A 61,906-nucleotide genomic window follows, 5' to 3' on the forward strand; every position below is an offset into this window, starting at 1 on the left:
CCCTCTATGCAATAAGAAATACCTCTAGTTTTGTTTTCTTCCAGGTGCTCCCATTTTCCGGGCTGCTCTCTTTAGGGCGCGAGTGTACTCATTATACCACGGTGGCTGACTGTTTTCCTTAATGTTCTTTAAGCATAAAGGAGCAACAGTGTCTAAAGTGCTAGAAAAGAGAGAGTCAATAGTTTCTGTTGCACCTTCAAGTTTTTCTGAGCTATTGGATATTCTGGGGAATTGAGACAAATCAGGAAGATTATTTACAAAGCAGTCTTTTGTTGTAGAAGTGATGGTTCTACCATATTTGTAACATGGAGTTGAGTTTGCAGCTTTAGCTATATGGAGTATACACAAGACTATAAAATAATCTGATATATCATCACTCTGCTGCAGAATTTCAATGCCATTGACATCAATTCCATGTGATAGTATTAAATCTAAAGTATGATTATGACAATGAGTAGGTCCTGACACGTGTTGTCTAACCCCAATAGAGTTTAGAATTTCTATAAATGCTGATCCCAGTGCATCTTTTACATTATCTTTTCTTTTTATTATCTTTAAGCAATAAATATAAAACATAGTAACACGTCTAATTTGGATTTCATAACAGTTTAGGCTGATTAAAATATTCCTGGGCTTCTTGTTATGATGTTCTGTTCTGTGATTTTGCCCTTTCCTTAAGGAAGATAAAAAAAGGCACCCTTCTGATTGACTCCAGCACCATCGACCCTGCAGTGTCCAAAGAGATGGCTGTTGCTGCTGAGAAGATGGGTGCAGTGTTCATGGATGCTCCGGTGTCAGGAGGTATGACCAACCTGAAAACAACCTCTTATTACCATTGACGTAATATATTCGCTCAGTTTGATTGACAAGATCACATTGTTTAAATTTCTTGGAAGTGCTCACTGTGGAGATGCAATTACAGTGTTACGTGTTGTTTAATGATGGAACTGTGTTCTCACTAAGGCTTTTATTGTGGTCTGTAGGTTCACAGATGTGCTGAACGTGTCTCAGTTTGTCAGCTTTTTTTTTTATTACTCATTTTAATTTCCTACCTATAGATGCTTGTTCCTATGGCTAATGCTCTGTCACAGATAAGTTAGATATTGCAACACAAACTCAGGAAGTGTGAATTCTGTCATTTCTTTCATTAAAATTTTTTTTTTTCATTTATAAGGTAATTATAGTCCCTTTTATTGCACATTAATGTTTGAATTTAGGTTTGTATTTGTTTACCTCAGTGTCAGTGTAGCAGAATAATTTCCTGTAGAGTTAATTGAGACAAAGAAACCTACAATTTTCCAGAAACACAAACACACTCCCGTTATATTATGCAGATTCTCTGGGAAGGCTCTGTGACAGGGCCTTTAATGGCCTGAGCCGTTATGGAGGACAGCGCTGTCAGTAGCTTTCACTTTGATGGAGCTTTAATGTTGACTTTCCCAGTGCCAGGGCCTTTCAAGTAGATAAAAGACCATAAAGAGCTGAAAATCTGTCCTGGACAAGCACGTTTTTAAGATGCACAAGTTGTGTGAGTGGGGAAACTCCTCAGGTATTAAAGGTTTGCTGGATGTATGTTTACCGATTGGCGTCTGTAGTGCAGACAAGATTTTAAAGAGCCTGTGTGTGGACTAAGCTATAAAAAAGTGAATGGGTGTATGTGCTCAAGCCTTTGGACTAGATTGTGATCTAACCCTTCCTTAACATTTTAGCGGTGACAATTTACCATTTTCTTCAGATTATGTCCTTCTTTCCTTTTGGATGGAAGCCAAATGAATGACTCAGAGACTTGTAACAAAACTTTTTTGCAAAATTAAAATAATATAAAAAAAAAATCATAATGCAAAATATTGCCAAAAAAATGTGTTTGAGATTTAAAGAAATACTTCATCCAAAAAGAAAAATGTTATTTTTATTGTTATTATTCACTCAGCCTTTGCCATTCTGAACCCTTATGATTTCTTTAATAATCTGGTCACTCTTTTCAATATACTGTAATGAAAGTGAATGGGGACTAAAAAGCTCAAAGGTGACAAAAATAGGTGCACTATTTTCCAAGACCCTGGAAGCCATAAAATAGCCTTTTGCAGAGAAATGGCATATTAATTGACGTATTAAGCCATTATTAATTTATTATCTTTTTCATTGCCTGCTTATTGTAATTGCATAGACAAGAGCAATCACTACATTATTTAAGATGCCTCTTTTTGTTTTCCACAGAAATGTATACAAATGAAAACCCATTACATTTTGGGGTAAACTATCCCTTTAAAACTTTTCGGGAAGGCAAAATTTGGGATTTATTATTATTATTATTATTATTGTTGTTGTATTTACTTATTTGGTTTTTCTTATCTGTCCCTCCTATGCCTGTTCATTTGGCAGAAAAAAGCCAAAGTCAGTTCAAATGTATTTTATAGACCACATAATAAGTAATATCAGATCAAAAATACAACACTAAAATAGAATGAAGCACTCAACATTCAATGAATCCAAGCATTGTACACATAAACAATAGATTATGACCTGAACATTAAGAGAGGGTTTATATTTATCAGTAGTGCGGGGCAATAGATCGTTTCTCATAGCCCAAATAATCAGCCTTCACATGTTTTTCAGGTCTGTGAGAAGCATTTATCAGACCATATTACAAAATACAGCAGCACTATTACTTAAATAAACAGAGTGTCCAGAAGGTGGCACTCCAGCCATCATGACACCATTGTGTCTGTTTTCAGCAATCTCCCATCTCCTAGCCTCTCATATAAGCTCTCTGTTGTGGAAAGGAGAATTTGCAAGTGTGTGTGTGTGTGTGAGATCATGTTGTATTTTTTAAAGCTGATTTTCTTTTGAAATAATGTTATACTCTCGGTTTTGTGTTCCTCTCTCTGTGCGTCACTAAGGTTTGGCACATCAGACTGTGTTTCTCAAATAATACACTCGTAAAATGACGAACAAACTCTCTGTCTCTCTCTCTTTTTCGCTCTCTTTGTCTTTTTTTGCGTAGATTTGTAATAAAATCAAAGGCACAAACCTCACTGTCTGCTGTTGCAGAATTGGACCCACAACAAACCCCCGGCTAACGTCACACGCTCTGAAACGTGGGGTGTGTGGCCATTGCTGCGTCTAACAAGTGCTTGACTAGTTAACAGTAATTACCCACATTCCTCGGTTTTTGCTGAGATTGCGGCCATGCTGTCGCTCACTCTCACTATGAAGCTCACGGTGGGAAAACTTCGGCTTTCTGTGCGAGAGAGCATTTGTGTCACAGTTTTGTGTGTGGTGGGACTGGGTTAAATCTGGTTTTGTTTGTGTTTTGTAGTGCCGTGTTAGTGCATTGCTCTCACGGTGTCTTAACCTCAAGTCAGTGTGGTATTTACTAAAGTATGTAACTCATAATGTATATTTTTCTAATGTGGTCACTTGCCATATTTGCGTTTTACATTTAAACTCCCCTTTGTTTTCCTTGACGTAATTTTAGGCCCTTTCTGAATATGTGAAGTTATCTTCTTTTCTTCTCTCTTCTCATTTATTATCACTAATCTAACAGCCTGCATGCATGAGCTGTCTCGATGGAACAGCTTTCACCCTGCCTTCACCCATCAGGCCCATATGGAGATCAGTGCTAATAAAGGAGAAAATGACAATCTCAGGCTTTCAGATGGTCCTTTCAAAATGCATTAGAAATTTAAAGTGCATGTGTTAATGTGTCAAGTCCCTCACATGACCAAACAGACTTGAAAATAATATTTAGATTTTATTATAAAATGAGTGCTTTAGTAAGAGCAGTTTTGACTGTTAAATATATTTTAAAATATGATTTTCCTACATAGCAATGATGTCTCGTGCCTAAAAGTTTATTGTAGGTAATATGTATGTCAATTTTATTATATACTGAAAATGTACATATTAATTTTACAAATTATTATTATTGTGGCATATATAATAATGAAAAGGGCTGTCATTTTTAAATCTTTATTTTACTTTTAATAACACAAACATTTACAACAATGGACAAAATGTTCTCTTACTACATAATTTCAGAAATTAGCCTAGTTGCCAATCCATGCAAATAATAATAGATAAACTGATTTATATAATATATGTAATAAAATTAGTGTCTGTCTGATTTATACCTGTATTATTTTATTATGATTATTATTATTTTATATTTATTATTTTTGCATTATATATAGAAAATTTTAATATTTAAAAATATATTATTATTATTATTATTATTTATTGTTATTGTTGTTGTTATAGGGTCTGCCAAAATGTATTTGAAGAGTTCAGATGCAAAAGCCTGAAATTTTGCCATCTGAAATGTTCTTTTAAAATGAGCTTTTTTTTTCTCAGGCTCTTATGTGTAGGTTCAGTAGTTTCACTTTAATTGCAATGAATAGTTCTTTTCATTGCCTTTAAAGTGAAATGACTGCACATTATCATAGGAGCCTGAGAAAAAAAGTTAAATTTTAGAAGAAAATTTCAGATGGCACTTAGAGGCTTTTGCATCTGAACTCTGAACTCTCTTAATAAATTTCTCTATAATGAATTAGCAAAACATTTTAAACTTTTTATTTTTGAAAATAATTTTCTGTGCTTATATATATAAAATAATTATTTCAAATGTGTTTATAATGGAATAACCTTTTGAACCAATTTTATATAGGTGTATTATGCGTGTTTCAGCATAAATGGCATGCCCTGTCCCCTCTTATTTTTATGTAAAACATAATGTGTGTGAATCTGATAAGAGTTTTCATGTTTCGTAGCTACAGCGTTAATAAAGTCTGTTACGTTGTTAGCTGATAGCATTAACATTACTCACTCAAAACTGTAGGATAACTTGACGGGACAGCAGATGCCCCTTCACAATAGAAAATCTGGATTTTAGATTGACCAGAAACAAGATCACTCATGGAGAGGTGGGACCCCAGATATGTCCTAATGTAGATCAGCTTTCCCCGTGCTGATTTTGGACGCTGTGAGCATGCTCATTAATATCTCTGCCCTCTGTCGGCCGGAGCAGGAGGGGGAGGAAGAGACTGCCTGATAGATAGGTGAGTGACAGAGGAATTAACATAACAAGATCCTCGCTGGGAAGGCCAGGGACTGTGAGACGTGTGTGAAGGGGGTGGACGGTGTCTGTCCTGAACTCCAGATGGAAACAGACCCATAGCAGCTGTCTAACCGGGACTTTTATAGCAGTGTGTGCGTGTGTGTTTATAATGTTGAGTCTGAGCAGGAAAGAAATATCAGATATTATGATATAAAGCAATTTTAAGACTTTAGATTAAGGTATTAAGACCTGTTTTTTGTCTGTGTCTGCACAGTCTGATGTGTATATGATTGCTGCACTAAGAAGTGAATGAAAAGCTGTCCATCATTTTCCGATGTCATCTGGTATGCACTTATGCCCCCTGTTGAGGAACTGTCATTCAAAACCCCCCTCTCCCACTTTAAACAGTCACTGTGGGTCACAAAAGTGTGTGTGTTTGTGTGTAAATGTGTAACCATCATCCATAAGATGAGTGCTGTTAAGCAGCTTTTAAGTCCTCAATTATGGATAATTTTATAATGCTGATGATGGTGCTATTCGACAAACATGTGCATGTGTGAAGGGCCACTAATCAGCATTCTTAGGAGCCGATATACTGATGGCTCCTGGCCTGGGAGATCATTGATTCCAGATCATTCTTCACTTGTTGTCGACACTCAAAGGGACCATGCGGTCGTGTGGCGAGAATGAGGGTGACGATGGCGGTGATTAAAGTCCTGCTTATCTGAATGATGAAGATCATTTGTGCAAGACTCTCTCGTGACCGTGTGAAGGTTTGCATTTGTTTCTGTGTGGTGGCTTGTAAACTCTTTTGCCTCTGTGAACCTGTCAGTATGCCACATTAGGGCTGCTGGCGTAGAAACTATTAATCTGTGTGAAGTTCTCGTGTGTGTGTTTTTATATATGCAAAAAGAAGTGTATTAAGTTTGCTTGGTGTTTTAATTTGTCTGAGAAAATATCTCCTTTTGGTCGTAATTATAGGTTTAGCCACATGAAGCTAGTAAATATGTTTGTTCCTGTAGTATGAACGTTCCCACTGCATCAAAAACCAAAAAAAAGTTTCTTAAAGGCATAGTTCACCCAAAAATGAAATCTCTGCCATCATTTACTCACTCATAGCGTGTATGACTTTCTTTCTTCTGTGAAACACAAAAGAGGATATTTTGAAAAATGTGTCAGTAGGGCTGTATGAATTAATTGAAACAAAACTGAAAATGCAATTATGGCTTAGTGAGATTATCAAATTGCGAAGTCGCTTAAGACATGCATTTAGGACGCGATTGCGCCGATAATCTTCCCAAACTTGTAATCAGAATCACTTGTAAACCGTCTGTTCTCAACAAAACAGAAGCTTTATGGCCTCTCTGTGCTTTAAATACAATACTAATATTTAAAGTCATAAATATTATTATTGTAATTTTACAGTTGTATTCTAAAATAAATTATTATTCATTATTACAATAAGTATTACAATTGTAATATTTCTTATTTTGTTTAAGAAGTAGTAGTAGTAGTAGTAGTAGTAATAATGATAATAATAATTTTTATTGTATATTCTTATTGACATCATAACAACATTTTTGTGTTTACATTTTACAGCCATTTAACAGCCCTTTTTAAAATCTCATTTTAAATCACAATCCTAAAAAACACCCTATATGTTAGTGTTTTTTTTAAAATTATTTATACAGTGTTGTTGTTTTGGACCCCATTGACTTTCATTACACAACAACATCTTCAAAATATCTTCATTTGTGTTCCACAGAAGAAAGTAAGTTATATTGTTTTGCAACAACTTGAGGGCAAGTAAATTATGACAGAATTTCCATTTTTATAGGTGATTTCTTTAGATGTTCAGTACAGCATGAGAAAAACTAAATTGGCTCATCAAGTTCAAGGAGTTTAGGTGGCATGAGTACTGTATGCATTTACTGGCCTGATTATCCAATATGGACAAATATAGCTTTGATCGTAAACAGAATGAATCATTGACATTCTCTGATATAGTGTCTATTTTATCGAGGTTTACCTAATGTTTTTACAGCAGTGTTTCTGATATCGGAAACACAATAAGAACGGTTCCTAGAATGTTCTCTCGAGATCTCTTTAATGCTCTGCCAGCGCAGGCGTTTAGAGAGACAATCGCTTTCGAATCCCTATTGTCTGTTTGCGATCAATGCTGGTCTTTTTACAGTCAAAAAGAAAGTTATTGATCAGCTCAGGAGGCTAGCTGATAGATTGCAAAAAGGACAAGTGTGTTTGTGTATGCGTCTGGTGGGGAGGGCTGAAAAAAAGAACTGATTTCGTCATTTAGAGTCTTTATTACTGTCAGCAGTTCTAGAGGCTTGTAGAAAGACGACAAGAGGTTTGCATGGGGTTTTTATTTACACACAATAAAGGCTCTGACTGAGATCTACATGCTCGATGAGGTGGTTTAAGCTCCACCATCTCGCTTTGCCTGGGAAAAGAGGCCCAGATCCACAAATGTAGTTTAATGTAACTTTGCCACTGATGAAATGTTTTGTTGTTTTAAAAAGCGCTTAAAGCCCTAAGTGGCTTTTTTGTTTTTGTTTTGCGTGTTTGTAAAGAGAGTTTGTGGTACCTGACACCACAAACAACTGCGTACGTCTCCGTCAGAGCTCACGTCCATGTGGGTTTCTGTTATAGACTTAGTCTTTTAGTCTAAAGTAGATTTGATTTTTTACTTGTTACTTGTTTACTTGTGAGTAGTTTTGCTAACCTGATTTGGGTTTTCAGCTACTAATAAGAGCTACTCAGGTCAGCTTAACACATTTTAACTTTTTTAAACCAATTTCACAGATCTTTGACCAAAAAAAAAAAAAAAACTGCAAAAAATTGTGGAAATGGATTAGATATAGATTTGATTAGATTAGGCCTAATGATAAGTGTGGGATCATCGGTTTATTTTGCAATAATGACCAGCTTTTATATCTCTTATTAAATAACTGAATAAATACACAAGTTCAACAATGCAATGTAAAGAAATTAAACATAGATTTCAGTTGACATTATTTTATTATTTTATTATAAGTCTCAATATGAAACTAACATTGCCGGAGACAAATACATAGTTTTAATTACATAGTTCATAGGACATTAAACAAAAGTTTGACCACAGATTGCTGCAGTTGACTAATCAGAATCAAGTATTTCAAAGAGCTACATTATTACATTCATCCTTTGGGGTGATTTTTGTAGTTTTATTTTTAGGTCTCTTTCTGCATTTTCATATTGCTCTTGCATTACTATTAGCATTGTAAATATGCTAATGTGATGTATTCATTAAATGTGATAAACCAGTTTAATAAAAAAAAACATGCACATTTTTAAAGTCAAACTGCATACTAATGCTTGTTTACGGATAAACAAAACAAGCACACACGCGTTTATTCTTCAAGATGCTACGTAGCGTAAGGGAAATGACAGACACGCTGAGCCAATGAGAGTATTTTTGATGATGGATAAGTACGGCTAAAATCAATACAGGGGAAGTCATAAAGTCTCTCTTTTCCTTTCTCTCTCTCACTCTCTTTATCTCTGTTTCACACGATCTATCTTGCATCAGCTCTTTTCTCTTGGCCTTTAATAATTAACTTCAGCATTATTAGCTTCTCAGTATAAACAGCTTATTCATTAGTGTTGACACACACAAACAGACCACTCACCTCAAAGCACTGCGTGCTTTTTTTCTAGATCATATTGTGTCCAGTGTGTGATATAAATTTGGATACATTGGATTCGTGTATTTATGTGGATATTAGGGATTTCAGTGCAGCAGATGAGGTTTTAATCTTTAAAAAAAGATATTCTGGCCAATTTTATTGCTTTAATTGCATTCTAATCGGGCAAATCCCCGGACACACATATCTATGTCAGCAGCGTTGAAAGCACCCCTCCCATGTAGAACATGGCACGCTTTAACGTGATTGGCCACGCTTGGTCCTCTTAAGGCGTGGCGCTTAATTGAACATGATAAAGTGTAAAGTTAATTACCCCTTAGAGCTGTCACTCATACCCCAGGGGGCGTGTTCACTTAGGGGGAGGAGTGTCGCTTTAGGCACAGCTGTCGTACGCAAGTGTATGTGTTTGTGGGGAGGAGGACAATAGGTCCTTGTCCTCAGAGAGTTGTGAAGGATGATTTGGACAATCGGCTTTTAAAGGCAAACACTCAAATGTTGTCCTGCTGGTGCCAGACAGCTTATTAATACCCTCCTCTGCCCCAAAACACACACACACACACACACACACACATACACACATACGCTGTTGACTAAATCCTGACCTGCTTAAGTTAAATTAGAAGGTTACATTTAGTCATTTATAATGCTTCTCAGTTGTACAATAACTGTAGAAAGAAATGATGATCACAATCTTTGGAAAACTTTGGATCTTTGAACATGTAATATGCCAGTAATGTTGTTGTAGTTGTTGTTGTTTTTGTACCATGTTGACATGTGCCATAACATACTTTGAACTACTTTGGTGTAAGATGTAAATAATTTTTAGTTTAGTTTAGTACTTTGACATAACTGTCTTGATGCCATCATTATAATGGTACCACCACAGCACTTACAGATATACACACTGAAAACTGACAATTTAGTGATTCTGTGCACATTGTACTATGATTTTTCAAAGCGTGACTGTGTTTTGTCCAGGTGTTGGTGCTGCCAGTCTGGCTAAACTCACCTTCATGGTGGGCGGAGTTGAGGAGGAATTTAATGCTGCCCAGGAGCTGCTAACATGTATGGGAGCAAATGTAGTGTACTGTGGCCAAGTGGGAAGTGGACAGGTAAATACAAGCAAACATGAATGTCCTTTAGCTGGGTAATCATTTATACATTCTAGAGATGGTGACATCAATGGAACTTCATAGAAAACCATGGTATGACCATGACATTTTTTGGCATCATATCATGTTCTAAAATGCCCAAGTGTTTTTTTTTCCCAGCATGCTCTGTTCAAACACATTAATCTGTTAAGATCAGTCTAAAATAAGAGCTTTTTAAAAATAAATCCTGACCTGCTTAAGTTAAATTAGAAGGTTACATTTAGTCATTTATAATGCTTCTCAGTTGTACAATAACTGTAGAAAGAAATGATGATCACAATCTTTGGAAAACTTTGGATCTTTGAACATGTAATATGCCAGTAATGTTGTTGTAGTTGTTGTTGTTTTTGTACCATGTTGACATGTGCCATAACATACTTTGAACTACTTTGGTGTAAGATGTAAATAATTTTTAGTTTAGTTTAGTACTTTGACATAACTGTCTTGATGCCATCATTATAATGGTACCACCACAGCACTTACAGATATACACACTGAAAACTGACAATTTAGTGATTCTGTGCACATTGTACTATGATTTTTCAAAGCGTGACTGTGTTTTGTCCAGGTGTTGGTGCTGCCAGTCTGGCTAAACTCACCTTCATGGTGGGCGGAGTTGAGGAGGAATTTAATGCTGCCCAGGAGCTGCTAACATGTATGGGAGCAAATGTAGTGTACTGTGGCCAAGTGGGAAGTGGACAGGTAAATACAAGCAAACATGAATGTCCTTTAGCTGGGTAATCATTTATACATTCTAGAGATGGTGACATCAATGGAACTTCATAGAAAACCATGGTATGACCATGACATTTTTTGGCATCATATCATGTTCTAAAATGCCCAAGTGTTTTTTTTTCCCAGCATGCTCTGTTCAAACACATTAATCTGTTAAGATCAGTCTAAAATAAGAGCTTTTTAAAAAGTAAACTTGCCACTCATTTCAAACGCTGGCAAACTTCATTTCCCTCATTTCGCTTTTATATTGTTATATTGTTAGCTTTTCTGCCAAAAACATCTATCCTGTGTCAAGTTTCTGAAGTGTCTTTGACACTGGTAGGTGACAGTACTATAGATGTCTTTGACATGTAAATGTCATGTGTTGATGTGTTCATCTGTGTTATGTCCAAGTTGCTGTAGCTTTGTTACCATATTATGATCATTTTAACCCACTAACTTCTGAAAGTTACAGTATGTATTCATAGTATCCTAAAAAGATTTGATTATTCATGATATGACCCATTTAAAGGAACACTCTAAGGACTATGTGGTGCATAACAAATTCCTTATGTACAGTCATTAAAAGGTTACTACAAAACCTTTAAATTAAATTACTTCTGTGGCTGAACTGATGTTTTGCAATTTTCTATTTCAGGCAGCGAAAATCTGCAACAACATGCTGTTAGCAATTGGCATGATTGGTACAGCAGAGACCATGAACCTCGGAATTAGGTGACGATTGTGTGTGTGTGTGCGCGTGTACTTACTTAACCATATTTTGGGGACAAATTTGTCCCCAAAAGTGAGCAAAACCTGCCAAAATCGCCAAAATCCTCCATTTGAGGACGTCCTCTTTTGTAAAATTGGTGTAAAAATAAAGTAAACAAAGTTTTTTTTGAAATTTTAAAAATGCAGAAAGTTTTCTGTGAGGGTTAGGGGTGGGTTTAGGTTAAAAAGTGTATAACTATCTGTATATAAAAACAATAGAAGTTTATGTAATGTCCCCATTTAGATAGCTAAGTAAACGTGTGTGTGTGTGTGTGTGTGTGTGTGAATGAGGGTGCTCTCTAGCTCAAAAAATGAAAAAAAAAAAGTATTAAAAAGTAGTTCATATGTCCCCTGCTCTAGTTTCAAACTGCCACACGATTGCTTTGTATGAGAAGCAGACTGAAATGTAAAGGGGCCATGTCATTACTTTTTTATTTAAATTAGAAAAAAAATATATATATAAGGTTCACTCTACTTATTAGTAAGTACATATATTTATATTTGCAAAAAATTATTTTCTTTTTATTTTGACCTTCTGTCTCAAACGCTTTGTTTTAGTGACGTGACTTTAACTGTGTTCACTGAAAATCTTGCCATCCACTGTTGCTCTCAAATCTCATTTCATTTATTCAGCTCATTCGGTGCACCACGTTTGACAACAGTGATGACGGACACTATAACTCTGTAACTGTAACTGATCATCATGTGCTGTTTTGTTTGAAGCTAAAAGGAGTTAGTTCTTATTTCATTGTGTTTAAAAAACATCCTGTGAAAATGTGTAGGCAGTATCTTCTCTTCCTATTATTACTGATGAATGTAGTACTTTTTTTTAAAAATATATGTTATAGTGAGAAGAAGGGGAAATTATATCAGAGCATATTGCTTGTCAGTGTTGCTTGTCAGTGTTGCTCCAATAGGTTGGAGTCAACACATCAACATATTCTTTATACATATGAAATATGTAGTTATATATTTATTCTCCATTAATTGGAGATTGCAAGTTTTGTAAACATGGGATTTTTGGCTCTAATGTTTTAAAAGACTAATGAGACACCAAATTGTACCCTCTTTGTAGAAAAAGGCCCTTTACTTAATTTTCTTCCCAACGAGTGCTGGATATCTCTGGTCATATGTGATGTTTCGCTTGGAAAAGAAGTGTCCCCAAATGACAGTTATCTCCCCTTTCGCTCTCTCTCTCCATCTATCTTCACTTATGCATGCATATGCTGCTGTCTACACTTTAAGACCAGTAGCTACAACTGAGAATGAGAATGATGCCACATACACATAATTGAGAGGCTTTGAAAGTTCATCCACCACACAAGCACCCTCACACACACACAGCCTGTGTACAGATGTTTAAAAAGATAATTGACATTTGGTAATAAACTCGTTTGTTGCCTCTTAAAGACATTAATAAAATTGTGGCCTGTGTGTGTTTGCTTATAAGACTGTGTTTATAATCCTGAGAGCACCGGGGTTTGATGAAGTTGAAATGAGAACAAGAAGCATAGTGTATAAACATAAGTCTTTAACAAAATGGGTCCCCCTTCTAATGCAGTGATCAAACATCAAACGACTCTAGTTTATTTCTTCCTTTCCTTTTTCTTTAACTGTAATTTACCCATCCTGTTTAACTAGATTCTCACATCTGTTTTCCTTTCCCTCGTGGTATTAACCTGCACCCACTTCACACTCGATTTCATCAGCCAAATCTTCACAAGTATCCTTTGAGAAGAAGGGGAAATTATATCAGAGCATATTGCTTGTCAGTGTTGCTTGTCAGTGTTGCTCCAATAGGTTGGAGTCAACACATCAACATATTCTTTATACATATGAAATATGTATTCATATTTACTTGAATGTAGTCTTAGAATCTAGTGCGCATGAAGCAATGTCATCCCTCTTCTCAGGGATATAAGGATCTCATATGCACTTATACAGATTCATTTAGATGCCTTGGGTTCCTGGATGTCATAAATCTCCCATGCTGCACTGCAGCAAACTGCACATAGAGAATGTAAAGAGGATGTTTGTTTGACTTATTTGAAGATATTATAATGTTCTCTTTCCACCAGAAAGCAAGTGGGTGCTCGGGAGTAATAATTAATCTCTCACAATGGAGAATTATCAGTAAGGTTTTCCCACCTTTCCTATAGTATCTTTTGTTCTTTCTGTTCTTAACTGTATTTTTAGGACTTTCCATGAATAGGGTACAAAATTGGGCCTATATAATTTTGTACTCTATTCATGGAAATGAATAAAAATGAAGGACTTTGCCCTGTTGCCAAAATGGAGAACATCCACATTTGAAAAGTTTTCAATTCATTTCAATTTCACAAACATTAAAAAGAAAGTATATTAGTTTAATATTTTATTTTGCAATAACTCTGACAACAATATTGCCATTAATATTACAATTTGTGGGGGGAAAAAAAGGTAAATAATCTCATTTTATATTTCTTCCCTGGTAGATACAAGTAGTTAATAACTCATTAATGTTTACTGCAATAAATTCAATATTTAATTCAGATTATGTCAACATTTTGACATTATATGGTTTTATTTTAAAAAACCTGCACCCACTTCACACTCGATTTCATCAGCCAAATCTTCACAAGTATCCTTTGAAAGTGTCTCTTTCATGTAAATTTGATGTGTAAATGGTTTGGATAATATCAGAAAAAATGCTATACAAAATGAAGTTTAGCATGTTAACAGTTAAGGCGCCTCCCCTTCATACACACACAGTCGTTTCTTGTGCTGAGAGAGTGACTTGTGCTGTAGCAGAGAAGCCAGGTTGCAGTTGAGGCGGTAACCTTTTCAGTCACTGACCCAGAACGTGTGTGTGAGTGTGAGCGTGTGTGTATGAGTGTGAGCTGGGGGAAGAAGGGGACGATGTTGAACATATGTCACCGGTTGTCCCCAAGAGACCGAGAGACACAGACATAAAGGGGGAAAGTGAGAGCAAGAGAGAACGGGAGATTGATATGGGGTCAGTCAGTGGGCTGTTTACAGACATTAAACCCCCCAAAAACAACTGTCAAATGACAGCGTTGCTCACAAACACACACATTATTGAGATTGAATTTTCCAAAACAGTCTGTAAAAACAGACAGTGTGGGACGGACGGATGGAATAATAGAAAGGGGAAAGAAATTGGCTTTTTATGCACAGCTGTGTGTCCTTGTTTCTTAATTATTGCATAGACTTATAAAAGTCTTGGTGCGTGTGAGTGTGTACATTAAGGCGCGGCCCCCTGAATGAGAGACAGGTGGAGTTACTGTATAACTGCCCTTAAACACTCATCATAATTTAATAGACATAAGAAAGCTAAAAAGCGCACTTTACTGTCTCACCACCACTGCTGCTCCGGCGTGAGTGTGCACGCACACGCGTGTGTGTCGAGGCGCTCTTGATGTGGTCATATTTATGTTCTTGTTAAAGCAAGAGACGGCAGCTCTTTGCCCAGTTACACATCATCCTCAGATTTCCCTCTTTTTCCTCTTCTGTTCATCATCTTTTTGTTTCAAAATGTTTTTTTTTGTCTCAGCAAACAGTCTGCTATAGTTGACAGTTTTTTTTTTTTTATTAGTTGTGTTTGGATCAGTAATGTGACTGTTTTGTTTTAGTTATTCATTTATTCTAATATACAGGAAAAAATGCAATTCATACATAAAAATGCTATTTAAACATGTTTCTACTTTAAGCATTGTTTTAGTTTCTGAGTTAAAATTATTGGGGGCATAAAGTCAAAAATGTCAAGGTTGAGACAATCATCCTGACATCATCATGAAAAATATTATGCATAAAAATGCATAATTAAAAGAACAAGATTCTTGACTGTTCTCTTGAGAAAGTAGTTTGGCAAAATTTCAGATTTTTTAGTAGAAAAAAAGTTTTGTGTTATCAGATAATTTATGTATAGTTCAGACTGTAAAATGACACTTGGAGTGACTTCCCAAAAACATATTTAATATATGTAATTTAATAAATATTGCTAAAATAAATATTACAATATTTAATGTATTATGTATATTCTTTATATTCATAAATATTCATAATATTCAAAGTGTAAGGAAAATGTTATTTTTTACATGATGGCTTTACTACATTACATTTTTAGTGTGATTAGATCAAAACTTTTCTTGAAAATAATACAAAACATTTTTAAAACCATATGAAAGCAACATGAACATGAAGTGTATATTTCTACAAACTTGGCACATGTATTTTTCTTACATTATATAGTAGAGATTTGACTAAACAAGTAAACAAGCACCTACTGTAACTACACCCTAACAACCACATAGCTAAGGCCTAGCAACCATGCATTTATCATCATGGCAACAGCTTTCTTCAGAAAATGTCACAATCTTTGTGTTGTATTTGCTGTCTTGCCACTTTTGTTCTTTATTATACAATGTTATTTGGGTGCACAATCATTTATAAAGCAGCAAGGCCCATTTCACTCAGATCTACTTTAAATGCAAGACTGAAGTCACTCTGTTTTCTACTATAGGGGGACAGATTGGTGGGGGCGAATTAATAAGACAGCTGCTTGTGTCAAGAGTTTTATTACCCCTGCATTTGTGTGGGGGACAACAAGCGAGAGAGTGGAAAATGATGAACTACAGCTCCTGTTAAATATCAATACTGTATTATCCAGGCCCGTTTTCCACTTAGGGATGATCTGGTCCTGAGCTTTAAGGTCAGCGGTCTGTCTGACCTCTGTCCTTTGACCTTTCTCTCTCTTTTGATCAGACTGGGTTTGGATCCAAAGCTGCTGGCAGAGATTCTGAACATGAGCTCAGGACGATGTTGGTCTAGTGACAAGTATAACCCTGTCCCAGGTGTCATGGAAGGAGTGCCGTCTGCAAACAACTACCAGGGAGGCTTTGGCACAAAGCTAATGGCTAAAGTAAGTGGAAGCATTTTTTTTCTTTTGATCATATTTATTTATTTACGCCAAGTCTAAACGGCTTTTAAGGCGAAACTGAATAAAACACGTGTTCACAGGATCTTGGTTTTGCTCAGAGCACTGCGACCAGTACCCGGACCCCAATTCCTCTTGGTTCTTTGGCACACCAGATCTACCGCATAATGTGCGCTCATGGCTACTCTAACAAAGACTTTTCCTCCGTCTTCCAGTTTTTACAAGAGGAGGGGTACAGTAGGTCAAGTGGAAGTGACCCAGACTCTGCGTGAGAAACAGACATTATGATTGGCTGGTTTAGTATTGATATGCATGTGTGTCTATTTTGAAAGGGATGTTACAGGTATGTTGAAGCTAATGAGTGTAGCATTAAGAGTCTGATACCTCTTGTTAGGTTGTAGCCTGATGTTGACATTCAAAACAGAGCCATTTTAACTAGTTCTGTATGACCGGTTCAAACTGTTACTCAAGCTTGCTTACATAACACATTTACTGCAAACGTTTACAGTTATTCGTTTCCATTTCATTCTACTTCGAGCCAGTTCTGAGCCAAAATTGATTTTAGGTCCTGATCAGATGCTGCTAGAAATGCTTTAGGACGCATAAAACATACCTCATCTGTTTCAGTTTTGCTTAAACTGAATCGAAACTGTGAAAAATTTTACAAAGAAGTAGTGAGTCCCTCATTTTTTCTTGAATAGTTACATTAAAGGAATAGTTCACACAAAAAGAAAAAATTGCTGAAAATTTACTCTTCCTCAGGCCATCCAAGAAGTAGATGAGTTTGTTTTTTCATTGGAACAGATTTGGAGTAATCTAGCATTACATCACTTGCTCACCAATGGATCCTCTACAGTGAATGGGTGCCGTCAGAATGAGAGTCCAAACAGCTGATAAAACATCACAGTAATCCACATGACTCCAGTCCATCAATTAATCTCTTGTGAAGTGAAAAGATGTGTGTTTGTAAGAAACAAATCCATCATTAAGAGGTTTTAACTTCAAACCACTGCTCCCGGCTAAAATACAGGTCCTCTATCCATTATTTTGCTTTCTCCAGTGAAAAGGCCATTTCATCTGAATCAAGAGAGAAATATGCACAGATCAAGCACCGTTTACAAGAGAAAACAGTTCTAAACAAATTTGTCGGTGGATTTTGATGTGAGACAGGGGATGGACTTTTTCACTGGAGGAAGCGTTGTTATGGATTATAAACTTTTAATGTTTAAAGTTTTAAACGGTTTAAAGTTAAAATGCCTTGATGGATTTCTTTATTTGAACAATGAACACACAGCTTTTCGCTTCACAATAATTGAACAGTCAATAATTGATCGACTGGAGTCGTGTGGATCATATGTGGATTTTTGTGATGTTTTTATCAGCTGTTTGGATTCTCACTCTGACGGCACCCATTCACTGCAGAGGATCCATTGGTGAATAAGTGATGTAATGCTAATTTCTCCAAATCTGTTCCAATTAAAAACAAACCCATCTATATCTTGGATAGCCTGAGGGTAAATTTTCAGCAAATATTCATTTTGGGCGAACTATTTCATTAAAACGGACCTCTGTTTTACACTAGATAGATTATACACTTACATCTCTGTCTTTTTTGTGTTTTTCTTTTTGTATTCTGACCACAATTTTTCTTGTTCTCCGTTTCTTTTCCACAAAACAAAAGACTTTAAGTCGCCCCGGAGTGTATGAACATATGTATATTTGTAATGGTGCTGTATTGAGAATGAGCAGTGTTAATGGTCTCTGCTTTACAGAGGTCCTGTTGACTCTCACTAAGACGAGACAGATGCCATCTGTGTACTAAGCACATACACACGCCCATGGCTCAAGAATCATGGTGTGTCCTCTATACAAAAATGTTCTTCTTCATATTATGTCCTCAATAAAGAAGTTAATTGAGTTATTAACTGTGATCTTTTTAAGACACATAATATCTGCATCACCAAACAGATTTTCGAAAATAAAAATGTTTTTTAAACGTTTTCTGCCATTGGTCTGAAAAAGATAGTCTTGCCCAAAATGCACACCATTTGTTGCACTAATGTGGCTATGTAGGGCTGTCGGGATGCTCAAACAAAAAGAACAAAGTTTTGATAGCATTGCAGTGTTCATATATATATATTTTTTTCAGCCTACAAATGGCTTATTTATATTTGTCTGCAAATTAATCTGAAACTATTTTAACATTCAAACATTACCTTTATGCAGTCTCTCTGATGTAGTGCTATTTATAGCTTTCTCCAATTCATATGAATGTTTAATAAGGCTGCGTTTGCGTTTCTGAAAAAGATAGTCTTGCCCAAAATGCACACCATTTGTTGCACTAATGTGGCTATGTAGGGCTGTCGGGATGCTCAAACAAAAAGAACAAAGTTTTGATAGCATTGCAGTGTTTATATATTTTTTTTTTTCAGCCTACAAATGGCTTATTTATATTTGTCTGCAAATTAATCTGAAACTATTTTAACATTCAAACATTACCTTTATGCAGTCTCTCTGATGTAGTGCTATTTATAGCTTTCTCCAATTCATATGAATGTTTAATAAGGCTGCGTTTGCGTTTGATGTCTGTTTAACTGAAGGGCCGGTGTGTTTGGGTTGGGTTAGGTAAGGACAATGAACTTAATGACATAATTTTAAGGTTTAGAGGTTAGCATACATTAGTTATAACAAGAAAATCAAAGATTTAAAGTCATACATGTAAGAAATACAACTTTTTACAGCATGTGATATTTACAAAAAGAGAAGTAAGGTTGAAGTAATGTTTCAGTGCTCAGATGAATTAGTCCCCTCACTTCCTGTCCTAATGTGGGTCCTCTGGTGTCTGCGGCTTTCCTGATTTTTTCCATTGTTCTGTCCACATGCTCACACGCTCTCATGCTCTACAAATGATGCCCTTATTTCCATCATCACAATCAGAAAGCCAACAAAAAAAGGCATCACCCGTGGGCTCTTTTCTTTAATGGTGTTTTTGGTCTTTCGTTCTTGTGTTTTTATTATTCCGGCAGTGCTGTTTGTGTCTGTAGACAGCCTCAGACAGGCCAACCCAGTCTGAACTAGCGCAGAGGTCATTAAAACCACTCTTATCCTCAACTTTTAATTGTAGGACTTAATTTTATGACCAATGCTCGTGATGTGCAGTTATGTGGCTGTAGCCTCAGACAGTCCTACACACTATAGGTGCACTAATTGTTTAACTGAGACTGCCGGTTGTTAACTGAGAGCTTAAAGACTGTAGCTGGGTAAGCGCATGTTAAACTGAAAATGCAGGCATTATAGCTATTCTAGATGGTGAGTTTTAGTGAATAGTAATGCTCTACTAAATGTTTTAAAAAGATGATGTATTGATTTAGTTTACATAGCATTATAGGAGCAATAGATGATAGGTTTGCATGATCTAATTACCAATGAGGTCCACACTGTATTTCTTTGAACTTATCAGTAGTGTAAACAATCTAGTCCATGCCGTTGGGACATTCTGTACAAATTTAAATGCAATTAAACTACCAATTAAAAGTTTGGGGTCTGTAATTTTTTTTATATTTTTTTTTTAAGTCTCTCTCACCAAAATACAATAAAAACAGTAATATTGTGAAATATTATTACAATGAAATTATTTTAGTAGATTTTAAAATGTCATTTTTTAATGTGATGTCAAAGCTGAATTTTCATCAGCCATTACTCCAGTTGGATAGAAGAATGATTTTCTTTCAGACAAAGATTGTTGACTCCAAACTTTTGAATGGTAGTGCGTTTCATTTTATAAAGTCACCTACTTTAAAAACATTAGCTACATTCATCAGGAAATCTTTAATAGTTTTAAACAGAACCATCTAGCCTGCATTTATCTTATATCCAAAAGGTTTTTGTAGGTTATTTATATAAAGGATATATAACCAAACTGGGACCGAGACCTTTGGTAAGTAGCAGCAGTCATACAATTGTGCCATGAATTGATGTAATTAGCTGCCTAGACGATGTGCTGTCCAGTCTGACCTCGGTGAAAATCTACAACTTTTGAGCGTCAGCCATGTTGAGTGTGATTCATATTTGGGTTTTAATTTGTCCTCGTTTACAAGGGGAATGCTGGGTGCTGTGGTTTTCTCATTAACAGGACATGAAAGGAGCTGTAAAGAGAGCAGCGGTGAAACCGGCCCACACTGACGTCTGTGCGTTCACACACATGGACAAGCAGACTCTTTAGAAGGGCCTGGTCTCACATCCACTGCAGAGGTCATAACTATCTTAAGCATCTCAACCCACCCAGCCAATCAAGATGTCATCCAGTCCTTTTAGACATGCAAACATAAAAGATCTGTTGATATAAACTACTGTTTAAAAGTTTGGGGTCAGTAAGATTTTTAAATGTGTTTATTTAAAGAAATTAATAGTTTTTCAGCAAAGATGCATTAAAGGGATTGTTCACCCAAAAATTAAGATTACCCCAAGATTTACTAACACTCAAGCCATCCTAGGTGTATATGACTTTCTTCTTTCATACGAATACAATCAGAGTTATATTAAAAACATAGCTTTATAATGGCAGTGAATGGTGATCAAGATTTTGAAGCAAAATAAAGTGTATCCATATATCATAAAAAGTACTCCACACGGCTCCAGGGGTTAATAAAGGCCTCCAGAAGGGAAGTGATGCATTTGTCTAAGGAAAATATCCATATTAAAGGGGTCATATGATGCGATTTCAATTTTTCCTTTCTCTTTGGAGTGTTACAAGCTCTTGGTGCATAAAGAAGATCTGTAAAGTTGCAAAGACTAAAGTCTCAAATCCAAATATATAAAGAGATATTCTTTATAAAAGTTAAGAGTCAACCACGCCTGCCTAAAACGGCTCGTTCTAACACGCACCCACATGTCTACATCACGATGTGGGAAGATTTGCATAACGCCGCCCAAATGTTCACGCAAAGAAAGAAGGCATAACTTTTATTCTTTTTATGACCAATGCTCGTGATGTGCAGTTATGTGGCTGTAGCCTCAGACAGTCCTACACACTATAGGTGCACTAATTGTTTAACTGAGACTGCCGGTTGTTAACTGAGAGCTTAAAGACTGTAGCTGGGTAAGCGCATGTTAAACTGAAAATGCAGGCATTATATCTATTCTAGATGGTGAGTTTTAGTGAATAGTAATGCTCTACTAAATGTTTTAAAAAGATGATGTATTGATTTAGTTTACATAGCATTATAGGAGCAATAGATGATAGGTTTGCATGATCTAATTACCAATGAGGTCCACACTGTATTTCTTTGAACTTATCAGTAGTGTAAACAATCTAGTCCATGCCGTTGGGACATTCTGTACAAATTTAAATGCAATTAAACTACCAATTAAAAGTTTGGGGTCTGTAATTTTTTTTATATTTTTTTTTTAAGTCTCTCTCACCAAAATACAATAAAAACAGTAATATTGTGAAATATTATTACAATGAAATTATTTTAGTAGATTTTAAAATGTCATTTTTTAATGTGATGTCAAAGCTGAATTTTCATCAGCCATTACTCCAGTTGGATAGAAGAATGATTTTCTTTCAGACAAAGATTGTTGACTCCAAACTTTTGAATGGTAGTGCGTTTCATTTTATAAAGTCACCTACTTTAAAAACATTAGCTACATTCATCAGGAAATCTTTAATAGTTTTAAACAGAACCATCTAGCCTGCATTTATCTTATATCCAAAAGTTTTTGTAGGTTATTTATATAAAGGATATATAACCAAACTGGGACCGAGACCTTTGGTAAGTAGCAGCAGTCATACAATTGTGCCATGAATGGATGTAATTAGCTGCCTAGACGATGTGCTGTCCAGTCTGACCTCGGTGAAAGTCTACAACTTTTGAGCGTCAGCCATGTTGAGTGTGATTCATATTTGGGTTTTAATTTGTCCTCGTTTACAAGGGGAATGCTGGGTGCTGTGGTTTTCTCATTAACAGGACATGAAAGGAGCTGTAAAGAGAGCAGCGGTGAAACCGGCCCACACTGACGTCTGTGCGTTCACACACATGGACAAGCAGACTCTTTAGAAGGGCCTGGTCTCACATCCACTGCAGAGGTCATAACTATCTTAAGCATCTCAACCCACCCAGCCAATCAAGATGTCATCCAGTCCTTTTAGACATGCAAACATAAAAGATCTGTTGATATAAACTACTGTTTAAAAGTTTGGGGTCAGTAAGATTTTTAAATGTGTTTATTTAAAGAAATTAATAGTTTTTCAGCAAAGATGCATTAAAGGGATTGTTCACCCAAAAATGAAGATTACCCCAAGATTTACTAACCCTCAAGCCATCCTAGGTGTATATGACTTTCTTCTTTCATACGAATACAATCAGAGTTATATTAAAAACATAGCTTTATAATGGCAGTGAATGGTGATCAAGATTTTGAAGCAAAATAAAGTGTATCCATATATCATAAAAAGTACTCCACACGGCTCCAGGGGTTAATAAAGGCCTCCAGAAGGGAAGTGATGCATTTGTCTAAGGAAAATATCCATATTAAAGGGGTCATATGATGCGATTTCAATTTTTCCTTTCTCTTTGGAGTGTTACAAGCTCTTAGTGCATAAATAAGATCTGTATAGTGGCAAAGACTAAAGTCTCAAATCCAAATATATAAAGAGATATTCTTTATAAAAGTTAAGACTTGTCCATGCCCTCCTAAAACGCCTCGTTTAAACGTGTAAAAAGACAGTATAAGTCATAATAATCCTTAATTATGTCCCCACTGGATGCAACAAATGCCTCGTTTGTAATGGGTTTTATTGTTTTTGTCTTGTCACACCAGGACAAGGCATCACAGTATGGTAAGGGGTGTAACATTTCCGTCACACGCTTGAGGTATTCAGCCAATCACAACGCACTGGATAGCTGGCCAATCACAGCACACCTCGCTTTTCAGACCGATGAGCTTTGTAAAAATCGACGTGTTTCAGAAAGGCGGGGCATAGAGGAGCAACAATAATGTACATTATGTGGAAAATAATGTGTTTTTTGAACCTTAAATCGCATAAACACATTGCATTACACAAAATACACAACATAATGTTCTTTTTAGCAATGTCATATGACCCCTTTAAAAACTTTATAAACTGTAATCTCTAGCTTCTGCTACTGTCATGTGCGCGTTCTCAAGAGAGTGGCATTGTAGCGGATGACGTAGGATGTAGGCTTAACGTAAGAGCCAGGACATTTTTTTATATGACTCTGATTGTATTTGTCTGAAAGAAGAAAGTCATATACACCTAGGATGGCCTGAGAGTGAGTAAATCATGGGGTAATTTTCATTTTTGGGTAAACTATCCCTTTAAGGATGCATTGAAAATGACAGTAAAACATGTTTAATGCTACAAAAGATTTCTATTTTGAATAAATGCAGTTTTTAAACTTTCTATTCAGCAAAGAATACAGAAAAAAAATGTAACAGTGTTCACAAAGTTAGGTTAGTATGGCATTGAATGTTACTAAATGTTACCTTTTTTTTGTTTTTTCTTTTTTTTTTGATCTTGCACACTTTGCAGTGTTTTTCTGTGATGTATTAAACATTGAACACTGTTTTGCAAATTTGGCTAAATATTTCACAAATAACAGCTGGCTAACATAAATTGTAAGAATAATTTGTAATACTCTTTGAAGCATCAGTGGTTTAAAATAAACAATCAGTAATGTTTTGATAAAATGTTTTGTTTTGCTCCATGCATATGTCATATGTATAGAGCAAAATGTGGTAAATGTGTTACTTTTTAAAAATATATATATACTTTATATATTGTTTTTTATTTTATTTATAACTTACAGTTAGTTGTATTTGTTACAGTTGTAACATACTGTTGTATTTGTAGTTTTTATATATATATTTCTTTTTTAAATTCAAAATAAAATAAAATAAATGGTGCCAGATGGAAGTTTTGAGTTCTGACAAAATACTGCTGATGCTTTTATATAATGGTAATGTCCCCCACCCCCCACCCACCCATTTTTTTTCTGGGAGTCTGTGCATTTAAAATTCAGACTATACAGATTAGTCATACTGTACAGTTTATTAATTATTTATTAATACTTATTAATAGTGTATAGTTTTGATTGTGGCTGATTGTGAATTCTTGCATCTCACCTGCTCAGTCAAGAAGTAATATAGTCTCCTTTTTAAAAAATGACAACAGGGCTTGGATACTCTTTAAAGAATGTCCAAGGAGAGTACTTAAACAGTATTCCACAGGAAACCTGTCAGAAATGTACAGATGGGACACAATTGCAGATTAACAATTGCATTTAGGAGTCGCTGATTAATGGTAAAAAAAAACGGATGAAAAATAGAGAGAGACCAGAATGAAAGAGGATGAGACATTCTGCACCACTGGGAGTCTGCGGTTTTCTCTCATTACGTTCCTATTGCTCAGCTCTTTAAAAGTGCTTAAGATGATTAAGTGTGTGAGAGGCACTAGATTAGCCAATTAGTCACATCCCACGACATATCTGCATATGTACTCATGTTGTGCAGTGGGAGGTCCCACTCTGTCTTCTTGTGTATGTGTGTGTTATGGGGTCAGGTAGAAAGGCCTACACTAATTGCCCTTTCCCCAGTGAGTGTATATGTATGTAGACTCATTTAGATTCCTCTGTGGTGAGCCCTCAGTTCATTCCACTGTGTTCATTATCATACTCTAATAACTAGAACTGCGGCTTTTACAGAGAGAGAGAGACGCATGTGTAAGTGCCCTAGGGGTAGGAGGTGGGGAGGGGTGTTCAGGCTAGTGAATCAAGGGCCCTTGATTCATTTCCAGTGTCTTGAAAGGGCAATCTGTAATTTCAACACTGCATCACTTGGTGCTACCCAGTGCGTCTTGTGTTTGGAAACACAGCAGTGATATCTCTAAAGAAGTGTACATGAAATATAATACAATAAAAAATAAAATAAAATAATATTATATAGTATAATATAAAATCATTTTTAAGCCAGTAATACAAGCTAAAAGCTGCAGCTACAGCAATTTACAAATTGCCAAAAAGCATCTTGAATAGGCATTTCTTCATGCCCTTTCATATACTGGTGCTCAAATTCACAGGAAGATGTTTTTTTTCTTTCTTCATGCCCTTTCATATACTGGTGCTCAAATTTACAGGAAGATGTTTTTTTTTCTTTTAATTTGCTGTATTACAAATGTGTTGTGCCTTTTCTGAGCATTTTTTTGTTCTGTGCCTGTGCTTGTTTTGTGCATTATGTGAATCTTTTCCTTTCTCTCTATTTCTTGCTTTCTCTCTGTGTGATGTCATGTATGAGTAACGAGCGACGGGCACCGATATTCATCACCCGCTCCTGCACGTGCTCGGAGGGTCTTCATTATATTAATTACTCTTATTGGAAGAGTGATCATCGACCCAATCAGAATCCATCACATGCTGGTTCCCGTGGTGATCAGAATCCATCGCCAGCCGGATCCCATGACGATTGGCCTGGTAAATGATGACAGTAGTGTAAGGGCTGATGGCACACTGTACCCCACGGGGCGTTTCTTGTACATTTATTTATGTTAGCACAGGCTAGGCTAACAGCAGTGTGCTGCTCGCCAGTACTTCTCTGCCAAATTCTAGTGCAACTCAGCACGGGTTTATTAAAATTTCCCAGTGCTTTTGTGTGGAAGTATACAATTTTTTACATTGTGTGCAGCTGGGTGTACTTTAATGTGGTACTTAGACCTTCAAAGGCAAACATATCTGATACTCTCACAAATGCTTGCTTCTTCCACATAATCATCCTATCAGCCTATGATATTGCATTTTTCAGAGCCCATTTTACTTTGCCATGTCAGTTGTAGTACCCTAGTGGCCTAAATTTTCCTTCCTGACAACATTTACTTCATTTTTCTCCTCTTTATGTTTCAAAATTTAATTTGACAGCCTCTAAACACTGCTTCAGGGCTTGTTTGGCAACACTAATTGGGTTGGATGAACCAGGGCAATCAAGTTGTATAAATTAGGCAACATAACAATGTAATCAATACACCTAAGTATGCCACTTTTACAGCAGAATTCACATTATGGAGATAAAGCTCTTAAAGCCATCATGTCGTAATGAAAGAACAACTGTTTCCAGTACCTCTGCTGTTGCACTTGATGTTTGCTTCATGGTCAATTGACTTGGCAGTTCATCCATGCCTCTGTTAATTGAACGAGGTAAGGCAAGAGTTAGAGAGACTGAGAAAGGGAGTTGGTGTAGAAAAGACGGTAGAAAAATGTGTGCAAGAGAGAGAAAGTGATTTAGCACTAAAGCACCATTGATTAGCTGTTCAGCTTTGCAATGGTTCTCGGCCAACTCAGCCTCATCACAGCAACACAAACACATAAACACCCATAATTGGCTCATTTAGAGATGGGAGGAGCCTGTGGATAATGGACCCGGGAATTAGTCACTGTTCTTTTAGCAAAGATAGCCAATGAAAAGCCGGTAACCCTGCAAGCGTGTGCTTGTTTGCGTCTGTACAAAAGCAATAGTAAGTGTGCGTGTTTCGAATAACGGAAAAGATACGGAGGACAAAGGTGGCCACAGTGTATTCTTTCCCTCGTTTTCTCTCCCTTCTCCCACAGCTCCAATCATTCATCACCCTATCATGCCCTCTCGATAGGGTGGAACTGGCTGGGGGCTTCTGGGATACGGTGCTGGACAGGGAATGATGGGATAGCGTAGTCGCGATGTCATCACTAATCTGGAGCTCTCATCCACTGAGCTAAATCTTCATCTATCAGCGAGATCCTGTGCCATTAAAGCTGCTGCACACACTTGCACACACACACATACAGCTCAGTGGAGCATTGGGCTGGGCAGATGGAGTAAATATAGATAGAACTGGCTTGATTGAAATAGAAAAGGCCAGTGAGTTCCTGTGTGACTGTCAGAGGGTAAAGAGAATGGATGGACATGGGGGTGCCCTCTCACTGCCTTTCTAAACGCGCGCACACACACACACACACACACACACATACAAATACACATAAAACGTTTTCCTTAGACATGAACATTTTAAATCCAAACAGGACAAATCCTAACTCTTGTTATTATTAGCTAACAGTTCATTCTGAACAAACTGTTTACATTAACATACGCTGAAAATTCTGTGCATCTCTACTTCTTTTGTTGTATCTGGTGCAAAATTTCTGTCTGCAAGACATGATACATGAAGTGTAGATACAATACCATTTAGATACTTAGACGCTTTTTTCTCATGGACTTAAAACCCTTGTCATCATTCTCAAGCCTTATTTTTTGTTGAGATGGACCATATAATGAAACAAAATCAGTCAACAAGTTTCCAAAATACATGGGAACTGAACACACAACATACCCAAATAGACAGGACAGTCATTACACTATGTGGGGCAAGTTATCACAGTGAAACCTGCCATTAAAGTTGCAATATAACAAAAAATGGTGGCAGATCTTTTTTTTCCATATTGTGGCATACATTTGTGGAGTACATCTGAGTGAAACAAATTAATCAAACTGGATGGAGGGAGATCTGAATGTGAGCTAGCAGTCATTTATAAGATAGGAGCAGACCAAATGTAAGTTTTGTAAGTTTAAACAGACTAAATGGTCGGAAAAGTCTGGCATACGTCACCAGAGAGAAGTATGTCTTTTCACTAAGACTGAGTTATGAACTTTGGATTTAAAAATTGCAAGGTCAAAGAAGTAAAAATAAAATAAAAAATGAAACGCATGGATGAATCATCTGAATAAGATCAACAACATGCATTAAAAAATAGATTTCCATTTTATGTTGACTTTAAACAGCTTATTGTCTTTAGCTAAATTTAAACACTAAATTAAACACAATTATGACAGAAAACATCATGAAACAGCAAATTAAGTTAAAGGTAACACACAAAAATATACATATTTAAATAATAATTTATATTAAGATTTAAATCCTGAACAATATTTTCTGATTGCTGGGGTCATATCTTGAAAATCGATTTTTCATTTAATCTTTTGAAATTACCTTGCAAGACCTGAAGTGGGTGTGTCAGATATAGGGAGACCACATACTGTACATTATTGTTTCTCCTCTATGCCCCGCCTTTCTGAAATGCGTCGATTTTTACAAAGCTCATCGTTCTGAAAAGCGAGGTGTGCTCTGATTGGCCAGCTATCCAGTGCGTTGTGATTGGCCGAATACCTCAAGCGTGTGACGAAAATGTTAAGCCCCTTACCATACTGTGATGCTGTGTCCCAGCGCGACAAGACAAAACCAATAAAACCCATTATAAACGAGGTATTTGCATCCAGTGGGGACATAAGTACTAATTATAATGACTTATACTGTCTTTTTACGCATTGCATTGCGTATCACGCTGTGTAAACATAAAACCATGTCTGCAATTGTGATCAGAGAAACGACAAACAACAAGCGCTACTCTACACTGCTCAAAACTCGCGTTTGAATCATCAGTGGCAAATTCTTTAAATATGAAAACGTACTTACAGGCTGTGAGTCAGAAGCCCAGACTGTTCTTTCAAAGTTGGAATTGCCCCACTTTATAGAAACAACCTTTCTGAACAGCCGGCATTGGGTTCAGTAAACAGTCCTCCGTAAAATGCGCTGCACACATCTGAATATTTGGGTTGAACTGTTCTGGAACAGTGTTGTAAATACAACTTAACCACTGATTTCTAGTCGTGTCCTAGAGAAAGGAAAATTTTAAATTGCATCATATGACCCCTTTAAACGCTCCCTGATCATACATAAACTTACATAAAATGTGGGTAATGTGTGTGCAAACAAACATAAGTATATATTTTTTTTTTTTGCTTTGATCCTACAGCATAGTTTTCATGTGCTATAGCGGTTATGATCAGGGGCGCTGCTATGTTTTCTGGGCCCCCTGAACAGCATATTGGCCATTGGAATCGTCCTAACCTTGCACCCCCCCATCCCCCCGTTACCGTGCCCCTGGTTATGATTATACGCCCAAAGTTGCATATTGTAAGCAGACATGGCAACACTGATACAAACACTTTCCAATTTAGCGGAGCACCTTGAGGCTCTGTCTATCCTCTAAAGCTCATTGATTCTGTCAAGCTTCAGATGGAGAGGAGTCCATTCAACCATCTCTCTCTTTCTCTCCCCCCTCCTGCCTTTACCACCCCAACATGCTCTTTTTTCCCTCTACATCCCCATGCATCCATTCCTTCTCCATCTCTTACCTCTATTATTCCCCTTTTCACTCCCTCTCACTCACGTAAAATCAATATTGATTATTATCTTTTAAGACTCATGTCTAGTCTGCTGCATAGAGAGAAGGGAGGCAGCATAGCTGTATTTTATTTCACATCATCATCATCATTTCTACTGTGCAGGAGTTACTACTTATCAGTGAGCATAAATTGCAAGAAGAGAGGAGAAAAGAAGGATGCGAGGGAAATGAGAATGAGAAGGGGGAGGAGAGGAGAGGAAGACACACAACCTAAAGGGGAGCCCATATTGATTGCTTTTATAAAGTGAGAAGGGGAAAGGTGTGTATGTGTTCAAATTACACAGCAACTTTATATGTTAAGTTTTCGTTTTAGACTTATTGCATTCAAATATCATTTTCAAATGCATGAGCAGCATTTTAATACATATTTAATGTAGTCCAGAAGAGAATGTGTACTTTGAATTTGAGTGTTTTACCTTGAATGTGTTTGTGTGTGTCCTTTCATGGTTGGTGCTCCATCACACTGTTTCTGATTGGTCCATGATTACTATTGACACTCTGATGATGGACATGAATAAAAGTGACTGTGATAAGATAAGACTTTTACAGGGCTATCTCTCACCCACCTTTATCACCCAGACTGTGTGTATGAATGTGTGTGTGTGTGTGTGTGTGTGTGTGGGACAGGGTATTCAGAGAACAGGGAATGAAAATAGAGTGAACTGGTAAAGAAAGAGAGATGGGAGCTCATATTCAGTAGTTTTTTTTTCAGATGTCACTGATAAATCTGATGCAGTTGACACTTTAAAAATCTGCTAAATTCATCAAAGTGGAGGTCAGCCATTAATACCCAAATACCTTATTGTTCGAAAGTATTAGTTACTGCCATTTATGAATTTTGTGCATGTTATGGAACTGTAAATCTGCTTGCGGCATGTTGTTTGTGTACTTATCTGTAATACATACTGACCCTGTATGCATTATTTAAAAAGGGGATGATCTTGCAGTTCGTGAAACAACATTTTCCAGTAGGCGAAAGAGAGACAGAATAGAGAGAGAGTAAAATAGACAGAGAGAAACACAAGAGGTCAACTGATTGTAAGAGAGACCCATAAAAGTTCCATTAACCTGTTCAGAGTTAAGAGCTTGTTCAGCATAGCTACAGACAACTAGCACAAACAGAACATCACCATAAAAACCAAACACAAATGCAGGTTATACTCTGAGCCGTTCTATCTTTAACATACTTTATCTGGCCGAGCTTAAAGCCGTGCATTTCCTCTGAATGAGTCACAATACAGAGACGCCAGTGTGTGTGTGTGTGTGTGTGTGTGTGTGTGTGTGTGGAAGTTTGTATGTGCATGATTTAATGTGCTTGACTCCCACACTCAAAGTGAGTAGCTCAAACACAAACATTGAGTTATCTTTAAAGTTGTCCATTAAAGATGGAAACTCAGATCCACCCTCCGTGCTTCCATCCCTTGTTTTCATCTCTCCTTTCCTATTCTTTCCCCTTTTCAAAAATCTATTCCATTAGAGCCTAAGTTGCGTAACACACTTGAGTCAGAGGCCTTTCTTGTGTTTTTACTTGACTAATTGTCTGGGTTTAACTCTTTCAGTCAGTGATGGAAGATCATTTAGAGTTAATATTCTTTCAAAGTGTCACTGAAATAACATGCGTGTAACATAAATATATGACATGTAAGTCTTGTCATTGCCATAACTAAAATAGTAAGTATTTATACGTAAAGAAATAAAAGTAATTGTCATGCTGCTAATGGATGAATGCTGCTAAATTCCTGAATTTTCTTGAATTTTGCAAACAGAATTCCAATTTAAAAAGTAGAATTGAAATGAATTAAATGTGAACAAAATTGCTGTAATTTTTAAATATAAAAGCAAAGATTGTCAAGACACACTTTGTAAGCCTTTATTGAAATGTTTGAAAACAGCTTAAAAACCTTGAGGTTTGAAGATATCTGTCTCTGTTTGTTTATCTGTCTATCTATCTAACTAGATAACTAGTTAGAAATTTGAAATGCCACCTATAGAAATTTGTATTTTATAGTTTATATAATTAACTTTATGGACCAGGGTGCACAAGAATGCATTGCCTGTCTTGAATTTCATTGAATTACAATTCAGTCAAATTCCTCTTCTTGTCATTTCAATTCAATTTTGAATTCAAACTTCAGTATTTCAGTTCTGAATTTTGTACAACCCTGGAATTGTTACAGTAACGCTTCATTTTTTCTATTTCTTCTGTTTTCTGTGTGACAACGTTGTCCATGTGAAAATCTCATGCAGCTTGCTGAAATCTGTGAAAGTCTTGCTTGGTCCCATCTGAATATCATGATGAGAACAAAGAGTATATCATAGGTATAGCTTAATACAGTCTAATGAAAGCTTGAGCAAGCAGCTTAGCAACTGCACATAGCTCACGTCTTGAATCTTTAACAGCAGCTAGCGTGTAGAGGGGGAAAACCAGGACACCTCTGTCATGCGCCAATGATTCTCCTGTCAGTATGCGCCTTGTCCTGTTGCCTTCTGGGGGTTGGGGGTTGGAGCATATCGGACACAAGTAAAAGGGCCAGAGAGCTGTAATGAAAACACATCACTTGTTCCCAGGACTATACCTTCACAGGCATACAGTACTTCCGTACACACTTCTCTACTTGTCTAACATTCACCAATAACATTCACCTCTCATCATCCTTTCTAAAAGTTTAGTTCTAAAAGTTCTAAAAAGGTGGAATATTTCTATTTATTGCAGTTGTCAATCATATAAATACTGTCAGTATTTGTGTTTGAGAACATTCTTGAACTGTACATTTTTGTAACGTATATGTTGACCTTCTTAAGTTATTTTGATATTTCACAATGTTATAGATTTCTTCTCTGATAAAGGACTGAGAAAAGATGGGAAAACTCAGGGTTTGGCGTGGTTGCCGTGCAGCTCGGCGGCTTGGTTGCTGAGTAATAAAGCATAGTGCTGTAAAATAAAACGAGGTGTGGAGAGAGCTGGAGAGCACTGCAAAGCCATTGGCTCCCTGAGTCATCATAAAACAATAACTCACTCCCATAAAACCAAGTGCTTATTAAATAGTTTTAAACAATATCGCATGATTTGGGCACACTGAGCTGAGCTTCACTCTTACAGCTGCATGAGAAAATAAATTGAATTATTATTGGCACTTTTTAATGTACATTAATGTAAATGCAATCAATTAAAATAAACACATACACATACACATACACATATTGTGTGATTACAATACAGTTGTTGTAGGTATAATCTTTCCAAAACCGTAATGGAGAATTTAACAGATAGAAGTAATTTTATGAATAAATTATAATCATATAATAAACTGAATTGTCAAGTTTGCAATACAACAATAGATAGTTTAGAAACAATACCAAATAAAAAGCTGATGATAATTTTTTTATTTGGTAAATTACATATTGAAAAGAGAACACAAGACCGGTTTGTCTCAAGTCCGATGAATGTTTGAAATATACTATTGTTGCAGTAGACATTCAGGGTCACACCATGTAATTTGTTTGCATTAGTAGACTAGTGCAGAGACATAATAAAGGGGTGGAGTTACTATCTGAAAAAACAGACAGCCATGACCTTGACTACTGATTTTGTATTGTTGATGGCACCAAATGATTTTCGTGGTTGTTTTAAATATGACCTTAGATAGTGCCTCAAATAAAATGGGTTTATTTTAATGAAAGCATTTTACTATTTCTGCCTTCATAATTATTAATGACTTTAACCAGTGTGCACTTACAAGTCCAATTTATCCAAATAACAGTTTTAAAGCATCTTAATAATTTCCCCGTGTGAAGTGTATTTGGACTAAAAGCAGATTTCCTCAATACAGTAGTCACTAGGGTGAAAAAAATATGAACCTTGTGCTGTTCATGTGTACATATTTTCTTATGTAAAAATAAAGAAATATTGCATATGTAACCATTTTACACAAATCTCAATTTGTTTCAATCTGTTACTTGTAATAGGGTGTACAGCCAAATGATAAACTAATAGTCAACACAAAAACATGATCCCTTCGTAAGTGAGTGGAACAAGGCTCAATATTAGTTAATATACAGTATGAGATTTAGAGGCTAACCTGTATTATTTAGACATAGAGGCATTATAGCCTTCCAGTAGTTCAGTATAGAGCTAAAATAATGGGTATGATTCTCTGGGAAATACAAGAAATAGTAAATGTATACCTTGCAATGCAATGCAATGCAATGTAAACCATGTTGAGGAAAGTAAAAGTAATGCATTTCAATATTGCATTACTCCCTAAAAAAGTAACTAATTACATTACTTAGTTACTTTTTATGGAAAGTAATGCGCTGCATTACTTTTGCATTCCCTTTTCTCATCTGGGCTGGGTTGCTTGTTTTTTGTTGTTGTTTTTTTTAAAGTTCTATTTTTTGCAAAAGCCCTTTCACACCAAAATTAAAATGAATGTTATGTTTATCTAAAGTCACTTTTGCTTATTAGTATGGTTGAATTGGATCATTGAATGTCAGCACCAAAGACATTGGTTAATTAAATGGGATTAATTACATAAAGTATATCTGTGTTATTTAACATATTTAATTATTGCAGGTTTGCGTCATATTCTGAGCTTGCATTTCACTGTTTTTACTTTTTACTTATTTTGAGGAATACTGAATCTGTTTTTCAGCAAGTGAGATGAGTAAACGTATGTTCACATTTAGTCTCAAACTACAGTAACACAGCACACACAACGCCTCTGCACTCACTCCTGATTTCTCTCAACATAAGGACAGGAGAGTTGTCAGTCAATAAATGGGAAAACAAAATAACTTGCATTACTTATTCGAAAAAGTAACTCAGATATTTTCTTGTAAATTAAAACGTAATTGGTTACTTTGTTACTTGAAAAAAGTAATGTGATTACATAACTCACATTCCTTGTAATGCTTTACCCCCAACACTGAATGTAAAGCACCTAAGTAAAAGAGTCTAATGCATAAATGTAAAAATACTTGCATAATTATTTTAATTTTGATTCCATCCATTATCTAATGACTTTATGTTTTGGCATTTGATAATCATAAAATGTTTTCTCCTATCACTCAGGTATACCTCTGGATCCAGAAGTACATTCAGAAAGCTGCTTGGAAGGTGAAATTAACCATCACCAGCGGCACAGAGGTAGCACCAAATGTGTATCTTCTACCTCCTGAGACAAAATGTTAAGGTATGCTCATAATTCGTTTTTTGTTGATTTTAATAACAACCTCCTAAGCAATGATCCTATGGTCCATGTCGTACCCTAACCAGCAGGAGATTCTGGCTGCATCTCAGCTCTGAGCATTGACCAGGTTAAACACATTGCTTGGCCTCTGTCTCTCTCTCTCTCTCACTGGTAAATGAAGAATGTGGGGGCATCGACCGGCCACTCTTCTGATATGTGAATCCATCAGTATAGGCAATGAAGAGCTGGACAGAGCTATTACTGCTGCAGCTACTGAAGAGGACCACAGTAGATCTATATAGAACAAGACAGAAAGAGAGAGAGAATTGGAGAGAGAGAGGAGAATAACTCTACCAGGGGTTTATAGCTAGAAATTATTTATGGCTCTCTGTGGTGAAATTGACCATACATCCTTAAGTGTACGTTGACAGCTGAGAACAAAACACTGAACAATAGTGCTCTAATACAGCACTAAACGTATAATTTGACTGTATACCTGACACCAATATGATTTTGCTCTAAGCTCTAAAGGTCCCCAAAACACATACAACAGTCTAACATTATGTAGTCATTGGGATTTAAAGCATCCTTCTGCAAATAAATAAAATTTTCCATTTAGTTTTTAGCTTTAAAACATATTGCTCACTGTTGACAGTAATGCTGAAAGTCTGACAAACAGTTAGTTTTTATGGATATTATGTTTTATCTGGAGTCTTTTCTCATTTGGATCTCTTTCATGGAGAATCTACAACATCATTTTTGTTTATACCGGCATGATTCTGGTTTTCATTTAAGGATGCTGTAAGATAAAGGTTTTCAATTCTGGTTTTGGAGTACCCGGGCAATGCACATTTTGGATATCTCCACCTATCTGGCACATATAGTTTAGGTTTTGCTGCCTCTACTAATATTGAAACCCACTGTTTTAAATTATCATTTGGGTGCTCAGTAGGGTTTGGATCTACATTTTGCATGAAGATAGATCTCCAGAGCAGGATTGAGCGTGTGTTTATGTGATTATGTTAATTCTTGTGGTTAAAAAAACACCTCAGCAGCATGGTTTTCTCAGTAGATCCGATGTGTTTTTCAGAAAAAAATACATTCCCTTGTCGAGCAAAAGCAAAGTATTCTTCATTCATTTATTTTGATGTATAACAGCATTATTGTTTTTGGAATATGATATGTACCATTTTTTTCTTTCTTTTTTTAGATTTCCTGAGGAAATGCTTGAGATATTAATGATTACCTAGTCCAAATTTGAATAAAATCTAAATTATTAAATGAAATTGCACAAATGTTTCTCACCTTAGTGAACATACCACAGCACTATTGTTTGGAATCATGTTTAGATTGATAGTCAGATGGTAATAATCATAATTTGTCATTTCTGCTGCTCCTTGTGCTTCTATAACAAAATGTCTTGCTTGAGCTCTCTAAAATGACTATGTGACCTTATGTAGGTAATTGATTGATTTGGTACCAATAGACATTCAAATATAAAGACAAGTAGATGACTGAATAGACAGTACTGTACTGAAAGCTTAAATTCAGTGATATTTCAAAAATATATTTGGAGTTTTTCTATTATCTTGTTTACATTACAAATTTCTTACAGTATGGTGCAGATTTGTATTTTTAAAGACACTTCATGCTAAAAACAAGGTTCGTTTTGGAAGATATTCTCAGCTGTAAAAGAGGTTGCAAGTTTAACTTAATATGACTTAAAATATCTTCCCTATTCACCTGCAATACACGGGAGGAGGAAGCCTAATTTGCTAAGTGAAGATAGAAGCCTAAACTAGAAGCCTATCCAGGCCCAAGTTGACTGCTTTGGTAAACAGTGTAATAGAGAATAGACTGTGCTGAAAGAAATGCTATAAATGAAGACATGCTCTACAATAACATACGCTAATACGACAGCAGTTCTATACGAAATAAAACGGTACCTATTATGCGTGTTCCTTCTTGAATAAATTACAAAGGGCATTTTTTTTGGTTGGCCTGCCTGATGATACTTTGTTTCTTCAACCTGGACTCACTGTCTCCGGTGCACCGTAAATAACGCTGATAGACGCCAGAGGAATATGACTTTCACACAGCCGATTGATTTAATGTGACCTCTACATTCTTAATTCTATTGGATGCCTATTTAACCAGATGAAGGCTCAGATTGTCCCGTACACTTGCGCATTAATTCCCCATTCATCATCATTAGGCAGTGAGCGGTCCATTCACGCCTCGCTCTGCTGCTGTAAATTAGAACGTAAACAGGCTTTTAAACAGTCGCCGCCTTGAGATTCGCTCTAACGGACAGATGCGCGGTACCGCCCCTGCCTGTGGAGTATTGTCGCTCCAAAAAAAAGGAAACGAGATGTCAAATCTCACTCTCACAATACAGTCATCCAGATCTTTACCACTGTTTTTGTTTCACTGTTGGGTGTGTGATCATGGTTACAGACATGTTTTTTGGATTTATTTTTGGATGGACCTAAATGTGCACAGGATAGCCTACATCAAAGAACAAATTAATAAATCAGATTCTGATTCTGTTGCTAGGCACTGAAAACTTGAACTGACATGGATTTCTTTTTAACCCACTTGCTCATTGGCGCAGGTAAACTGCGTTGGTTATGCGCAAATACATTTAAGTAGCAATCGAACAAGCTAAAATTTATTAGACGGTGGTAAATTCAGCCCAGTATGGTATTTAGATTTTTCTTTATTTTATTAACAATTGTCAATTCAGTCGTTGGCCATTTCTTATAGCCTATTTGCGCCTTAGGTCATTTAATGTAACAACCAGACATAAATCCGTCTTTGAGTTAACTGCTCCGGTTTAAATGGCATATTATTCCAAACATATGCATTTTAATCAACTTGGTCACACTTACAAGAACTGTTTCTAATAAAGCCATCAATCACGTGCGCAACCAGGACCTTCTGGCGTGGGCTCGTGTGTGTGGGAGGAGGTGAATTGTGTGGGCAGCGATCACTAGCAATTGCTGACATTTTGTTTGTAAAATAGAAGATGAAAAGAGCAATTAAAATCAAAACATTTCGTTTCAATGAATCAAAGATCTCTTTATACATATAAAAATGACTGAACATGATATAGCATATTCTCAGTTGGGGGTGGGGTGGGGTGGGGGGGGGTATATTGCAATAACTTATAATGTATTTTAGGTTGTCTACTTGTTTTTCATTGTGTAATTCTGCTTGCTGGAATGTGGGAGTCAGTTTTGATCTCATTTTAATATTGTAGTTCGACATTTGATGTTCAGACACAATATCCAACCTTCTCTATTATGTCCAGAAACTTTCAATTTGCCGCTCTAGGTGCCACAATTACGCGGACAGATCAGCTAATTAACGTGAGTTGATTGGTGAGGTGGAGGCATCATCGATCTTTTTGCATTCCAATATCTCCACAAAACATTTCATTCCAAACTTTCTATTAACAGCGCCGGATTATGGCTTGTGCTAGGTGCCCGGGGACTACTTAACAGCTCGTTCAGATCAAGAGGTCCAGTTATGTCCAAGTTATTTGATCATTTCAGTGTTTCAGAAGAAAATAATAGAGGCCATATAAGATATAAAGGTGACAAAGCCCTGTAAATTTAAAGCAATACATGGTGTCATGTTGAAAATTGCTGCTGACGTGCTTTTATTGTCGAAGCCATACTTGTCTGCTTTTATTAATTTTCGTTCTCAGATTCTTCAAATCAGACTGATTTGCCCCTTGTTTGTCTTCCAGCAATCATAGAAAGATACATATTTAGAATAGCAGTGAATAGATTAATCTACACATCGTCGAGAAAATAGCCTACAGTGTTTTATCATAGCGTAAAATCATTTAAGTATATAGACTAACCTACCCTTGTCGTTTAAAGAATGAACATTAGTCACTGTACACTTTTCGTTTGAAATAGTTTATTATGAAATTCAATTTAATCAGGACACTACTGACCCATTTTTCGCGCATTTTCCAAAACCTGAAATCAACCTAACTGAGCAGAATAGGAATACATAAACTGTGCATTAAAGAAAACTTGATGCAGAAGTTAAACTCAAAATACATAAATGTAAAAACATTGCGGTCAATAAATAATGCCACGTCTGATGATGTCCATAAATATTAGGGTAATTTATGCTTGATTTATCATTTTACTTGTGTGTATGTTTATTGTATTGTTTCAGAGTGAAGGTGAAGACAACAGCAAGGCCGGGAAGAGACGGTACGGGATGGGGGGTATTCAGCTGACGGTATGCGGGTAAGACAGGCATCTCTGGCTTGCCCCAATTTGCCACATGTGATTGTCCAATGGATCTCTAGCGCATGTTCTCCCGTCAAGCCAGCAAGCCTCGCATGGAGCTTCTTAATCCGCTCCCCTGGCGCCTTGTTACCGGTTTGGCAGACAAGTCTCTGAGCGTGCAGTATTATCATTAATTCAACATTCAAAATTTCTCCCTTCCGAATACATCACTCCTTAATTTCCCTCGCATCTGCACATTTCGGTGTGCTACCGGGACCGGGTGTTCGTGGAGGAGGAATAATGAGCCAGCCGTGCTCGGTTAACAAATCCCCTTGTTAAAAAGCTAGATGAAAAACATCGTTTTAATGTGGAAGAAACTGCATGTGGGTCAATTTGTATGGCTATGAAAGAGTATAAATTATGATAGATTTTTTCGCTATCCTCCAGTCATAATTTACAAATACATGTCCTTGTCTCCTATATGTCACATTTTTGTTGATAGGGTGTAGCCTACTTAAAAATGTATTTGAGTTAATATGATAGCCTATCTCTGTTATCAATATCTAATTTCTCCAAAGATTATTTAAAAGTCCGTGGCCTGACAGTGTGTAAGTAGACTCCGTCTGCACAACATATAGCTTCTTAAATGGAAAACATCCATAGTTTCGAAACCTTAACTAAAGCAGATTGCTTTTGTGTTGTGCAAGCTGCTTTGAGTAGTTCATGCGATGACTTATTAAATATTGCCAAAGTGCCCAAAGCTGATCCGGATATTACCCAAAGAAACCGTGGCTTCTTGCTGTCGTCCTATCTGGTTAGTGGCACTTCCTCCCTCTGGTCCAAAGACACTGAAGATGATTTGCTGATGACTGCTGGCGAGAACGTGAGAAAGGCCTCAGTCCTGGTCGTGGGTGAACACGAGAAGTCTGCATTGTTGGACCTATGTGGGAGCCCATTTGACTGACTGGCAGCGTGACAGGCAAGGCAGGAGCATGGGCTTCCCCCGGGACCAAGCCCATGACCCGGGCTGGGGTACAGTGATGGGTGTCTGAAGGCGCACAGCAGCTCAGGACGCGGGTATGGATGCGAAAGCACCCGAAAACTGTCCAGCGAGCGCAGAGGATTGGAGAATGGACCCCCGGTGGCAGAGGCTGAACCTGCAGTCACACCGCTGAGTGGAGAATAGTAAGGTAGAGGAAGGTGAGATTGAAACGGATAGGGTAGGCTGCCCGTAGCTGCAGCATGGCTCATCATATAGGTGTAAAAGGCGGGGTCGGCAGGATGCGGCCAAGTCATGGCCAGCCGCTGTCTCTTGTCCTTCATGCGACGGTTCTGAAACCAAACCTGTAAACAAAAGTGGCAAAGTAGTCATAAGGTAATATAGTAATGGCTGAGGCCTAGTACATGTAGGCAAAGCCAATTTCGATAAGCAATAAGCCAAGAGAAATGGTCCCATAATTAAAAAAAATAATAAGAGGTAAGGGATATTTTGTAGAATTGTTTTATTGTACTTTTTTTTTAATCGTTTGATGAGCATGCTCATATTGATGGTGCAATCTTGACAGGGTTATTTTTACACTCATAACTAGTTGGTAATCTACCAGGTCACCTTTATCGAAATAAATATCTAAAAATTAACGTAAAATAGAATGGGAGACGCAGTGCATTACCTTTATTGTTGTTTCCGGTAAATTTAAGGCAGCTGCCAACTCGCACCTACGTGGTCTGGACACGTAATTTTCCCGGTAAAACTCTTTCTCCAGTCGTCCTATCTGCTCCCTCGTGAATGCTGTTCTATACCTTCGCATCTGGTCAGAACCATAGTTGAGAGCACCGGGGCCTGAGACCATCTTGTTGTCCATACCGACTTCTTTACCGTGGTTCGGCGAGCCCATTGCCAGTCCTTACAGAAAATAAACATAATTGAATTTAGGACATACATTTCAAGGTCACTTGATTACCAATTTATTAATATAGCGTTCATACTGCATTGCTTGCGAAAACAATGTATATATATTTTTTTTTAACAGACCTATTACTGAGATTTCGGACAAATAGCCAAAATAATAATTGTGTAAAAAAAATAAAAAAAAACAAGCTCAGAGATTGAGACTGCATGTTTTTATTAGCTTTTCTCCATCAGTGTCCAGTGAAGAAAAGCTAACAAAACATGCCGTCTCAATCTCTGAACATATTATGGTTATTTCCAAAATATAGACTAAACAAATAACCTGCACTGATAATACATTTAATTGAACTAATGTGCACGTCCGAGGAAAATTATTTGAATCATTCCTTTGTTGATTTATGCATTCTTAAAAATAGCCATATACTTCATTTATTTTTCTTTACTCTAAATAATACGGTTAATTCTAAATAAGAAAACATAAAGGTATGAACAGACAATGGGCATTCATAAACATTGTTTTTGTAATAGCTACAGCCAGCAATTCCCACCACAAAAAAAAAAAAAAAGTTATTGAGATGTACACTTGGTGTAAGATGACTTGACAACTCGTTAAATCCTGGACAACACCCCAGATACACGGTGGCCTTGTAATTGACTCGTTAATTCAAAAAGCCTGCAATAACTTAAGAGGAGCTGACAATCGAATGCGTTCACAAGCAGCGGGCTACACGGGAAATCGATTGAACGTGTATACGGTCGCTTGTATTCTCAATCAATTCACTCAATTTAGAAACAGGGGAAGAAATTGAGAATAAATAAATACAAATAAACAAGAATACAATGAGCCGCAGCTTTTACCTTGTCCACTCTGGTAATCTATGCTCTCTGGGGTACAACTGACATCTATTTCCTCATAGAGGTCTGATTCCGCATCTGAGCTGCTGGCATCTTTGTTAGGGATGTCTGACAGGTCTCTGTCTGGCGCAGAGGGCTTGCTAGCATTTGTCACATCTCCGTACTTTGCGCTACGTTGTCCCGTTGTCGCGTCATCAACTGGGATTTGCGAATAAGGCACGGGGCTTAGTCTGTTCTGGTTAATCGGTTTGTCCGTTAGCTTGCGCATGGGGTCTCCAGTAGCCTCCGTCAAATTAGAGCCAATTTTGGCAGATAGTGTGCCAACCTGACCACTCTCGGCGCGCATCAGCATGTCCTTAGCGCTGTCCATAACCGACGAGAGCAAAGTGCCAGATCTCCCGGAGCTTGGTAAGACAGTTTGGAGCAGCAAATGCAGACGAGAAGCTGTGCGATGCGAGCGCTCGGGAGTGCTACACGAACTCTGGGAGGGATCACCATTGCCCTCTCTCTCCTCACGCGCTGTCATTCTTAATAGGGCAGTCGTCATAATAGAAGGCTCAGTGACGCCACACGTCGATTTAGAGTGAATAAACAGAGCAGGAAAGTAGTCTAGCAGAGACTAAAGGAGAATTCAAGCCTATGCCACAAAACATCACCAACGGCACATCAACAGCTAAATACAAAAAGCATGAAAGATGCACCAACTTAAACTTTGTGTGTGCTTTTATGTCTTTTTACACGTTTAAGTTACAAGATAATCACACTCTTTGATTGTAAGTCATACAAGTATTTGACTATCATTTGGTTAAATAATCTTCTCACATGAGTGAAAAAGTGGTTGAGGGCTTTTTTGATGGCTGAAAAAAAAAAACCTAATGTCCATTACCGAGGACAGTCAAGGTTTGAATAATGTGATAGAACGCAGATATGGTCAAACCCTGTCTATTATCTCCCTGTCTTGAGCCCACTTGGATAGGAAGGAGTCATAATGGCAGCCTTTCGGAATATATTAGCACATGTTCTTCGCCGATCAACACAGTCAGTGCGCGTTGGAAGACGTCAGACTGAATGGGAATATTCCAAAGATGAGGAGGGCTGTCTCTCCGCCAGCAGCGCAATTTGAAGCGTACACGTTCCATCGTTTCTTCTTTCAGCGCACAGTCTCAGTCACGCTCTCTTCCTTTCGCTCTTTCTCCCGCCCTAACTCGATCTTCCAAAGTGGTGTCAAGTAAAGTGCAAAAAGGTCAGGTCCCCGTGACCAAGAGTAAGAATAACAGGCTATTTGACATTTAATTAGATTTGTTTGAGCCGCGCCAACAATGCATATATCCTCACCGCCTACTGGCGGGAGGCAGCTGTCCAGATTCATTTCTGAAATATGTTTCCATTTGAACTGAACTTTCCAGGATTCAAATGATTAGAGTCGTCACAGTTATTAAACACTTTAATTTCGCAATAGTATATTTATTTAATTTATGTCAATATCAAATGAAACAATAAAATGAATAATGAACAGATCAAATATTTGTATTCAAATCCTGCCCATCATTACAAAGTTCAAAAGAATTGTTTTTGTTTATGATATTCCTCAAACCGTTTTCTTTATAAAAACTTACATTTAAGCATTATCTATTATATCCCATTGCCTTATTTTATTTCAGAGTTGTTTACATTTAGTTTTATCTTCATATCTTACATTTGAAAGCAGCAGACTGAAATGGACAAAGTTCAAAATCCCGTTCTGTCTCTTGGTCATTGACAAAACCAACACTTTAATGATAGTAAGGCTTATGAGTTTCGGGCTCTAGGAGACGAGTCTGTCGGGTATATTGTAACATATGCAAAGATAACCTAGCGCACTGCTTGCTTTCAGGGAGGAGGCCGCTCCCTCCTCCGCTTTGATGTCGGAGTTCAGGCAGTAAAAATTCACAATGTGATGAAGTTCACTAGCTTTAAAGAATATAGCTCCGTGAGGTTTTAACTTGATATTAGGCCTACTTCTCAACCCAAATCGCTTTCATCGTTTTTGGTGGCGTAATATAGCGCGCTACAACTGTGTGACTTTTCCTTATAACCGCACTTAACAACACCGATGATGCACCACAGAGGCAGCAATAGGATCATAACCAACTTGGATGTAATTAGTTCGACTTCTTTATCTTAATTGCACGCAATGCATCCTTCTGAAAATCAAGAGGCGTTTTCCGAAAATATGCCCTGATGTTTTCATTAAAATACATTATTTCATTTTAATTGTGTTCATTAAAATAGTTAATTAAAATGCTCCCGTATTTCTTTCTGCAGCGAGCAAGTGGCCATGAGAGCAAGTAGCCAGGTTAAGACTTGATTAGTAGAGCATTTTTGGAATGTTGTAGCCTAATTATTTTTCGTTTTAATGGCTTTGTTGAGAACGGTGATTATTATCTTATATGCAGATTAACATTCCCATCTTCTCATTTCTCATCAGTCATCCATGTTCTCCCCTCTTGTTTAGCGTATGGGAAATCCGGGGACGTTTTACAAGCGCTTCTACACATAACCGCCCAGAGTGGATGGGACACGCATGTTAGAGAGTGACGTCAGACGCTCTATTTGTGTGGCCACGGTGACACAATCATCAAAGCTGTCCTCGTGCGCCCTCGCCTGTTATAAAAAATAAGAGCACTCTCTCTCTCTCTCTCTCAATGGTCAATTTTAGTGTTCCTTATTGACAAGGAAAAACTGTACATTTGTGTTCCCAAAACTCTGACGAGAACCTGTGAGATATCATAAAATAATACATTTAAAGTAAAATTATGATGCAAATAAAAAGTAATATTAACAAATAAAAATGAGTAGTGCATAAAATGTCAAATAAAATGAGTAACAGTGCAGAGTAAACTGCAGCAGATTTCATAGCTGCTATATAGCTAGAAAGTATAATTTAACTAAGAAATATTAATTGCACAAGTAATTAAAGAATAACTGAAAAAAGAAATATTAAATGCCCAGGTAATTCTAATTAGTTTCTTAAAGAAAGACAAACTTAAAAAGAATAATTGCATTGTAATGAGCATGGGTTGACTAATGGAGGCAGAGTTAGTAGACTACTTACTGTTTCATGTATTGTAACAGACAGACATAATATTACACATCAGTTCTTGTATTTCCTAGTTTCTCACAGTAAGGTTGTCAGATGTGCACTGCAATGTATCAGTTTAATCATTCACTGGATGTCCCTGCGTTTCGTGGATTTTGTCAGAAAATGAAGCTCTTTCTGTATTGATCACAGTGTGGGCACAACTTGTCCTCCAATCCTCAAGGTAATACAATCAGGAAAAAGGTGGTAGATTTCAAATCAAACCTGATTACGTAAAATTGTTAATAAACCTATTTTATTTTATTTTACTAAATCAATATGTTTGGGCTCACTATGGCTCACAAACTTGGACCCTGATTCACATTCCTTGTGTCTTATTTTGTATACATTCCTACAACGCCAATAAACCTTTTTGTGGGCGGTCCTTGCAGGCGTCCTTGAACTTTAAACAATCATGTATTTGTCATTCTCTCTTGGAAAGCACAGGAAAGCACATTTTGTCGAGTCTTTAAACGGACAAATTCGCTATATCAATGACTTTATGGGCTAGACCTGCTTGAATATATTCATTTCATATATTCTTCCCATACTATTATATGTTGCTCATTCCGCAATAAAAACTGATAATATCCTGGCATTTTACAGCGGCTATTCTCCTCAGTTATGTAGTAATAATGATACTCTGATTCTTTAATTACGACTGTCTTCATTGTCTGACACTTTTTTGACACATTTTTTTTTTCGAAGGACAGATATTTCAACAAAGTTTCCTCTGTGAGAAATAACATCTTGTGTACGTTTACCATTTTATTTTGTAGTGTATTGCCAATTCTACATATTTTTCCCACGAAGCTTAGCAATATCCATGTTTTGTCAGTTGCATTCACTACACGCGTGAAACGGATGTACTATCCCCTGTAGGCCTATTATTCAGCAAGTCATGCATTTAGTGGAGCAGACAAGCATCATGTTTAAACTATTCTCGGAAAAATGTTGAAGAGACGACAAATTATTTCATTTCCAGTGTCATGACTCCCTGGCCACCATGCATCATCATGCAACATGCTTTTTGTAAGTGTTTCCTTTCTTTGGTTGATTAAGTCATCTTTTCTTTGTAGAATGGGATCACTTAACTAAACCTGATCTCTAGTTTCTTATTGACAAGTCTTTTTCCTTGTCAGGTTTAGTGGGATTAAATAACATAACAGACTCATAAAATGTTGCGGTTTCCGTATTCCGGAATTTTAGGCCTTGTCGCGCGTCGACTTCACCAGATCCGCCCATAGTGCTCACCAAACTTCCGCTAGAGGTTTAACAACTGTGCCCAACTTGAACTTGACCATGGCGAGCACAGAATGTCGTCTCCACTACAACTCCACTTTGATATTTTTAAAAGTTTCAGAGGGTGATTTTTCTTTAAGTATGTGGCCAGTGTTAGCAGAAACGTGTAGTAATTTAATGCTCTAAGCAGAACTATTGCACACATTTTTAACTATTAAAAGTAAAAACTATTGCATTCTGTTAAAAGAACACCTTCTAGTACTCGTCTGCAGTGATCCAGTGGCCAACTAAAGGACGCGTATCTTAAGAGCCGGATGTCAGAATACTTGTACTTTGGCTACCATTTATCATAATATCCTTTTTAATTTGAGAGGCTGCCCAAATTTGAACCAGTCTCCGAAATTTCACTTGCCTACACTCTTAAAAATAAAGGTGCTTCAAAAGGTTCTTCAAGCGATGCCATAGAAGAACCATTTTTGGTTCCAAAAAGAACCATTCAGTCAAAGGTTCTTTAAAGAACCATCTCTTTCTTGCGTTTTTGTAATCTGAAGAACCTTCTTTCGCCACAAAGAACCTTTTGTGAAACAGAAAGGTTCTTCAGATGTTAAAGGTTCTTTATGGAACCATTTAGACAAAAAGGTTCTTCTATGGCATCGTGAAGCACCTTTATTTTTAAGAGTGTAGTTATGCGCGTGAAATTCATTTGAATTAATAATTCATTCAATTCATTTTAAAACTTCCACTGTCTTAGATGCAACACTTAATGTTATGAACTTTGTATTTAATAAATGCTTTGAATTTGTCTTTAACTCAAACGCTTTGTGTTTTATTACTGTATTTTGGATAAATAAAAGACGAATCGAATGAGTTTCACGAAAGTGTCTATTTAAACTGCTGATCGAAAATGAGAGCGAGAGATACCTTATTTTCAAGGCCTTCCTTGAATTTGGGCTTCTTTACAGACAACAGTTAACTCGAACAAGTATTAAACTGTGAAAGGATTAGTCATTAAGGGTTCATTTAAAAAATTTAAACATCGTCATTATTCAATATGATTTTCTGCATGCAAATGCACAGAATCTGAATTTCTTCCAGTGTCACTGTGGGCGATTTAAAATATTACACAATATAAATAAAACATATTTGTGAATTTTAAATCTGTAGTGTTCAGTTTATCCATAAATTAGATAAAATATAGATAAAATATAGATAAAATATGCTTTGTATGATTTGTTGTGCATCAGTACCGTTGTTTATTTCGTTTTAGGCATTCGTTAAATGCATTATAATTTGTACATGCGGGCAACAAAGAAATTGAGAAACAGCTTGTAAAACTAAAGACAGCATCTTTAGATTTTCTAATCGAAAAAAGAAAAGTCTGTCAATGAACCATTATTTAACATTATTTTTGTTGTTTGAACTAAACACTAATAATTATTACACCGAAAAAGAAATGTTAAAATACCGATAATGTTTGGTGATTGAGCAATGCCCAATACTCTTTATTATGAAATGCACTTTACTTTCCAACTTGTTTGATTCAGTGCATCGTGCATCTTCACCCAAATATTAAAATCAATTTAGGCTCTCATCAATTTGTAAATTTTCCCAGTACAGTTGATAATAAACGCATGGCTTTATTATTCTTCAGTATCATGTTGTTTGTGGTTACTTGTATTATTTCGTAAAATTATTTTAAAATATTCATTGCAGATGATGCTGAGGCCAAAAAGTGGAAATTTATGTTAAAAAATGTTATATTAAAATATTTTGGTTTTGCAATGCAAATCACCCTTTCGATGTTGTTGTCAAATACGCGTTGTTGCCTAAACAAGAAATAACCCAAAACATGGGAGTAAATTTCATTGTGATATAAGAAATGTGTTATTACTCCTACTCTGCTTTATATACTTACAATCACACATGTATCTCACATTATTGTTATCCAACATATAGTCTTGCTGTCCATAGATCATAACACTATTATGCGCTATGCGCACCCCACAGTAAGTTAGTTTTCAAAAAATCTCGTTAAACCCCAATTTCAGTTCACTACAGCGTGAAATCTTAGTACAATATTCGTTTTTTAAAGATAATAATGTAACCCGTGCTGTGTGTTTCTATGGACAAAAAAAAGCTTTATTTTATTTTGGCAATTTATTTTTTAATGAGTATTTGGTAGTGAATGGGTATTCTGCAGGCTCTTGTAATGTTGTTGAACATCGTCCGATAAAGACAATAGCGTTCACTTTTAATTTTGTCATTATTGCATTGTCATCACATTAGCCGTGTGGAATAATCAGAAAATAAAATTAGGCTACATAAAAATGTTTAAATTATGTAATTTTTGTAATTCATAATTTGATTGCCCACCTTAGTCTCTTGTGTATAGGTCTATTTCTTATAGTGTATCATCTTCGAAAAAACACATAGGGAATGTTTCACATGCACGGGGTTGTATAGTTTTCTACCAGCAAACAGCCAATGTCCGAGCTACCCAGACAAGGAAAAGTAGCTTAGTTTACACATCAGGAAGTAATTACACCTTTTTTAATTTTTTTTATAACAAAACTACTCGTGGCAGCGTTTTCTTTGAATTCACAGTGTGTTGTTTTATGAATCAGAATGATTTAAATATATAGAACTACATTTAACAACGTTAATTCATAGTGTTATTGTTGGAAATTTCTGCAGAAAAAAATCACCATTTCCATGCAACATCAGAACCAAAAGGAGAGTGTGTTGATTTTTTGTTCCTGCAGTTGAGCAGTCAGAAAACACGGCGCCCATACAATACAATACTATTTAGTTTTCAACATTCGTACCTAAAAACATGGTTTCCTTCCAAAAACAGATGCATTCTAACCCACAGACTACTGGTTAAAATTACAAAGCGAAAGTAGAGTGTTAAATTTTATAATTATTCTTTACAGATTCGCTAACATTTGTGATACAAAGTGGCAGGCCAGTAAAATTAAAAGGCTTCTGTCACGTATCTCATTCACCAAAGATTTCTCACCATTCGACTCTTCTCCTTTGTAAGCTTTTAGGCTGGCCATCAAAGTCTGAATAGGCCAACAGGCATAGTGTTGCGGCCAGACGGCAACTTTCAACTTGACCTTGGCCTGCAGACGCGTAAGCCCCACACGTAAAATGCGCAGTCTTATACAGGGGGTGTTCTCAGTCTCCGCATCTTGTAAACAAAACGGAAGCCGCCGCAGCAGGACTTCATGCCACGTTCTTAAATTGGACCTTTTTCTTAAACTGCCATCACTTGCAACCATTTTTCTAAGTATCGTAAACATAACCTGTAGATATCGTTGCTGACCGTTAAAGGGCACACCTGGCTTGCTTGAGCATACTTGTATTGCATCATAAGACATGCAATGCTTACAATTTTGTTGAATGAATACAGCCTAATGTTTGATGATGTATAGAAATGAGTCAAACATTTGGAGAGTAACATTTTTTATAAAATTTCATTTTGACGATGATGTACTTGCTAACAATATATATATATATATATGTGTGTGTGTGTGTGTGTGTGTGTGTATTATGTTAATATAGCCTATATATTAATTTTCAATGTGTCTGTTGAAGCCGTAATCTTGATTGAAGGGCAACCAAGGACTACACAATGGCAGCAACTCACAAATGACTGTCAAACGTATTGGATGTTTGCAAAAATAAACTGGAATGATGTTATTCGCTTACAATTACGCAGTATTCGTTCAATGTTTACCCCGGCGCACAGGGCTGTTTTAAATAACAAAACACTAATGCAACATTTGTTTTAGGTTTTCAAAAAAGTGGATACAGAGATGAAATCTCATGAAGGACCACAGCTGGAGGGCATTCGCCATTTTTCGTTAATTTACTTACGCATCCCTTCATCTTTTAGGGCATCTTGAAATGGATGAAATCCTTTGACATATTGTCCTCTCACATCACTGCATTTGTGCTCGGTTTAATTGTTAGCACTTGAGCTGATTATCGTCCTCGTTTACATATCACATGACCAGTTTTGAGCCAATCCAGGCGTGATTCTGGTTGTGTGCAGGGTGAGTCAGAGTCGCTTGACTCTCGCGGAATCGACTGTGTCCTCTTTTTCAGTCTCGGGGCTTCTCAAAAAAGAGCCATACGTCTCAATGTCCGACGGGCTATGACAACGTCACTGCTTCTCCGCCCGCGTTGGATTGACCCGGTCATGTTTCTCTATGATAACGGTGGCGGCTTGGACGACACCGGCAAGAATATGGAAGGGTTCACGGGAGGTAACTTCTCGCCGAGCCCGTGCAGGAATTTGATGGCTCACCCTGCCTCTCTTGCTCCCAGCGCTGCTTATCCGTCAAGCGAAGTGGTTGCCGCTGGAGCGGGTGAGCCTGGGAAGCAATGCAGCCCCTGCTCAACCGTCCAGGGTTCAGCCAGCGCTTCAATATCCTACGGATATTTCGGTGGTGGTGGATACTATCCTTGCCGAATGTCCCATCACCATGGGGGTGGTGGAGGTGTGAAGACATGCGCCCAGTCCCCCGCCTCTGCCTCACCTTACGGGGAAAAATACATAGATACGTCCGCTTCTACAGGCGAAGATTACACCTCATCGCGCGCCAAAGAGTTTGCCTTCTACTCGAGCTACGCCTCGAACCCGTATCAGCCAGTTCCGAGCTATCTGGATGTGCCCGTAGTCCAGGCAATGAGCGGGCCTGAGCCCCGGCATGAGTCCTTATTACCAATGGAGAGTTACCAACCGTGGGCTATCACAGCCAGTGGCTGGAACGGGCAGGTCTACTGCACCAAAGAGCAGCCACAGACGGGAAACGTGTGGAAGTCGTCTATACCAGGTGAGGCTAATGTCAGAATAAGAAACAAACAAAAATTCCATAGTATTAATACATTTCTTCTAGCTGTCAAAACAGTACGATCATTTTGCCTGTATAACCTTAAACTATTATCCTTAAACATATTTGAATACTTTTATTGTAATTTTTATCTTCAGAGCCAGTGTCTCACGGAGGGGCAGACGGTAGCTCTTTTCGCCGCGGGAGAAAGAAACGTGTTCCATACACCAAGGTGCAGCTGAAGGAGCTTGACAGGGAGTATGCTGCAAACAAGTTTATCACCAAGGACAAACGCAGGCGGATAGCCGCTCAGACCAACCTGTCTGAACGACAGGTTACTATCTGGTTCCAGAACCGACGAGTAAAGGAGAAAAAAGTCGTCAACAAATTAAAAAGCAACAGTTAGCTTTGCTCTGTGTAAATGCAACTGGACAATTTTAAACAGCGATGGCCCACACATACTCAAGGCTATGAAATTATAGACGTTTTAACGAATATTTGTTTTCCTTGGACTACCGCTTTTGAAGTGACCACTTTGGATCGGACAGGGTTGATGGTGACGCGGTGCGTCATTTCTGGGCTGCAAACAGTGTATGGCCATATTCCCAACTCAAGACAAAGAGGGCCAAAAGATAAGTTTGTTTGTTGAGATTATTTTCTGCTCACCAAAATATCTAGTGGAGAGAAAAACATTGGATATTGAAATTGTGATACTGTAACTCTTTACAGTGTGGTACGACTTTTCTTTCACCACCTCCAGTGTCGATTATAATTGAAATTATACTTTGCTTGAAATCTCAAGTTCATGAAATTTCGTCTCATGCTGGAGAATATGAGGTATGGAGCCTGTAGTTTATTAAGGCCATGTACAATCTGTGGTTATGTTTCTGCCAAAATAATGTACAATATAGACTTACTGTGTGTTTGTGAGTTAAAGATTAGCCTACCTTAAGTGTGTTTTGTCGTTGTATAGTGTTGCGCAAAATGCGTCCTAATAAACCATTCATAAGAAAAATATGTATGGCGACGTAATAATTTATACTTTTTTATTGCAACATCCAACCACACGATAATATTACTATTAATATGGCAGAAATACAAAACATGAACGTGAATTAAATTTAACATGTTGACCAGCTCTTCGTAAATCTAGGAGTTGGTACAAGCAAGTAATGAACCTTTTGGATGGTGTCCACAACTTTATGGACTGTAAAATATGTATGTCTTCGTTAATATAGGCTACTATTTTTATATTTTTTATTTTCTTGTCCATAGACTGAAACAAGAATTGATGCATTTGGATTTGCTCTTGAGTGCCTGCGAAAACTAGGTGACTGCTTACCTTAGCCGTATGATAGAGCAATTGCGCCATCTTCTGATGTACATGTGTAAGTGAAGCGGCTGGCTTTGGTCATGTTATTAATTAAATCTAATAAAGCTTGAGAAGAAATAATTGTACAAATTAAATCCCACACAATAATCTGTTTTGTATCAATGTATAACTCATTCACTTTACGTTTGCCTGTCTTAGAAGTTATTTTCCACAGATTGTATGTGTATTAATAATATAAAACAGAAACAAGAAAGCAAAAATGAACTCAAACAATAAAATATTTACAGAAAATAACCGAACATAGGAACAATATTATTTTTAAAAACTCTATTATTAACAACAAAGTTTTGGATCTTATTATTTTGTTGAGATGGCTTGGATCTGTTTACATTGCTTGTCGATTATGACAATTAAGTGCTAAGTTAATGTACAATTACATATTTACTAAAAATGTAAGTTGCTGAGTATTGGATTAATTGAGACAGAAATTAGGACTTGTAGATAAAAGTTAATTTATACAAATTACACATGACGATATAATTAATATACGTCTACAAGTAAGATTCCTTTAATGAATATCATGTGTTTATCAAGCCTCTTCCGTTTAAACCGATCCTACTGCAATCAATATCAATCTTAAAGAAAAAAAAACTGAATTCGCACTGCGCCGTGTTTTGCTCAAGATTGGTGTCTTATGACATAGCAGACAGAAAGTGTAATTTGATTTAACGTGATGTTTTATATATATATATATATATAATTTCTTAAAAACACATTTTAAAGATAAAAAAAATAGAGTTCTTTTAGAACAAATAGAATTTGGAATATTTTTTGTTAGACAACTTTCTACAGCTTTCTACTGCTGCTGCTGAATCCTCTCGAATTTTAGTGGTACGATCTGGTCTTTCAATTAATTTTTGGAGTAAAGTAGGCCTATTTTTTGGAGTAGTACATTGTTTATAGTCATGTCATGTGTAATTTCAGAGTGTTACAATATTTGTAATTTTGTTTGGCATATAGGAGAAGCCACACGCACAAGATCAAACATGTATGTAATTTTGTATTTCTTTTTTTATTTCTTTACTTTAGCTATGCGTAGCACGAAGCTGTGGTTTGCCAAATTATACAGTATATTAAATCTTATGATCAACTAACTTTAACAGGAAATTATTTTTTTATCAAGATGGGAATACAACGGTAAACTTTAAATTATGTTGACTGCTCAAACTACGCGTTATCACGGATACAATCGGCTATAGTATATAGGCCAATAATATAGACTAATTATAAAATATTTAAACCGTAACGGTTATTTTTCCGTGTGAATTAGCATGTAGGCATCTTACAACCTCCATGGTATATTAATATAATTGCTTGTAACGACTGTCTCATGTACTTTGTATTTCCAGGAGAGTTGTTTATTATTATTAGGCTATTATTCCATGTAAACAAATAAATGTTAGAAGGCCTTCAGGTTCTTTTTGTATCTCCACACCCATATTCATTCTCATATTAGATAGATCATAACTTCTCGGATTATTCAAATCACAATAATCCAAAGAATTGACAATGGTAATGTGCTTAGGTGTTCCAAACTCACGTTTCAGTTTTCTGCGTCGGCTGGTGTGTGTAAGGCAGGGATCCTCAAATCTGGCCCACGAGATCCTCTTTCCTGCAGAGTTTAGCTCTAACCCTAATCAAACACAATAAAGCAAGCTAATCAGTGTCTTCAGGATCATTAGAAAATCACAGGTAGGTGAGTTTGATCAGGGTTGGAGCTAAACTCTGCAGCGCATTGGCCCTCCAGGGCAAGATTTGAGGAACCCTTGTGTAAGGTCTGTTGTGTTGACGTAATGTCTCAAGCGCGCTCACGTAGAATAGAGAGTGAACGCATTTTAACCATTCAGGAGTCCTTTGCTTATTAGTAAATATGGTTTCTTGCGCCATCTAAAGAACAAAAATGGAACTGCATGTGCAAGTCTTTTCCGGGGGAAATTAATTTCTCTTTGCATTTCGTTTTTTTTTAAATCTAGATTTTGATGTTGTCGGTTAGCTAACGAACAGTCCGAATTCGACTATATTGTAGGTTACATCTTAACAAAGGACCTGTCATAACTAGAAACATTGATTTGTTTAAATGATTTTAATGTGATTTGTTCTATAGAAAACCACAGTTTTAAGGTTTGACATGTTGTCTGTATTTATAGAAAAAAATAAAATGCAAATAAAATTCTCAGTAATTCAAAATAAAATACAAATGTAAACCTTTGGAGATAATTTAAATATAGACAATTGACGAAAGACGTTTCTATTAAAAATGCATTTTGTTTAGCTATACTCAGGCGATACTCAAACAACTGAATGTTTCATGAGAGAATGTCGGAATGTGTTGTGAGACAGATTCGGGGTTTGTGAATGTATAGAAAAATGGCACGGGTTTTCTCTCAAGTTTCATTCTGTGCACCATTAGAAGGGGTTAAAGCTCGGGGTGGTCGTCTAGACAATGAAAGCCAAGGCCACAGACAATATCTCAAGCGTATATTTGGTTTAGCCATTTTGATGGAAAAATAAATAAATAAATTGGATAACCGTTTCTTGCCATTTTCTAAACAATGCGTTTGGTTTGTGAAATGCAGCTTTTTAGCTCTAAAGAAGGCCTGTTCGCCGAAATGCGTTAGCACAATAAAGGTATTTTTTACAAATTTATTCCTAGATTTCTGCATTCCACAAGTATTGCTAGTTTTGTGTTTAAGTATTTTTGCTTTTTCCACACACCTTGTTGGCTTTGTGAAGTTGCACTAGAATAACCTCACAAGACTTAGAAATTAATTACAAAGTCTTTGTTAGATACATTTGTGTGCTCATTTAACGCGCTCCTTTTCAAAACACGACTCGGTCCAGGGTCCACTAACTTTATTGCTATAAAGTAACCAATACACTTCTAATGGTGAAGGATGTAGATGGTAGAAATAAGTGCAAAGAAATCTGTAGACCCTGGTTATGTCTATCAGTATAAATCTTAAATTCAAACAGAAAAAATGAACTAAAATGTCATTCATGTGGTAACCCATTATTTAATTGATTTTGTTCTAGTCAAAAATAACATCGCTAAATACGTTTGGTTATGGTTATAGCTCTTTTAGTTTATATTGTCTTAAACTTGCAAAACACCACTTAAAGACGCACTCTTAAAATCTCATGATGTTGTATCAAATAGTTGTTTTTGCATTAACATTTGTAAACAAATAGTTTATTGTGCATGTAAATATTTTAGTCGGGGGGGGGGGGGGGGCTGCACAGGTTGTAAATTGGGGGGTTTTTTTTTTTTATCTTCTAATAATTTACATTTCCAAATATACACTACCACTCAAAAGTTAGGGGTATGTGTTTTTTTTTTTTTTTTTTCGTTTTATCCTCGTTGGTCTTAACAAAGAAAACAAACGCTAAATTATTTGCGCCAGCAAACATGATTTATTTTATTATCATTGTTGTTGTTAATTACTGTGTACATTACACTGTTGTATTTAATCATCGTTTTAAAAAATGGAAGTGTAATTTTAATTGAAATTGTCGTTATAGCTGCACGTATTTCAACAAATACATTTCACTTCATATCATTTGTAATCTAATTTGTGACTGTAATAGTTGTCGATTAATTCCCAAACATGTCCAAACATGTTTAATACAGGGTTCCAAACAAATAGCTTTAACTGTTCTGTTGTGCATGAGCAACAAATTTGTGACAGGCTTGCTCCTGCCATATTTGCCAGAGATTTTGATGGGCTTTCTAGAATACAACAGACATAGTTTAGTCGTAAAGTTATATTCACGTGGTGAACGGACATTGTTTCACATACAAACAGTTTGGCTGCAAAAACATGATTTTTGAACAAATTAAATATTATTTAGCTTCACACTAGTTATTCATCTTATATATTTACCGGTTATTTGAAAACGACATGTTGCTGTGCGTGATATAGGCTAGCCTATTTGTAATTTGTGGCGTGTGTGTGCGTAAGACTATGTATAATATGTTGATGGGAGGTTTCGTTCGGGTTTTTTTTCCAAGTGCCTGTTTTCCCTACTTGTCGCATTATATTGCTCTGTGTCGTTCCTTTGTAAAGTTCCCTGATGTGAAAGCGAATTTTGTGAAACTCCATCCGGGGCATAGAGTGGCTTGCGTGGCGTTTGTTGTTCTTTCTCTTTTTCAGACTTGCGCGGTGGGCGGTAGCCCGTCCCCCTCCCCGAACTTGAAGTACTTGAAGGTAACCCTTAGGGAGGGGGGTGCAGGACGCAATGCCAGATAGACATAGATACACTGTGGATGACAAAAAAAACAACAACAAAAAAACGGAATTGAGATTATAACATACCGTTATATATGCAGGTTATATCAATCTCTTACTATGCATAACATAAAGGTGGTTGGATATATTTATGTTCATATGGCATTATATCCTATTATTACTATATTGTTATTATTTGAATCCATATTCCTATTTATTATAATTATTCTTTTGTCTAAACTAATCTTACTTTATTCTGAATCTGTTGTTAAAGAGAAATTGTTGTCTTTAACTGCATCTTGCGCTACCTCTTCATGGTTGAGCAGTCTCGCTCTGTTGTGTTAAAAAGTGAGTAAAAGGGCTTCGCATTATGTAAACCCTACAAATTGCATTAAAATCTCTGCTTCCCAGGTACCCATCGCAGGTTTCCGTTGTACTTGGGCCCCAAATTACTGCTGAAAGCTTTCTAGCACACGGCGCGATTTTGTCTTGAGTTGACGAAGAGGCGGAGCGTCTTGTCTCGGGGCCACCGATTTTGTGTTTGTGTCATTCTGCTACCGTGGAGAACCTATTACTGGTAAAGAAATTATATAATCAGAATATCTTAAAATGTCCGACAATCACACCTTGCAAACATTATGAAAGTTGCACTAAATGAGGCTCATGTTACTCACCTCCCTGTGCGTTCCTCGGAGGCATGTATGGTGCAAAGGGATTAAGGGTTGTGGGTTGTGGAAAAGTGAGGCCTTTACCGGCCTAATCCAGGTTTAAGAACCACGGTTAAACTCTTTTATTCTCGTACCTTTCAAAGGTCAATTAAACTGTTTTCTATAGTAGCCTTCTTAAACAGCTGCCTAGACAAAATGGCATACACGTGATATGGCATATACACGTGAAAAAAAAAAATTTGCATATATATATATATATATTAACAAGGTTGCCAGAATTGTGCAATATAAAATTGGGCAATGTTAGGTAAGTCCACATAATGTGTCATTTAATCAGTAGACCTAAATGGAACGGTGATAAATACTTTCTAGTTCGTTTGTCTTTTTACATGAATTCAACTTGGAATGATTTTGTATTGCAAAATTTGAACAGAGTCAATGTTCTATAATTATTATGAATAATCATGTGTTCTGATTTACAAGCATAATCATTAACCATCATACTCCTGGCATTTTGTGTCAAATATAATGACAAAATTGTAAGATGTAAGACTGAAAGACTGTAAGGTATAGTGCATATATTTTTGAATGTTTTGTTTTATAGGAAGTCTGGATTGCAGAAGCCATATACACGTTTCTCGCAGCCTTTATATCAAAACACTAAATTTCTTCGTTTTGATGCCGTTTGTGATATGATAGACCGTATTGATCGCTCGCATTCATTGTTAAGTCACAAACACTGTGTTCTTGACTTATATACTTCTAAGAATAGATTACAGTATTTTGGCAAGACTTTGTATATATATTGGCCGATAGTCTATATATATATATTTTTTATTTCATTTCATAACGTCTATTTGTCCGTTTAAAATAGGATATTTAAACATCCCAGTCGATCGAACACAATCCAATTTATTTATGTTCAACAGAGTGTTTTAATCTTCACAAACTAGTATTCGCAAACTTATTAGAAATTAATTCGTAATTCAGTCTGGACTTGTTGCACAGTTTGGATCTGCCATTAATTGGCTTTCATTGTCAATATACAAACAGAACAAGTGAGCGAGGATCTGTCAATGTGTTTTCTGGATCACGTGACCCAGGCCTCAGTTGGACTGGATAGAGATGGATTTCCACGTCATCTTACGTCTCAAAATTTCTGCTTCGCGGATACCCCTACAACTCGGGTAAGAGGCAAGCGCACATGAGAGCTATGTTGTGGGCGTTGCGTATAGGTCTCGCTAGCCCAAGCTAGAAGCTGCGCGGGTACAATGATGGATTTTGACGAGAGAGTTTCCGTTGGCTCCAACATGTATCTGCCCAGCTGCACGTATTACGTTCCGGGGGCTGATTTCTCCACGTTGCCCTCTTTCTTATCCCAAAGTCCGTCTTCTCGTCCCGTCACCTACTCTTACTCCTCTAACCTGCCTCAGGTACAGCATGTCAGGGAGGTTACATTCCGGGACTATGCTATTGATGCGTCCGGTAAATGGCCTCACCGGGGTCCACTGGCTCACTGTTATCCATCGGAGGACATAGTACACCGGGAGTGTTTACCAGCGGCAACGACAGTTGGTGAAATGTTCCCCAAGAATAATGCATCTGCGTATTATCACTCATCGAACTCGACCTCCGCGTCCAATTTCTACGGTAGTGTTGGAAGAAACGGGGTGCTTCCTCAAGCATTTGACCAGTTTTTTGACACCGCCTGCAGGGGCTCGGACAGTGTAGCGAACAGCGACTATGCAGCAAGGGATAAAATGCACTCCAGCAAACAGCCAACGCCAGCGCCCGCGCCGGAGCAGGAATTCGAAGGAAAGGAGCGACAGGAGACCAGTAGCCCCGAATCTTCTTCCGGAAACAACGAGGAAAAGACCAGCGGTACGAGCAGTAAGTACGAGCTCAGCGAGACTGTCATGCGAGAAAGTTTGCAATCTTGCGCGCTCCTGTTAAAATTTTTATATGCTGTTTTATAAGCGTATAAGGTTTATGGAGGGCCTGAGATTTCCCCAACAAAACCTAGGCTACTTATAAACTGTGAGAATCACGTGTTTGGAATTGAAATTGGCCATGAAAAGACTCAAAGCTAGCGCATTTTTAACTTGAACTTTAAAATGTGTTTTAGTGACCGCAGTGATTTCACAGGATTGTTTACAACAGTCAGAGTAACAAGCGCCAGTATTTCTAATGCATGATTTTTCCGTTTGTTTAAAAAGTAAAAATAGGCTATTATATGCTAGTATAAAAAATGTTTTTATTTTTTTATTTTAGCTACAATCCTTTAAACAGAAGTTTGTAGCCTAAATAAAACTGTAGATTTAGATTTATTGTCTTTGTATTTATTAACCTTAACAATAATATATACGTATATATATATATCTATATAGATAGATAGATAGATAGATAGATAGATTGGCTATTACGTGTACTGTACTAGCTTCTTTAACTTATTTTTATATTATCTTTCATAATCTAACCCTTTGGAGTAATGAGGATTATTTGTTTATTGGTAATTTTATTTTAGGTGGACCCAGGGTTCGCAAGAAGAGATGTCCCTATACAAAATTTCAAATCCGGGAGCTCGAGAGGGAATTTTTCTTCAGTGTGTACATTAACAAAGAGAAACGACTTCAGCTCTCACGGATGCTTAACCTCACCGATCGTCAAGTGAAAATTTGGTTCCAGAACAGGCGGATGAAGGAAAAGAAATTAAATAGGGACCGATTACAGTACTACAGTACCAACGCACTGCTTTAGGGCAAGGAAATAACAGATACAAATATATAACAGCTGCAGTAATAAGATCACTCACGAGACCTTATACAGACTCTCAGCGGTTAACTTCAAGTTCGAGACAAGGCACCATTCACTTGTATACAATTACAGAGAGCATACAGGACATTGAAATTCACAGTTTAAATACGGGTTGTTTTGTGCTCGTAATAGATAAACGTATACAATTTTGTGGCGAACAGAAATTATTTAATTAAGAGCTCGTGATAAACACTGAACATGGACTACTCCGTTTGCAGTTGTGATGGACTACACGCTGAGATTGAGTACAACTGGCTGAAACATTTGGGTTTAAACAAGGAAAGGCTTTTGACAAGCCATTTGAATGGCGTGTTAAATTGGGAAGGAATGTTGAACAGGTTGGCCTAATGACATTGGTGTGACCAAATATATAAAATAACTGCTAAAATGTTAGATTGACTGCTCCCAGTTTCCGAATTATTTATTTGATTTGCCACCAAATAGAATTTCATCCATCGTTGTTAGTGAACGTCTTTAAGCAATAACACTTTCTTCGCCGTCTCTGGTGAAAGTAAACGACTCATTACAAGCAACTGCGTATATTCTGATCATCCAAAGTTTTCACTTCCTGCAAACCCTGTGAACACAGAAATAAAACAGACAGTGAACTTGACTGAACGGAGAACATGCAATCTCGCCGAATCGCATCCCCAATCATAAACATTTCAGGACTCGGAATTGGAAATCTTGAAGAAGTGGACTCTTTCAGGCTTAAGAAATAACGTTTTCACGATTACCTTATTTGCCCATGTTCTACTCTGCACCTCTGTGAACATTGTCCTGGGATTAAAATAGGGTTTGGCTTATTGTAATCCAGAAAATCTGTATGGCATATATTTCCTAAATTAAATAATCAAAGGGGTATAACGCATATTTGCAGTACACCGTTTTCTTTTCAAATATGTTATGCATGAGTGTACACATGCGCATTATGTGCATTTATAAACAGCAATGTTGTTTTGTTTTTCTTCTTTTTTTCTAGAACTCTCTCGGGCCATGAGATGGAGCATTTGTTACCTGACAGTTTTACCCTCACAGTGGTTACAGTATTTGCAGTTATCATCTGAATGTTTATGGCCGTACTCGTAGTGTTCATATATGACAGCCTAAGAGCAATAAACTAAGACAGAGGGAGAGTAAGAAGAAGAGAGAGAAAGAAAGTAGAAGAGAGGGGGAGAGAAAGTCTGAGCTTTATGGTTGCTTGCTGCGGAGCGACTTGGCCTGGCTGGCGCATCCTTTGAGGCGCTGAGGAATATCCACCTAATTACGGGGACATCCGCCTTGTTGCTTCAGCAACACGACCATAAAAGCTGTCTGTGTCTGGAGCATTTGGGCAATTGCAGTGTGGTGCCATAAACCGTCTGAGAACCAAGGTTATTAGCGACGATTGCAAGGGGAGAGAGGCAAAGAGATTTTGAGGGACGACTTTCAGGAGTGCTCTTTTTTTTCTGCCCGTTGTATTAATTTAACACTAAAATTTTTTCCTGACGCGCATTGTGCCGTTTCATCTTTTTTATTATATATATATATATATATATATATAATGGAGGCCATTTGAACCTAGTGGGATAGTTGCATTCATTCATATCATTGCATATATGTAAATTGAAAAAAACTAAATTAAAAAAAGTTTAGTTTTTCTCAATGATATGAATGAATGCAACTATCCGACTAGTAGGTTCAAATGCCTTCCATTGGGAGGCACTCGTGTGATCAATGTCATGGCCGTGGATCATCGATTGAACAGTAGGACATTTTCAGACTCAAATCTTTCAAACGTTGT

The 61,906-nt window shown here is 36.9% G+C and overlaps 4 protein-coding genes across 5 annotated transcripts in view; 3 read left to right on the plus strand and 1 right to left on the minus strand.

Annotated features, from left to right (window-relative positions):
• LOC107710353 (3-hydroxyisobutyrate dehydrogenase, mitochondrial-like) overlaps positions 1 to 17,088 on the plus strand; it is a 22,327-nt gene extending 5,239 nt beyond the window's left edge. The window contains exons 4-8 of the mRNA XM_016515103.1: positions 680 to 801; positions 9,736 to 9,869; positions 11,281 to 11,357; positions 16,158 to 16,314; positions 16,413 to 17,088. Coding sequence (XP_016370589.1) covers positions 680 to 801; positions 9,736 to 9,869; positions 11,281 to 11,357; positions 16,158 to 16,314; positions 16,413 to 16,601 — 679 coding nt within the window. The 3' untranslated portion in view covers positions 16,602 to 17,088. The remainder of the gene's footprint in view (positions 1 to 679; positions 802 to 9,735; positions 9,870 to 11,280; positions 11,358 to 16,157; positions 16,315 to 16,412) is intronic.
• Positions 17,089 to 35,071: 17,983 nt separating this feature from the next.
• LOC107710323 (homeobox protein XHOX-3-like) lies at positions 35,072 to 42,287 on the minus strand. 2 transcript variants are annotated; one of them, XM_016515068.1, is made up of 4 exons: positions 41,825 to 42,287; positions 40,728 to 40,960; positions 39,835 to 40,401; positions 35,072 to 35,098 (listed from the first exon to the last, which is right to left on the minus strand). In XM_016515068.1, the coding sequence occupies exons 1-3, from the start codon at positions 42,189 to 42,191 to the stop codon at positions 39,865 to 39,867; spliced, it is 1,137 nt and encodes a 378-aa protein (XP_016370554.1). In that variant the 5' UTR covers positions 42,192 to 42,287; the 3' UTR covers positions 35,072 to 35,098; positions 39,835 to 39,864. The 2 variants fall into 2 exon arrangements, with proteins under 2 accessions (XP_016370554.1, XP_016370552.1); XM_016515066.1 differs by lacking the exon at positions 35,072 to 35,098 and having other exon boundaries at positions 38,753 to 40,401.
• A 7,944-nt stretch (positions 42,288 to 50,231) lies between these two features.
• Positions 50,232 to 52,130, plus strand: LOC107710324 (homeobox protein Hox-A13a-like). The gene is made up of 2 exons (XM_016515069.1): positions 50,232 to 51,025; positions 51,181 to 52,130. The coding sequence occupies exons 1-2, from the start codon at positions 50,344 to 50,346 to the stop codon at positions 51,426 to 51,428; spliced, it is 930 nt and encodes a 309-aa protein (XP_016370555.1). The 5' UTR covers positions 50,232 to 50,343; the 3' UTR covers positions 51,429 to 52,130.
• A 6,369-nt stretch (positions 52,131 to 58,499) lies between these two features.
• On the plus strand, positions 58,500 to 60,556 carry hoxa11a (homeobox A11a). The gene is made up of 2 exons (XM_016515070.1): positions 58,500 to 59,199; positions 59,834 to 60,556. The coding sequence occupies exons 1-2, from the start codon at positions 58,581 to 58,583 to the stop codon at positions 60,064 to 60,066; spliced, it is 852 nt and encodes a 283-aa protein (XP_016370556.1). The 5' UTR covers positions 58,500 to 58,580; the 3' UTR covers positions 60,067 to 60,556.
• The last annotated feature ends 1,350 nt before the right edge of the window (positions 60,557 to 61,906 follow it).

This window comes from Sinocyclocheilus rhinocerous, unplaced genomic scaffold (assembly GCF_001515625.1).
Source record: "Sinocyclocheilus rhinocerous isolate Xijiao unplaced genomic scaffold, SAMN03320098_v1.1 scaffold897, whole genome shotgun sequence".
Classification (NCBI taxonomy): Eukaryota; Metazoa; Chordata; class Actinopteri; order Cypriniformes; family Cyprinidae; genus Sinocyclocheilus; species Sinocyclocheilus rhinocerous.

Coding starts and splice junctions, on each gene's coding strand:
- LOC107710324 (XM_016515069.1), top strand. CDS start 50,344: ATGACAACGTCACTGCTTCTCCGCCCGCGTTGGATTGACCCGGTCATG. Junction 51,026..51,180: donor GTGGAAGTCGTCTATACCAG/GTGAGGCTAATG, acceptor TTTTATCTTCAG/AGCCAGTGTCTCACGGAGGG.
- LOC107710323 (XM_016515068.1), bottom strand. CDS start 42,191: ATGGACAGCGCTAAGGACATGCTGATGCGCGCCGAGAGTGGTCAGGTT. Junction 40,961..41,824: donor AGATTACCAGAGTGGACAAG/GTAAAAGCTGCG, acceptor ATTTTCTGTAAG/GACTGGCAATGGGCTCGCCG. Junction 40,402..40,727: donor TACCGGAAACAACAATAAAG/GTAATGCACTGC, acceptor TTTTGTTTACAG/GTTTGGTTTCAGAACCGTCG.
- hoxa11a (XM_016515070.1), top strand. CDS start 58,581: ATGATGGATTTTGACGAGAGAGTTTCCGTTGGCTCCAACATGTATCTG. Junction 59,200..59,833: donor AAAGACCAGCGGTACGAGCA/GTAAGTACGAGC, acceptor ATTTTATTTTAG/GTGGACCCAGGGTTCGCAAG.